This window comes from Ixodes scapularis, unplaced genomic scaffold (assembly GCF_016920785.2).
Source record: "Ixodes scapularis isolate PalLabHiFi unplaced genomic scaffold, ASM1692078v2 PGA_scaffold6__148_contigs__length_123643588, whole genome shotgun sequence".
In the NCBI taxonomy this organism is placed as follows: Eukaryota; Metazoa; Arthropoda; class Arachnida; order Ixodida; family Ixodidae; genus Ixodes; species Ixodes scapularis.
Genome location: NW_024609881.1, coordinates 74,657,882 through 74,729,970, shown reverse-complemented (window position 1 = coordinate 74,729,970; position 72,089 = coordinate 74,657,882). Strand labels below are relative to the sequence as shown.

Genomic DNA, 72,089 nt, shown 5'->3' with positions numbered 1-72,089 from the left:
TAGAGCACAGAGCGAGTGAGAGTCGCACAAAAAAGTTCGGCTATTTAGGCATAAAGTTTGTGTACACGTCCGGCAGGGGGCCACGGTTCTTGTTTACCAGCGATGAATCACTTCCGCGTTTGTCATTCTGGATGAACCAAGATTCCAGCAGCTTCCTCGGTTCCCACCTTTTATCCCCCTCCAAGGTCGATGCCTTGTCAATGTCAGATTGGTGTCCTGACGTCCATGCGGGTCGACGAGTTCGGACTTGAAGCCGAACGCTGACAGGCTAGGCAAAGCGACAAGGTCACCGGCAGAAGCGGCCTTTCCTTTTATGCGTTGTTGATGCCCCTTCGACCTCGCCTTTTGCAAATCCTCCCCACCTGGTTTTGCGTCTTCGTGTGGCTGTCAGCGAGTTTAAGCAAATCAAAAGGATGAAGCGAAACGCGTGATTCAGCGTGACCTCTCTACATAGGACGCGTAGGACAAAAACGTTTGGACGAAAATTTGTCACGTGACTTTCTCTGTCACGCTGATGGGATCTCTGGGGCTGTCGTTTTCGCCGTTTGCCTAGTTATAGAAATAAGCAGGCCACGTAGGTCCGGTTTTCGAACTGGGCTCTTCAGTGTTCTGTTGCTTTCGTGCGTTGCAGACGCGGCCGCGTTTTTTCGTCGTAAACGGTCGGAATACGTCCATGCCAATTTTTCGGTAACAGTCATTTTTTGCACCGGAGTTCGTGGAATACTTGTGATGTGTTTGTTGGACACGCTTCGACAAAAACTGCTCTTCGCCGACGACGAGACGTCAGTTGAATGTGCGCAACCTTCTTCCTCGAATGTGTTTGTGGGGTGCCTGAGTTGGATTATGCATCTATCAAGGATTACATGATATCACTCTTTTATTAGTAAGTGCACTGCAAGCATGATTCTGATAGTCGTCCTGCTTTCCTTTCATTCTCCGCGGTTTTACGTGTGATGAGTTTTGCTTGGCATGAGGACAGTGTTAATTGTATTTTATAATTTGCTTTTCGTTTTACAGAGAAGTGTGACCTTGTAAATATGTTGAGAATACACCGTGTGTAATGATAGTTGTTTAATAAACTTCTGGGAGCGATCGAAAAAATTTGTTTGTCCGTATAAGTGATTGGATACGCAACAAATGACATGCAACGTACACATACTTGCACGACGTTCGGCCAATACGAAGCAGACGCATCGTAGAGTTTTCGCACAATATTACGTGAACGCTAGGCCGGGGCGAAACAGCTGTACGGCAATACCTGCCGGGTATCAAACGGTGGTGCAAAACTGGACAGTTGAGCGATATTGGAACCGACTTTCGGCCGGCACTGGCACGATACTGCAAAGTATTGCCGTGCTGCTTGGGAACGGAGGTGATGACATCTTACTATCGTGCTTCCAACGCTTATTTATTTTATTTCTCTTCTGGGACGCGTAAAAGAGCACTTCTGTGACACACCAGAGATATTCGAAACTTGGGCTGGCCTCTCGGCTTTCTTTGCCACTTTTGGCACTTACTTGGTACTTCAGTGGGTAGCCAGGAAAGAGCCAAACTTCGGCATGCCCCGAATCGACAAATTAAGATTTACTGCGGCAGTTATGGCTCAAGTCTGGCACTTACTTTGTCACAACTATGGCGGACCAGAGAAAAGCCAAACTCGGCGAGGCTGAAATACCGAAATTAGGCGTTGCTTTGGTAGTTATGGCTCAAGTATGGCACACTTCGGCACTCTTGTGGCGTATCAGAGAAACGCTAAATTTTGGCGTGTCCGAAATACCCAAATTAGGCGTTGCTCTGGCAGTTATGGCTGAATTATTGCATCAACTTTGGCGCTCCTCCGGCGGACCAGAGAAACGCCAAACGTTAGCACGTCCCAAATACCGAAATGAGGCGTTGCTCTGGCAGCTATGGCTGAAGTATGGCACCAACTTTGGCGCTCCTCTGGCGGACCAGAGAAACGCCAAACCTTGGCACGTCCCAAATACCGAAATTAGGCGTTGCTCTGGCACTTATGGCTGAAGTATGGCACCAACTTTGGCGCTCCTCTGGCGGACCAGAGAAACGCCAAACCTTGGCATGCCCCGAATTCCCAGTTTAGGTTTTACTATGGCAGTTATGGCTCAAATCTGGCACCAACTTTAGCGCTCCTCTGGCGGACCAGAGCAACGCCACACTTTGGCATGTCCAAAATACCCAAATTGGGCATCGCTCTGGCAGTTATAGCTCTAGTATTGCACTACTTCGGCAATCCTGTGGCGGACCCGAGAAAAGCCAAACTTTAGCACGTCCCAACTACCGAAATTAGGCGTTGCTCTGGCAGTTATGGCTGAAGTATGGCACCAACTTTGGCGCTCCTCTGGCGGACCAGAGAAACGCCAAACCTTGGCACGTCCCAAATACCGAAATTAGGCGTTGCTCTGGCAGTTACGGCTGAAGTATGGCACCAACTTTGGCGCTCCTCTGGCAGACCAGAGAAATGCCAAACCTTGGCACGCCCCGAATTCCCAGATTAGGATTTACTATGGCAGTTATGGCTCAAGTATGGCTCCAACTTTGGCACTCCTCTGGCGTACCGGAGAAGAGCCAAACTTTGGCATGCCATAGGATCGCCCAACTAAGGCAGTAGTTAGGCACCATACTTTGGCACTGATGAATGCCATGGTGCAAAAACCTAACTGCGCCAAAGTTGGGCCCTTATGTTTGCCAGACCTTTGCCCAAGTTGGGCATTCCTCTGGCGTGCTACCTGGGTGAGTTCCAGACATTGTTATGGCTCGGCTGTTGTCGTCGTTGCAGCGATTGGACACGGGTCACAACCCGAATGCTTCTCGAGCTAGCAATTGTCACGAGCCCAAGTCGAGTGCCCACGCAATGCTCGGGTCCAGTCTATGAACCGCATTCAAATATCGTCACTTGGGTGTACTGCGATCCCCGAGTTACGTCATCAAATTTTGCAAAGGAGAGATTGAATGAAAATGATCGCTTTCGTCCTTGAAATTACACCGCAACGAAGGAGTTTCTTGGCCAATGGCGTTGCGTGTGAGTATCCTTGAGTCCCAGGTGTGCCAGTAAGCTCGTGTAGAGAGAAAAACATTCCAATTGAATATCGTTGCACAGCTCCTTTAAAGCGGAGACTGCAGCCAGTGCCACAAGCACGAGAGCTCGAGGTCGCGGCTTTGAAGCGTTCTTCCGAAGAACGAGCGCTCCCGCTAGGAATGCATGTCTCAAAGTCAAAAGTGCGAGCTACCTCGCGCTTGTACCTTTGACTGGAGTCTCAGCTTAAGGGTACACAAGCCTGCGAGCCACAAGCATGCGAGCCGCAAGCCTGCGAGTCATCGACGGGTGAGCTACAAGCCTGCAAGTATGCAGCGACTGATGAAAAAATAACCATGAAGAGCTCTCAGAAAAGGCCTTGAAAGGAGCACAGGGAGCTATGAAATTTACTTTACACGACGTGATGTAAATGTTCCTTCTCCATTTGTCTTGTCGTGCTGACTCATGCTGACCGCTTGACAATGGCAAGGTAGAGTTAGAGCGCTATATTTGGAACGGGTTTGTGATTACTTCGATCGTCAAATTGAATAAAAAATGTCCATAAACTTAATTTTTGAGGCAACATAAAGACGATTCAGTCTTGTTTTATTTAGATTTGTTTCAAAGTTCAGACCAACTACTGTTTCCTTCGACAAAGGTAACCAGTAGGTTTGTTAGTGAAAACTGAATAACAATTATGCTTTTATAGGGGCTTTATAGCTTTGCAGTTTTTATAGGGGCTTTAATACCGAAACTGTAAAGACTGGTGTCCTCTTAGGAAATCAAAGGCACTTTCGCTCTCTTAATTTGTGCACTACCCAAATCTACTCTGTGATGCGGCAGCCGGCCCTCTTTTAAATAACACGATAAGGGCATGGTAGATTGTCTTTGTACTGCCGAGAGATAAAGCTATATCTGATTCTGTGTTTTCATACAGAGTCTTCTAGCACCGACACAAGGACAACAAAGCAATCCAGGTCACCCCTTACGACACCGCGTCCCACCTCCACTGACATGACGATATCGACTCGAACCACGACAAGAGGGACTCAGGGGACTACCTCGTTGCCAAGAACAACTAGCACAACCAGAAGAACGACAACTACGAGACGTACAACCACAACAACGACGACCACACTGAGGCCCACAACGACGACTCCGTCCACCACCACGGACATGTGTGAGTTGGCTTCTTCGCATATACTGTTGAGTTTCCGCTTGGTTTTTTTCTACCTTGGAGGATTTTGTATATGGCTGGTTCAAGATTATGTGCTCATTTACTGGCGGTCAGAAATCATCGACCCAAAATAGAATCCGACGCGCCTAGCATATACTTTACACCAGCGGACACATAGAAGCCATAAATGCTAGAAGCCAATCAGCCAAAGAAATGGAGGCGCTCTTTCAATGGATGATTGGGCTAGTCAATTTGTAGCGCAGTATAAGAATAATGATTAGGGCTTCTTTACCTTGGCGATAATCTCGAATAAGTACAAAAATATTTTTATTTTTATCGAAATAGGCCTAGAAATATTTATTCAAGAGTAATTTTGCTAACCTATCCCCTGTTTTCTCGGGGACTCAAGGGCAAGCGATTTACGCCATAGAGTAATGTTCAAATCGGAAAATCAACGCGAAAATATTTCCACGCGCTCTTCGATAATCTTCAATATTGATCCTAAAAGGAGGACACTTTTACACCGCTTACTTTGTATTTAAGTAAAAAAGAAAGGGTGTCGAAGGCTTTTATGTACGTTATACTTACAGATGTGCGAAACCAGGCAGTAGTACAATTTACTCGTTTGCTTGCTCATCGTATTGTTGAGTACTTATACTTCGGAGACCGCCGTACGATGATGAGAAATGCCCTTGATATATTTAAGAATGTGGCTCTTGATTCTCGCAGATGATGATGATTACGTGTTTCTTAAGCTCACAAACAAGATTAGTACATGTACACATGACGAGTAAACAGTCTGGGTATTTCTGGAGCACAACCAGCATGCACTATATGCCAGAAAGCGCCGTACCGCGCTCCACGCGGCGGCGCGTTCTTCCAGAACCTCTGATTGGATCGTTTATTCTGCGTTAATAAGACAAATAGGCAACGTTAGAAAGCAAATATGGAGTGGTGTAGTGGAAAAAAAAGTGTAGTGCTATAGTAGTTAGCATACCCGACTGGACATTGGGAGGCCCAGAGTTGAAATCCTGGCTCCACCGTTTAATTACTAAGCTTCAAAGTAGGTCTACTCTGTTGTACACTTTTCGTCGTCATACAAAACAGTATTTTCTCTCTCTCTCTCTCTATATATATATATATATATATCTATATATAAAGAAAACACTGTCTTGTATGACGACAAAAAGTATATATATATATATATATAAAGAAATTTTAAAACAAAATTGTTCTTGAATCATTAGTCTACTTTTTTTATTATAGTACTGAAATACGGTTTATAACTATCACCCTTTTAACTTTAAAGGTTCCGGGAAACGATTATCAGTTAGAGTGTTTTTCACTTTTCACGAGCTTACTTGCACTAGTGGGACCCAAGTTTACTGGTACGCAATGTCATTGAGCGAGAAACCTCTTTCTTGTGGTATGAATTAAAAAAAAATAAAAACGATTTTCTTTTTTATATTTTTTTTCGTAAATTTTGATTACGTAGTTTGGACGTTGCAGTGCCCTCGGGTGAAGATATTTTAATGCGGCTCATGTATTGGATCCGAGCATTGCGTGAGCATCCTCTTTGGGCTCGCGATAACCAATACCTCGACAACCATTCGGGTAGTGGCTGGCGCCCAACTGCTTTAATGACGGCAGTAGTTGGTCGGCGTTTGGCAACTTATAATTATTTAGGAAATTTTGTTTAGCTGTTGACAAACGTCGACAATGATCTGCAAGCTTGTGTAAGCATGCTTTGGAAAACTACAGTCTGGAGGTTTCAGAATTATGGTTGCACGGGCTTGCATCTCATTTTCGTCGTTTGTCAACAATGAAACAAAATTTGCTAAGGAACCGGAAGTTGCCAAACGTCGCTCAGCTATTTCCGAACTCTAAAGGCCCATACGCACATTCGCGTTTGAACGCGTTTGAGTGCGTTGCGGCGTCGATGCGGCCAGGAGCGGTCGCTTGCGGGGCGACGCGCGCCTTCCCGCAACGCTCCGCAGCGCGACGCAAGCGAGTAGAGACTCGCTCAACTTTCCGAAGCGTTGCGGTGCGTTCGACCAATCAGAAGCCGAGAGAGGAGACGAGGGTGACGTGTTCGCTCGCTCCACTCGGCCGACTCGGCGAGACGTATCCGGTTCAAGGTTTGTCCGGTTCTCCGCCCGCAGAACTTGCATTTTCGTTTTGGGGAGCATTGGGAAGTGTATTTTCCTAGGCTGCGATGGTTCAAGCTTGACAAAACGTCGGGGAAGCCAGCGGGATTGTCCCAAGATCGAACACTTCGACGCTGTCGCTGTGCGCCGCCATATTGCCTTGGATTTCGCTTACTATTGGTGAGCCGCTAGCAACGATAGCGCTTTCTTATTGGCTCTTGACTGCGGTTGACTGCGTGTCAAAGGAACTGTGCGAAGTTTGGCGCAAGCGCTCTTCGCAACGCGTCCACTTGCCGCTACGGAACGCACTGCGCTCAAAGGCGAATGTACGTATGGGCCCTAAGAATGCCTGGAACTCAGCTCGTGTATTGTGCTTTGCCAACCCCAGCTTGTCTATGATAAATGTTGACGGCCTATAGACCAACTCAACTCTCCGACGTCACGCCGATGCGGTGGTGCTGCTGTCGGCACTGCGCATGCCCTGATGCTTCGCCTCGGGCAAATTTGGTTTCTGGGCGCGCGTAGTGCCCTCACCTGGTGGGCAAACGCGGGTTTGTTTGTAAACAGTGTGTTGGTCGATAAACGGCTCCATATCACGTGGCCGGCTATTCTGACTGCGAATAAAAGGAAAAGAAAAACGCTGCTCTTTTTATGTATTTGTTTTGTTTTTCTGATTAACATTACACAAGAAGAAAAACTAAAACGTTTTTTATAGGTTATAAACGTCAGGGAGTCATTCTAAGTGGAATGTACGCGAAGGACAAAAATTGTTGCACCGCCCCTTTAATGTTGAAAAAGTGCTAGAAAGAACGCAGCAATTTTTACTCGGTTATCATCTAGTTAACTAATTAACCCGTGATTTTAATGTTTTTCCTAGAATCCAAAAGAACACAGGTAATATGTTAGCGAAGGTACTCTTGCGTATGCATGTATAAATTTCTTATATAAATTGAAAACCGTTTTGTAGCCATCCAAGATGACCGCCGAGAGCGCCTTAATGTTTTACAAAAGATTGCATTGCAAGGGTGCACGGCCAGGTTGTGCAACAGGCTGCATATACAACTCTACGTACATGAACTTGGAATAGAGAAAAAAGCCGGTGGTATTTGGCAGTGCGTGCGGCAGAAGCATCTGTGCAGTCAGCCATCTTAACTGAGACCTGATTTTAACTGTGCGGCACGTAGCAAACACAACTTGCGGATACGCGCCTCCTCCCAACCGCTATTCTGGGGTACTCAAGAGAGTACGCGTCCGCAACCTCGTCTTTCGAGTCCTTCCGATACTCGACACGAGGATACACCTACTGAGCTCTGCTGTGAGACAAGTCGCCAACATTCCAACAGACTTTGTCTTAACAGGCATTGTTAGCGTTAGTGAAGGACGCGGTCAACGAACCCATGGGACTCCCTGGGGACGACTAGAAGCAGAGGCATACCGACCCGGCCCCACGTTGGATGCGCCATTTGTCGTATTCTTTGTGTGGTGCCGCTCTATTATAATCGCCGCCCGATTGGTCTGTGCTTCGCTCAGGGAGAGATACAACACAACAAAAAGACAGCGAATGGGTTTAGTGTACATACCGGCTGCCCGTCCTCGAGACCCGGCACTCCGGGCCCGCCGAATCTGGTTGTCGGTCGTCATTCAGAGCTCGCAGTCGGAGTCCGTGTCTAGGCCTAGGGATCGTCCTTCCCACGCCAGCGCTGCAGAGGCTGGCTGTCCCGGGCTCTCATAGCCGGAGTCTCGCTGCGGAACCAGCCCGGGATCGTCATGGACCAGGCCGGTATGGCCAGGGGTCACCGTTCCCTCCGGTTCCGGTCAGAACCTCGCTGGTGGATCGCTCCGGGGCTCGCCATGGGCCAGACCAGCCACAACGACTCCATCGTTCCTCCCCAGCCCCAGCCTGGCGCCACCTCGTGCCTCTTCGGCCGACCGCTTGTCACGTGCCCTCCGTTCCATCGTTTTTCATCCTCTTTTCCCACAAGCTTCTGCGCATGTGCTGTACCGACAGCAGCGCCACTGCAATGTCGTGACGTCAGTGAGTTGAATGCTTCACTTCACGTCAAGTCCGGACTCAGCCGACGCTACGATTGAATGGAGCTGATCAAGCAGCACTAAAAGTGCACCGTCACCGTGATCGTCGTCTTTGCGGGGATCCACCTCTTCAGCTGTTTCGCAGCGGCACCGTATACACACTGTCCGCGTTACGTCGAGCAGTGAAAAAGCTGTGCACTCTCTGATCTCGTCTGGTTATCCTGCAGCGCCTGGACCACGTCTGCGCATTCCCGCGGTCATTTGCCTCGATGGATGAATGAATGGTTGGATGGACGTTAATGGCTCTACCCTTTGTAACGGGCGGTCACTTGTGCCACCTAGCCTAAGTCTAGAAAGATAAACGTATGATTCCTAAAAGAAAGGGTTAATAAAAAAACACAGGCGAGCTGGTGATGAACTTCCAATTTTCTCCCCTAACCATCACCAGGTTGTGTGGGATATCACCAGGATGACCATTAGAAGATCGAGCACAAAAAAAAAAAATCACATTATCATCAGAGTAAAGGGTGTGGCCACTTGAAATTCGAAAGCGTATTCGCGTTCAGCGTTGCGGTGTGTGTGTTCTGGGGTCATTCGTCCCGCTAGAGTCGCTCGGAGCTCGGGTTCAATAGAGCCCCACACAGTTGTAAGCGTCAACAGAAACAACGTATCGCCAGTCTTTCTTTTTAAAATCCGCGCTGGAATATGTTTTTACGAATCGCTTCTGTGTTGGAAGGTGAGGAAATTACCACGAGACTGCATTCACCACTGTCAGTAAATGAGAAAGTATACACGAGAAGTATATTGTTCGCATATTGCTCTTCGTTTGCTGCTGAATGGAGTTGACCTACTGGGATTTATATTATAAGAGTTGTTATCTCCAACGCCCAGAGGGAATCTGCTTTCTAAATTTCCAGATCATTAGTAAAAAAAAAAAAAAAAAAAAGAAACTTAACGCCGAATGTGGCCCCGAATGTATGGTACAGCATTGTGTTCAGGCAAGCTGTTATTTATTAGAAAGTATGGTACTCCGCTACACAGGATGTCTACGCGAAATGGCACTGGTTGGAGCCGCAGAGTGGCGCCATTATCTTTTTACACGCTTCCAATATGATCGGCTTAATTGATTGTCACAATCCGCAACATCCAGAACAAGAAAAGTAAGCCCAACAATATCCAGTTAGTGACCAAATTTATTTTGAAGAAAAATATTCCTACCTAACATGTTTACAAACACAAGCCTCCTCTTTAATCTCATAAGACTTTGGTTGCTCCTTTTTGGCAGGCTCTCTAAGCCTGTTTTGTTGACAAGAATAATGAGAAAATTAAGTTCTGAAATCATCAAGATTGGCGTTTATCTACCTCCTTATGTTGTTCAATAAAAAAAATAATGAGAGAGGGAATCGGTCACCTTAAAAAAAAACACCGAACAAATCTTCTGCTAACCGGTCCGTTTGCCGGTCACCCGGAGAAGTGGTCATAAACTATTTCATTAACGTTGACAGATGTGCTCTGATAGGGACCGTTTATCCTCATTTGACCGGAAGATTTCGGAAACGTAAATTGCCAAAAATGCCTCTTCCCAGCGCCTGAAAAAAAAAAAAAAAAAAAAAAAAAAAGAGCTTTTATTTGCATCTTAGAAGACCCCAATATATTTCTGACCGCCGTCTAATAGATATTTGGCAACTCTTTAAAAACATATTTTATTTTACCACGACGAACTTCTTTAGAAATTTGACGTTGTTTACATCTTAACGTTTCCAAATTGGTGGTACGCTACAAATATTTATTAAATGCATAGATAGTTTAGAAGAGACGGACGCGTGCCTCCTTAAAATAATTTAGTAGCTTCCGAGAATGGTTTGGTGAGCACATGCCAGTGTTGGACAAACATTCGATAAAAGTATGTAAGTTAAGTTACTAAATACCTGCTCCATAAAGTATTTAAAATACTAATCAACTTACTTTCACGGTAAAGTATCTTGAGTAGAGTACAAATACTTAGAAATGTATTTCAATTACTTTTGAAGATACTTCCGTATTGCGTAATTTTTATTAACGTCAGACACAACGACAATTATACGGTTGCACAAACCTGGTTTACCCGAATGATTTATTAGCACGCAACAACACAAAACGGGGAGAAAAAGTATCGGAGGGCCATTTTGTGCAGTCTAATTATAAGAAATGGGATTTTGTGACGAATGACAACTGATGAGGCGACGAATAACTGAAAAAGCTCAAAGTTTAATGAGGCGAACTTGTGCCCAAAACAAAATAGAGAAAGGCTAGCGTCGCAGGCGTCGATATTGGCCAAACAGCAGGATTGAGCGTCGGGGCGAGACTGACTTCGGATCGCCACTCGGAGCACCTTTTGTACCCGCCTGGGTTTCTGAAACATTCGACTTAGAACGTTCGACGCGTGGAACATTCGTAACTCGATCAGACGACAAGGTTCTCGAACTTACGAGAATGTCAAATTGAAAAATTAAATCAAAGAGGAGTCCGCTCCCTGGAATCGAACCCGGAGCCTCCGCGCGAGAGCCAAGAGCGGTGACCATTGGGCCACGCGCTCGCTCGGAAACGCGCGTGGCAATATCACTGATACATCTTAAAAAAACATTTTTGGAACAACAAGAAAGAGGTCGCTTTAGCTATTGGGGAGGAGATTAGGGTGCCTACATGTCTGTCTGTCTCAGGGTGAAGACATCCATTGTTGCCCTGAATGTGACAGCGCGTGACGCTCTCGCGCACTCGGTACGTGACTTGGGTGGTAAAATGGCGTCTATGCATTAGCCAAAGCTACGCGCTCGAGCTGAGTGACACCGGATTGCGCGCACTTCGAAATGCATAAAAAAACGAAGAAAGAGGTCGCTTTAGCTATTGGGGAGGAGACAGCAAAAGCGCGCGTGTGTATGAAGGCACTCTAGAGGAGATCAGACCGTGGCGCCCCAAGTGGCTAACTTTAGAACTACACGGATGGGGACAACGAATACAATGACTCAGCGCTCGGCTGACATAACCGAACGCGGCGTCAGCGTTCGGCTGGATTCGGAGTTCGCGTTCTCCGGTGAGTGGGAAGAGGGTTTGTTTTGTTACCACTCCGGCCTGCATGAACAATGCAGCATGCAAGGTGCCCAGCTCAGCAAAAAAGCCCAAGTGGTTCAAGCTCGCATCCTCTGACGACTGCTTTCGGGAGAAATCCGGCACTTAACGTCACTTCGTTTATTGTTAGTATTTTTACCTTACACTGTGCCCCGCGCTCCATTAAAGAAGATGACATAAACATGCTTACAAGGCCTGTGGGCATTTGCAAAGGCGTTGTGTTAGGTACACACCGAGGTGTGGAGGCAACAAACCGGTCAGAGCACCTCGCCAATAGTGACATCACTGAATATCACATCCTGCGGTGCACCTTAGATGGATTGTTTAACTACAATCTAAATTCTCTATATGGAGAGTTCACTATAAAGTTAAACGAACTTGGGATACAGATATGAGTGAATGGATAACAAAGAGAACCCACATAATAGTTACGGCAGTGGTCGCACCTTCTTCAAGTAGGTTGAGTTCAGAAAGGCACTCAACGTTTGGGGACGCTTTGCTGGTATTTTGAGACGTCATCCAGATCGTAGTTCGTTTCCTGACCTGTTCTCTGCTTATCAATGTTCACTTACAGGCAGTCTTCGCGAGAGCAATAAGCGACGGACTGACAACAAAAAGAAAAGAAAACAATAAAAACCGTCACGTTTTGCCGTAGCGGGATCAAATATACTACAAGCAAAACAATTTTTTTGTCCACTTACAATTTTTTTTATTTTATTTATTATTTTCTTGACGCTCAATTCTGCATTGTTGTCGTACACTCTAAAAAAAGTCTGTGTGTCTGCTTTCACGGACAACACTCGGAGAACCAACCAGCGCAACTCACGGAGGCAGCTCAGCGAATGGCAATGCCGAAACATCTGTTTAGACCAAAAAACGCACACTGAGTTGTGACATTAAGCAATGCAAGCGTGACGTTTTGCATTGCTTAATGTCACAACTCAGACTGGGCTTTTTGTCTAAACATATGTTTCGGCACCGTTATTCGCTGAGCTGCCTCCGTAAGTTGCGCTGATTGGTTGTCCAAGTGTTGTGCGGGAAAGCAGACTCACTGGTTTTTTTTTTTTTTAGAGTGTAGTTCGGTTACTGGTCTGCGTTGCGCCTCAGTATGTCAATTTTTACTTACGTGTAGCCACCCCTTTTGTTTGAGGATTTTTGGGGGGAAACTCTAAGAAAAAAAAGGCGCCTTTGGGAAGGCGAAGGGAAAAACCTTTATTGTACGAACTTTGGGCAACTTCGGGCAACTTCGGCAAAAAGCGCAAAAAGCGCAAAAAGCGCAAAAAGCGCAAAAAGGGACAACTTTGGGCAACTTCGGCAAAAAGCGATGTTTTCACGAGCTCAATCAAAGTCACCGTAGCTAATCGGAGCTACCAACAGGATTTGGTTGCTCGGGAGAATGTTCACGTTTGCTCGTGCCACGCCGACACAAATTCATACCGGAAAAGTCGGGAAATGGTGGAATATCAAAAATGTATTTGAGATAATGAGTACAAGATACTCAGAAATGTAATTGAGATAGAGTATCAAATACTCTAGATCAAAAGTATTTGCAAGATACCAAGACACTTCAAAAAGTACTTGAAATACAGTATTTTGACTCGAGTATTTGAGATAGGCACAAGTCTGGTACATGCACGTATACTTCGCTCAGAAAAAAAAAAATAACAAAAATAGCCATCGGCTCGTTTGTGATTACGTTTTTACCGAACAGGAACCGCTTGTTGCATTGAACAAATTGCTTCTTTGATGCATTTGTCTTTTACTCCCGTACATCAGCATCAGTGCAGCGTAAGATTGAGATGCAGTTTGGCATGTTGGAATATATGCTTACTTGGAACGGCGTGCAAAACAAGAAATAATGCCTTCTCATTTTATCTAATTAAATTTAGAGAAATGAAGTAATGGTAATTAATAATGTTTTCTTTGGTTTCCGTGTAGACCGACGACCGAAGCCTCCACGTAAGTTCGTCGACCTCCATTCACGTTTTACACAGGTTCCAGTTGTACAATTGACGTACTGCGTCATGAAGAGTGTAGGGGCTATTTGGTGGTCAAATGTGGAGTAAACGCATATGACTTGCGCGTGACGTTATTTCACCCTGCTGTGGATTATTCCTACTTGTTCTTACCGGAAAAACCAAAGTCGATGGTGTGAATGGTGTTCTGGAGAAGAAAGGTACTTAACAGAAATGATGCCAGAATGGCCTCTTGTGTTACATGAGTTCATGCCTTGCATGAGATTGAGCTCCAGAACAGCTTGTATATGTGCGCTCACATTATGTACGAAAGAAAAGTAACAAGGCGTTTACGAAAACCCGATGCGCTGATTCTTTTTTTCCCCACTACTTGGTAAGTCCAGTCTCAACATTATGCCAAAGAGTTGCTCCCTTTCACTGTTATTTGTGAATAATGACCACCTAATAGTAATAATTTTCTAAAATATTTGTAAGGTGCTCTTTTTCCTGCAAAACTGCTGAAATGAAGAAAAAAAAACTAGCATTATTATGTTTTTGCAGGCCATAAAAGTAAACATCATCCAAAAAAGCACATCTGTTTTTTGTTTTGTCTAAAGGGCCGCTGAAAACCCCTAGCATCGAATTGTATTGTCGTAAATGACGGGAAACAGCCCCTCGCAATCGTCCTAAGATATTAGTCTCTGAAGCGGCCTGTTTGCGGAGAATAAAATAATGAAAAAGATAGATTCGAAACTCCGAAACGAATTAGTAACGCAGAGCAAAGAGGGCACTCACTGGGCGCCGTCTTCGCTGTTCAGCTGCTCCTGCTTCTCTCTGCTTGCAGATGGCCTGTTTCTTTAGAGTTTCAGTTCTTTTCTTTTTTCAACAGTGCTCTATCTAGTGGGTGTCGACCATTTTTTTAATTAATAAATAAATAGGCATATTGCATGTTTCAAACTCCAGTGAGCGATTTGACAGCTCAAACTTCCTGCTCACATTCGCCCGATCGTAATCCGAAAAGTTATCGCGCACCGAAAAAAAAAAAGATCAACTCGTCCGAGCTGTGGCTGATTTCACAGTCAACCGCATCTCTCTTAACGTCCTCAGAACAACCGCGGAAAGCCGCCATATTGAGAGTAATAAAAAATAATAGAAGACGGCCGATAACTCGTTACTAAAACTTCCGGTCTCTGAGTTATTATATTGTGATTTCAATGCCGTAGTGCGTTTACACTTTTCGTAAAATCATATTTGCTCAAAGCAGTTGTTAATTTGCTTTATACATATAAATCTTAAAGTTTCTAAATCTATAAAAAAATACCTTAGCCAACTACACCATAAAAATGAAAAAAAGAAAAAGAAACGAGGTAGTACGGCTTTTCGCCGGTTTGCGGGAGGAGGAGGCCTATCTTTGACCGGATGTTTCGCACCCTAAACAAAGCTCACCCGCATTTCTTTTTAATAGTAAGGGAGGAAGTGGCCGAGTGGGCTAACGCGTCTCAGCTCGGAGCGTGGAGCGAAAGCTTGCGCTGGGAACCTCCTGGGTTCGATCCCCGCCGCCCCCGCCCGTTTCGATCTGGATGAGTTTCGTACCGGCACGCGTTCGTGTGATCACTACTGCGTGATGCACGTTAAAAACCCCAGGTTAGCGGTTACCGCACTGGCTAAAATTCTCATCTACAGCTAAGAGGCCGATTACCCGTTGAGGCGCATCTCCATCAAGGCTGTATAAACATAATGAGCAAGCCAATTTTTTTTAATAGTATCATCACACGCTCTTGAAGCGCTTGAATCTATAACGAGTAGCAATGCAACGCATAAGTGGCACTTTCAAATTCTAAATGGAAGCTATTGTACAATTTGGCAACATGGGTAATATCGTTCTAAAGGGTAAGAATGTCAAGAACGCGTACCAGTTTTCTCTTTTGTAAATAACGTAGTCGTCACAAAAAGCGTCAATAGAAGGGAAAATACGGCTAGAAAGCTCGTTAACATAAATAAACAATAGAAGTGGACCCAGCACTAATCATTTTAAGACATCGGAGCTAGCAATTTAGGATGGAGTAGCAGTTCTGTTGGAGCAGGCAAGTTCAGTCTAGTAGATGAAAATGATTTTATCTAGGCGAGGAAGTTTGAATATGTGGTTAAGGCTAGGACGTATATAAAGAAGGGCGTAGAGAGGCTCAGCAAGTGATGTTCAGAAATGGAGAAAGAGGAACTCGGAGCTGGAACACCGGTCAAGGGTGAAATGCATATTAGAAGTGAAGGTAAAGTGTTTGGTTTCACGTTATAAAAACTTTTGAAAACCATAATGGGACGTGTTAAAAAAAAATTCCAATCTAGAAAGTTAGTTGAGAGTTATATACGTGTTAAAAATATTGCGTTAAGGACAAGGAAGAAAAGTAAGGGACATTATGATCATCGCCAGTGTTATGTGACCGCCACCTTGTAGTCCCGGTAGCGCCCCCTTTTCGGAGCGACTACGCCTGCTGCAAAATTCATTTTAAAGTTTTTAATATTGTCAGAATGTTTTTATTATTTATATAGACAGGCTATAATGGCATAAAATTCGCAAGCTGCAAATCAAAGACAATATTAAAAAAAAAGGCCCCAACAGGAATGTAGGACACTTCACAGCTTCAGAACGCTAGGAGAGTTTTTGAGCCCGAGGTAAGGGGCACACGTATCTAATTGGTCTGTTAAATGTCTTATTCCGTAACGATGAACATATATGTAGCAGGAGCAGTTGCCTAAAAGTACAGATTGTTACATCCTTGGAGATCTGTTGAAGAACTAGCGCTTGCGAAGTAAAATACATACCTGGTTTTCATGCTTAGGATAATCTTTTCTTTTTCTAATAAAATCTGTGCCCCTTGCAGGTAACTTCACGCTGATCTGCTCATACGACTACCTCAGGCGACCACCAATGAAACCGGTGTTATGCACAGACTACGTGCACCTTCGCATGCACACCCCTAATCAGAGGGATTATCCGCAAAACTTTGTCTTCGAGGACAATCCATTGTGTAAGAATAATATAGAAATTAATCTCTTTTAACAGAAAAATCTTTATCGACTAACGTGATCACCATTTCAAGCATCATGTGTTATCAGCCCAGACACCACTCAGTCCCTCAAGCACTAAGAGTTGGTTAAGACTAACTCTATGAACACCAATATTGTATGAAGACCAATATAAACCCATCCCTCTTTGCGACCACTCTACTCTGTTTTAGCCTAACTTGGCAAAAGGGGGAAAGCTGTGGCTTCGGTGGGCCAATCGCGGCGTCAGAGCGAGGCACGTGACTTACGTGAGATCGTACTGCCTGTGTTCACTCTTCGTGTGGAATAGCATCACGGGTCTTGATCCGCCGCCCCAATAGACCCTTTCCGAAAGTCCATCAAGCAATATTGGCCGTCATCATTGCTTTTAGACTTAGGCTAAGTGGTGCAAGTCGCCGCCCGTTTCAAAGAGTGTAGCCATTAACGTCCATCCATCCATCCATCCATCCATCCATGCTCACAAAGCGCGCGGTTGCATAAAAATCTTCGCCGAACACTGACGCAGCTCTCGTGTACAATACATATTCAGAATATGTGAGCAAGCCATGGCGGACAGGCGTTTGCGCGGAGATTTTGAAAAGGGTCTTTTGGCTCGCCGGATCTGACTGCTTTCAACATTTTCTACGTACTGCAGGATCCGAGTATAATCTCGCACAAGGCTTCGGTGTGCCGACTCCTTCGATGGACTGCAGCATCTGGCTAGAAACCGAGGGAGAAAATTGCAGTAGCACGCATAAGCTTCGCTGTTAACAGTGGGACGCGATAGCTAAATATAAACCCCCACTCGTTCCCTAGCCGTGCCAGCGCGTCCGCGTGGCCGTCGATTCTGCTTCTGCGTGCGCACGAGACGGTCCCAGGATGACTAGCCCCTGTGGTGTGACGATAGCTGCCTTTGCTGGCAGTGGTTCCTTAGCTGATGGTGCGGCTGCTCCCAACAAGTATAACGGGGTGCTACCGCCTATCCTGAACGAGACGACTGTTTAGAATTTTTTTCTGTTGCACGGTGACTTGTAGGGACGTGCCTGTTGTATCGAGGACTTCAAAATCAAGCTGAAAAGGTGCGATGCTTTGAACGAGATAGTTTCATTCGGAGGTTTACAAATGAACCATGTGTGGATGGCAACGCTGCGGATTCCGGAGGCGAAGCAGCGCCTCGTCCAGACAAATGAGCTCAAGGACAAGAAGTCGGGGTGCATCGTAATCGACCCGAGCTGCTCCGAGGTATACGTCTCCGTGTTTATTGGGTGTCATTCCACGTGCCGGACGTAGCTGTTCGGAAACGTTTTGGGGCCATTCGGCAAGATCATCGAGGTCAGCAGAGGGAAGTGGCGACTCAGCGGACTCGAAAGAATCGAGTCGACCACGCGCATTTTAGGAGCGACGTCACATCAGACGGAATGCCCCACCAGCTTCCGGGTCTTCAACGCTCTCATCATAATTCCAGGACGCGCGACGGTCCACTTGCCGTGTAAGCGGACCGGGTACATCAGGCGCGACGGTCGTGTACCGAGGCGCTCCGAGTGGATCTGTTACAGACACGAGAAAAAAGAATGCGTGAAGACCTACGCATGCGCTACCGGAGCACCGGCGGCTGTACAGGTCTCATCGCACAACAAGGACGTGGAGGGGTCGGTGTCTGCGGTACGTGGGTTGGAGGTCAAGGCACCTGCCGAGTCGGAAGACAAGACAGTGGTCATCGGCGCAAAGGGGGGCAACGTGTTGGTGTTTGTAAGCCCTGGGACAGACGGCGCTTAACCTTCCCGAGCTGTGGCGTTACCCGCGAACTTCGAAGCCCCAACCATTAGCCACTCCCCGCCGAGCGAGGAAGAGGCACTCGAGATTTCCAGCGCCATGGAGGAGACCAGCGAATCCATCAAGCGCGGGCTCGACGACCCCGGGCTTTCTCGGGGTGGTTTGGCCCCTAAGCCTAACCAGCGAAAGGAAAAAATCATGAGGGGGCTGTTCCTGGTCCCGCCTTCCACCCTTCCCGATGTCCGGACCCAACGCGACTTGAAGTAAAGCGTGAAACACATGCGCGTCAAAACTGTCCGATTTAACGTGCGAACTGTCGGACAGATGGCTGCTCCAAAAAGCGTAGCGCGATAGGTTAAAAAAACGATTTTTGTGGTTGATTTAAAGATCCTGGCCGCTATTCGAGACCCTCTGTAGATTCAACAGGAAACAGTGATGTCCAGAATTCGCAACACATCAGACATCCCCATTATCTTGTAGTTGTTGCAGAAACGCAGTTTATTGCTGTACACTTTTGGCTTAGAAACACCTAATCTGGTCACTTACCCGAGCGTGTGGAATAATGAACTAAGTTCCAAAAATAACTAAGATAATAAAAAGCTCGACTAATGCGAGGCTAAGTAGTTTATAGTCGTTGTAAAGTTATAAGTGCGTCTCCATATCTTTCTCCCGATTCTTAATGAGGGAGCGAGCACGGCCAATACTTTACGAACTCTAGCCTCTGCCTTAAAATGAATCTGTTCAAATGTCCCAGCAGTTGCACACCCAAACATAGGTAGCCATGGTGTTGAATGCAGAGAGAATACGTATGAATACTCTGTGCTTTTTAAAGTCGGAGCAGCTGGCGGGAATCTTGCTCGACTCCTCGAGTTAGGTACCTGGCCTAATTTCTTTCTCGGGCATCATATCATGAAAGCTAGGATGTCTTCCTATTCGGCGGTGTTCGTTGAATTCGGCAAAAAGTAAGAAGGTGCGTAGAGGATATGAAGAAAAATTGAAAGAAAAAAATATAGATATGTGCGAGCAGACTACACAGAAAGAATAAAACACGTAAGGGGTATTCACACGAGGGAAAAATCCCGGGGATTTCTCCACGGCACGCGCGCATCACGAGATGAAAACGCGAGGCTTTAGCACATCGCAAAGCCTGACGTTTTCGTCGTGGGATGCGCGTGCCGGAGAGAAATCCCCGGGATTTCTCCCTCGTGTGAATATCCCTTAAAAGACGAACACAGACACAGAAAATGCTTTATATGAGCAATGTGTGGCAGCTGCGTTTCTCTGATCTCCTCAACTGTCTTTATTAAAAATAAAAGCTGGTATATTTTTAAAGAATAAATTTGAAATACCGTACGAATGTCAATATCTCAATTCGACTTTTGCCAAATAAGAATGTTGTTCATGGACTTCTTGCTTTCCTGAAACTGTTGGGGAAAATTTTATATTTAATTTTGATGATTTTTTTTTTTGCAAAATTGGAAATGTTTTGTGTTAACATCAAATAGAATAATTAAAGCCTGTGCGCTTGCATTTCAATGTCGGTAGAGTAAGATCCGGCGCAGACACAAACTGAATAGCCGCGCAGCGTCAACACCTGACTGGCAGTCCTGGCCAGCATACGCGTCAAAGGACGCTCAGCGTCGTGCTGGGCCCAGTCGTTGGCCTGACGCCATGCGAATTGTAACGACGTTTCAAGGAGGAAAAGGAGGTTCTTCGAAGTTTTTGATTATTCTAGCTGATGTTATATATATATATCTTTCTGCGCAAACCATCGAGTAGCCAAAAAAGAAGACACTGCTTTATCCAGGTCTAGATATAATGAATGTGCCACTGATTATAAAATTATATTAGAGCAACAGAAGCGTATATTCTACCAGGAGACCCTTCCATCTATGCTACTAAACAACCCGCGCAAACTTTGGAATGTTGTAAGTCATGCACCATACTTCCCACTAGCGCTTATTGATGATTCTGAGAACATTATCGAGATTAATTAGTGTGCCACAGTTCTTAATCATTTATTTTCTTCCCAGTTCACCGCCCACCGTCCCCTAACACTGTCCTTACCTATTACTAGCAATGTTTGACCTATGACTCCAATTTGTATTGATTACGAAGGTATTGTTAGTACTACCAAGTCAATGATAATGTACTCTTCCTGTGGTGTCGACGGCATAAATTCAAAGGTCTTCCAAAGCACTAAATATTCCTTAAGCCTATTTCTAACAAAATATTTTCAGTAATCATGAGGTACATCGGCGGTTCTGGAGGATTGGAGATTCGGCAAGGTCATCCCGGTCCACAAAGGCGGTGATAGATATTCTCCTTTAAACTGTAGACCAATATCTCTAACTTCTGGAACTTCTAAAAGTGCTGGAGAATGTAATCCTTAGCAACTATCGAGTCACCTTGATTCTATCTCCTTTTTTAAATAAGCGCAGCGCGGCTTCCGTCGAAACTATTCCTGCGAAACCCAACTTCTCTGCTTAAAGGGGCACTGACACATCAAAATCATATTTTTTTTATTATCCGAAACGATTGAAAACGATGCCGTGACATTACCCTCAAAATTTGAAATTTGGGAATTCAGTATTCGTGAAGTAAAAAAACAATTTCCAAATGCCGAATTCGAAGCTCCCGCGCGATCGGCGCCGGTGCCTTGACGTCCAAAATTGCGGAGACCTGAGAGTCCCCTTTCTTTCACCACTCCCTGCTGTTGCCATGGCGACCCAAAGCGAGGGGGAAAGGAGCGAGCGGCGGCGTTCCGGCGGACCGGTTTTGAGCGGTGTCGCCTGTTTTCCGTTGGAGGATACAAATCCAGGAGACGGCACCACAACGAACTCCCGATTTTTGGTATTTCAAAAAGAAGGGCCGTAGTGCGTTCGCAATTGCGTTAAAAAACATGTTTTAGGATTGCCGTAATTAAATGTTATAGAGATGTCGCCTACAAAGCTTCTAAATTTCATGATTCTTGACGTCACCGATCAAAAGAAGCGAGGAGGCGAGAGGCGGGAAAATCAAACGCCAAGAATAAAAAGGCGCGCGCGCGCGGGAAAATCTTTTTCGCGATGCGGTTTTTTTTTTGCGTGTCTATGACTGCAACTTGCATCGTTTTAGACAATACAAATAAATACGACCTTTGGGGTGTCAGTGCCCCTTTAACCAGCGACCTGTTCGCAAACCTTGATTCTGGCTACCTCACTGACGCTGTATTTCTCGACTTCGCTAAAGCATTTGACAAAGTTCCGCATAACAGACTGCTTCTAAAACTATTGTCATTAAACCTCGATAATAACGTTCTCTCCTGGATTGAATCTTTTTTCTATCAGCGTCATCAGTTTCTTTATATTCATGATTGTCAATCTGCTTTAGCCCCCGTAACATCTGGCGTGCCTCAGGGAACGGTGCTTTGTCCGCTACTTCCTCATCTACATCAACGATCTTCCTCTTCAAGTATCTTCACTCATGTGCCTATTTGCCGACGACTGTGTCCTTTACCGAAAAATAGCATCCCCTTATGATTCTTTAACCCTACAAAATGACCACGACCTAGATTAGAGCTGGTGTACTAACTGGCTTCACGCTAAACGTCAGCAAATGTAAATGCATGCGCTTCTCTCGTTCCTCTTTCAAACCTCTCTTGTTCATTTTCTCAATGGCATCTCTCTTCAACCCACGGATATGTAGAAATACCTCGGCGTTCTTCTAACTTCAAACCTCTCCTGGGAAAACCATATTAATTCAGTTGTGAGTTCCGGTAACAAAAGCTTGGGTTTCCTTCGTCACAATATCAGGTCCGCCCCTTCTCAACTAAAAGGGCTCCCCTATCTTGCCCTAGTCCGGTCTAAACTAGAATACGCATCTTCAATCTGGCATTCTCATCAAGCTACATTAACAGACTACATTGAATATGTTCAAAGCAGTGCTGCGCGTTTTATTCAGTCTGATTACTCCAGTTTTTCCAGTGTCTCCCTCATTAAATCAAATATTTCTCTCTCATTGCTTTTCACCCGTCGAAAAATATTCCGTCTTTGCTTTCTGCATAAAGGTTTTTATTCACCATTTCTAAATCAGTCTCTTCTTTCCACACCGGCCTATCTTTCCTCCAGACTCGATCACTGCAATAAAATGGCCCGGCCAAAGTGTTTTTCCACAGCCCATCAGCACACTTTACTTCCTGATGCAATTGTGGACTGGAATGACCTTCCCGAAGACATCGTCACCATTCAGGACCCCATCAGATTCCGAGAAGCAGTATCAAACATTGTACTTAACCCCCACTCCCCTCTCTAGCGCCGCATGGCCCTGAGGGTATTGCAAATCAATACATAAATAAATGAATAAATACATACATACACACATACATACATACATACATACATACATGAATAAATGAATGAATAAATAAATAAATAAATAAATAAATAAATGAATGAATGAATAAATAAATAAATAAATAAATAAATAAATAAACAAACAAACAAACAAACAAATAAAGAAATAAACAAATAAGCAAATAAATAAATAAATAAATGTCAAATTGTAGAGCCAGTTGAGAAAGATATAATTGTGCCGTTTCCTTAAAGGTAGCCTTTCTGTGTCTAAATATTAAGAAAATTGAAAAAAAAGGCTAAAAAAAGACTACGTGACTACCCGCTAGTGAACTGCGATGCTGGCGGCCTTAGTCACGTGGAACATTTTTAAATCGCGCGTTGGTTTTTATAGATAAAAAGACTTACACACATGGAGGCAACTTCGATGGAAACGACATGATTGGACTTTTCTCATTATCCTCTGTAAACGTGTTTGAAGCTTTCACTCACAAAAATAATATTTGAGAAGTAAGCGAAATTATTTTTTTGTTAATGCGCCAGTTGCCAATCGCAAAACAAAGATGTCCCGACTTGCTCAATAAAACTGTGAAGAGCATGAGGTGGTTCAAGAAGCGCAGAGTACGGCAGCTTATTTGAAATCATTGCACAAGTTAAAGCGGAAGCACTCTGAATACGTATGGTCGTTCCTACTTGGCACATGATTTGAGTGCAACAGATACATAACAAAAGAGAAAAAAAATGATTATCATAGTAGCGCTCCCTGTCACAGTTAAATTTTGAAAAATTACATTTCCTAGTTCTAGTTAGTTTTATATAGACTTATCTGACAAACATCCGAAGTGCAAGTAAACAATGCAGCCAAATTAAAGTTGAATCGCTTTGTCTGACGCCGTTTTGGTGAAGCTTAACTTGTACGTATAAATTCCTTTCAATACATAAGAGTTTAAAAAAAATTGAGTGCTATATCTAGGCGGGCATCTGGTGAACATCATAACTCAGCAAAAATTTTCTGACATTGGCACTAGAATTATCACACGAGAACACAAAGATTTCCCCTCTAGGAAATGTCTATTAAATAATTTTTAAGCGTACTAGTTGAGTGCATAATTCGGCGATAAATTTGTGTTTGATAAAACCTAGCGACTCTAAATTAAAACAAAACAAATGTATTTGCTGGATGTGTCTCTAACTGGAAATGTTTTTGTTTTTTACAGATACCATGTTTGAAGACGAAAGTATGTATTTCAACCTTGTGTTTCTTTAAAAAAAAGTGGTTAATGAATTAGTGGCATGCCTGCAAGAGGCCGAATGCTGCATTGAGCCCCAATCGGGGTTCATATTTTTGCAAGCGTATTCGTTAGTTTACATAATTCTTTTTGAAGTTAGAAAAAAAGAACCTCGTCTCTGATTTCAAAATTCTTTATTTTTACAGTTTTTTTAGCCTAATTCCCTATGCCAACTAACCCTAATTTACTAGAAGTCACGCGTTACTATTTGTCTTTAATTTAATAAAATAGATATTTTTAAATTGGCTGATTCGACCGTCCAATTTTTGTTTTGAATTTGGTTCTGAATTGCACCATATTTTAGTTCCGTCACGCGTCATGTTAGGGGAATGTCTTAGCATGTGTTACTCGAATTAGTAGCGTTTGCCTTATGCTATCAAATTTGTAATGCCTAAGCAAGGGTCATGGAAAGTTCTCGGAGTGAAGAATTCTCTATTTGTTCCCTTAAAGGGCGACGACCAGACCCGAGATTCTGCAAGGCAGAAGATCGTTCTCATCATGAAGGAGGAGGAAACAGGCAACGGTGGACAGGGTAGAAAGGGGAGAGAAGAAAGCGGGGGAAATGCGGAAAGTGCGAACTGGTTGTCGGTCTTTAAGCAACAGTCTATCTTACTAGAGGCGTGCAGTACTCTGGAAGTCGCGGAAAAAATGAAAGTGAAAGCCGCTTTTGTAAAAAAAAAATTGAGCGGCGGGGTCATCTCTTTGAGAGAGAAAAGCGACGTGATTGTACACAAAAGAACGGCCGGGTAAGAGGGAAGTTCCTCCTTCCCCTTCTCTCCAACTTATTACGTTATACTCTCACCGCTGCACCTTTTGTAAAGCCGCGCGCAGCTTGTGAGGTAGACTGGAAACGTAAAACACCAGAACAACAAACCTTCAGGACGCGGTAAAAGAGAGAGGAGGAGCCGCGGTCGAGAAGATGTTATTCTGAAGGCAGCGTCACTCAGGATTGCTAACTGGCGTATGAAGAACCACCCCATTCTGTATTTTGAGGGAACAGAAAAGGAAAAAAAAAAGAAAAACACTTCCACCGCATTTTCTTCAAATACTTTACCAAGGAATACATTTTACCCATGGAAAGTTTAATGGCCTTGGCGCCGACAGCTTTAGTAGGGACAAACGCAGTCTCAGGGTTTTCCCCATTAATTGTAGTGTATTGTATTCTGCGGCGCAATCTCTTTGAAACGAGAGTCGAAGTTCGACACGCCAAAAAAGTTAAAAAAGAAGAAAAGGAAAGAAAAGAAAGAAAAAAAAGGGGGAGAGAAGGGGGGAGGTCGTCAGGGCCCACCATCTGTCGTCGATGACCCCTGGTGGGCGGAGGGTAACAGCTACACGATCACGGTGGTCCGATCGGTGCGCGCTGACTTCTCGGTGCGCAAATCACCGTCGCACTTTCCACCACGCCTCCAGTCTTTGCCTAGAACAGGCCACGTGGTCATGTTCGTTCGTGAAGCCGAGTGCCTGCTCGATGCGGGAATCCCCAATGGGCGCTGGCAGGAGCTTCTGGCACGTGAGCAGCAAATGCTCGGTGGTCTCTTCGTCTTCTCCACAGGCGCTGCATGTCATGTCCGTCACGTTGCTGTCAAACTTTCGACGGTACTGTCTTGTGCGCAGGGCACCACCGCGGGCCTCGATGAGTAGGCGACTTCCCAGCGTGTTTTTGCAGAACGTTATTGGAGCGATCTCGGTCTTGAAAGATGCATACAAATGCATGCTAGTATGCTGTTGCATTCCCAATATCCAGCGCTCCCTTTCGACAGCCTTTATCTGCGTTCGCACTTTACGCACCCAATCTTTTTCAGCTTGAGGCTCATCACTCATGCAAAAGGCTCCAAACTTTGTGCCGAGGCGGGTGACACGATTCCTCCACGTCGAATGGATGTTCTTGAGGTGAATGTAGATGAAAAGTCGCCGTGCCCAGCGGTCTTCGTCCATATGCCGGAGTCGTGCGTAGTACTCTAGCTTGCTGCTGGCTTCTCGTGCCTCGAAAGATGATCATCCGACGTCTCCTTCAACTAGCTCGTTGGCCACTTGTCCATGGCATCCCAGCGCTTGACGTCCGACATCTCTTTGGCGTCGTTCAAGATATTCACGAAGCTCGCTGGGTATGCCAATGACGGAGTTTCCAAAAGTCAGCCCGGGTACCGCGACAGCCTTCCAAAGTTCCCTGGTAACGACGTATTGGTCGCAGCTCCAGAGTCATTAAATTGAGAGGGGTGGGTGCCACCTAGTGGTGCAAAACTATCGATAGTACTATCGATAGTATCGATAGTCGCCAGAAACCTGACTATCGATAGTGAAAAAAACTATCGATAGTACTATCGATAGTCGACTATCGAAAAACTATCGATAGTACTATCGATAGTCGACTATCGAAAAACTGTCGATAGTACTATCGATAGTCGACTATCGAAAAACTATCGATAGTACTATCGATAGTCGACTATCGAAAAACTATCGATAGTACTATCGATAGTCGACTATCGAAAAACTATCGATGTACTATCGATAGTCGACTATCGAAAAACTATCGATAGTACTATCGATAGTCGACTATCGAAAAACTATCGATAGTACTATCGATAGTCGACTATCGGAAAACTATCGATAGTACTATCGATAGTCGACTATCGGAAAACTATCGATAGTACTATCGATAGTCGACTATCGAAAAACTATCGATAGTACTGATAGTCGACTATCGAAAAACTATCGATAGCACTATCGATAGTCGACTATCGAAAAACTATCGATAGTACTATTGATAGTCGACTATCGGAAAACTATCGATAGTACTATCGATAGTCGACTATCGAAAAACTATCGATGTACTATCGATAGTCGACTATCGAAAAACTATCGATAGTACTATCGATAGTCGACTATCGAAAAACTATCGATAGTACTATCGATAGTCGACTATCGGAAAACTATCGATAGTCGACTATCGAAAAACTATCGATAGTACTATCGATAGTCGACTATCGGAAAACTATCGATAGTACTATCGATAGTCGACTATCGGAAAACTATCGATAGTACTATCGATAGTCGACTATCGAAAAACTATCGATTGTACAGATAGTCGACTATCGAAAAACTATCGATAGCACTATCGATAGTCGACTATCGAAAAACTATCAATAGTACTATCGATAGTCGACTATCGGAAAACTATCGATAGTACTATCGATAGTCGACTATCCGAAAACTATCGATAGTACTATCGATAGTCGACTATCGGAAAACAATCAATAGTACTATCGATAGTCGACTATCGGAAAACTATCGATAGTACTATCGATAGTCGATTATCGGAAAACTATCGATAGTACTATCGATAGTCGACTATCGAAAAACTATCGATAGTACTATCGATAGTCGACTATTGAAAAACTATCGATAGTACTATCGATAGTCGACTATCGAAAAACTATCGATAGTACTATCGATAGTCGACTATCGGAAAACTATCGATAGTACTATCGATAGTCGACTATCGAAAAACTATCGATAGTACTATCGATAGTCGACTATCGGAAAACTATCGATAGTACTATCGATAGTCGACTATCAAAAAACTATCGATAGTACTATCGATAGTCGACTATCGGAAAACTATCGATAGTACTATCGATAGTCGACTATCAAAAAAGTATCGATAGTACTATCGATAGTCGACTATCGGAAAACTATCGATAGTACTATCGATAGTCGACTATCGAAAAACTATCGATAGTACTATCGATAGTCGACTATCGGAAAACTATCGATAGTACTATCGATAGTACTATCGATAGTCGACTTTCGGAAAACTATCGATAGTACTATCGATAGTCGACTATCGGAAAACTATCGATAGTACTATCGATAGTCGACTATCGGAAAACTATCGATAGTACTATCGATAGTCGACTATCGGAAAACTATCGATAGTACTATCGATAGTCGACTATCGAAAAACTATCGATAGTACTATCGATAGTCGACTATCGGAAAACTATCAATAGTACTATCGATAGTCGACTATCGAAAAACTATCGATAGTACTATCGATAGTCGACTATCGGAAAACTATCGATAGTACTATCGATAGTCGACTATCGAAAAACTGTCGATAGTACTATCGATAGTCGACTATCGAAAAACTATCGATAGTACTATCGATAGTCGACTATCGAAAAACTATCGATAGTACTATCGATAGTCGACTATCGGAAAACTATCTATAGTACTATCGATAGTCGACTATCGGAAAACTATCGATAGTACTATCGATAGTCGACTATCGGAAAACTATCGATAGTACTATCGATAGTCGACTATCGGAAAACTATCGATAGTACTATCGATAGTCGACTATCGGAAAACTATCGATAGTCGACTATCGGAAAACTATCGATAGTACTATCGATAGTCGACTATCGGAAAAATATCGATAGTACTATCGATAGTCGACTATCGGAAAACTATCGATAGTACTATCGATAGTCGACTATCGAAAAACTATCGATAGTACTATCGATAGTCGACTATCGAAAAACTATCGATAGTACTATCGATAGTCGACTATCGGAAAACTATCGATAGTACTATCGATAGTCGACTATCGGAAAACTATCGATAGTACTATCGATAGTCGACTATCGGAAAACTATCGATAGTACTATCGATAGTCGACTATCGGAAAACTATCGATAGTACTATCGATAGTCGACTATCGAAAAACTATCGATAGTACTATCGATTGTCGACTATCGGAAAACTATCGATAGTACTATCGATAGTCGACTATCGAAAAACTATCGATAGTACTATCGATAGTCGACTATCGAAAAACTATCGATAGTACTATCGATAGTCGACTATCGAAAAACTATCGATAGTACTATCGATAGTCGACTATCGGAAAACTATCGATAGTACTATCGATAGTCGGCTATCGGAAAACTATCGATAGTACTATCGATAGTCGACTATCGGAAAACTATCGATAGTACTATCTATAGTCGACTATCGAAAAACTATCGATAGTACTATCGATAGTCGACTATCGGAAAACTATCGATAGTACTATCGATAGTCGACTATCGGAAAACTATCGATAGTACTATCGATAGTCGACTATCGAAAAACTATCGATAGTACTATCGATAGTCGACTATCGAAAAACTATCGATAGTACTATCGATAGTCGACTATCGAAAAACTATCGATAGTACTGATAGTCGACTATCGAAAAACTATCGATAGTCGACTATCGATAGTCGACTATCGGAAAACTATCGATAGTACTATCGATAGTCGACTATCGAAAAACTATCGATAGTACTATCGATAGTCGACTATCGGAAAACTATCGATAGTACTATCGATAGTCGACTATCGAAAAACTATCGATAGTACTATCGATAGTCGACTATCGAAAAACTATCGATAGTACTATCGATAGTTGACTATCGGAAAACTATCGATAGTACTATCGATAGTCGACTATCGAAAAACTATCGATAGTACTGACAGTCGACTATCGAAAAACTATCGATAGCACTATCGATAGTCGACTATCGAAAAACTATCGATAGTACTATTGATAGTGGACTATCGGAAAACTATCAATAGTACTATCGATAGTCGACTATCGAAAAACTATCGATAGTACTATCGATAGTCGACTATCGAAAAACTATCGATAGTACTGTCGATAGTCGACTATCGGAAAACTGTCGATAGTACTATCGATAGTCGACTATCGGAAAACTGTCGATAGTACTATCGATAGTCGACTATCGAAAAACTATCGATAGTACTATCGATAGTCGACTATCGAAAAACTATCGATGGTACTATCGATAGTGGACTATCGAAAAACTATCGATAGTACTATCGATAGTCGACTATCGTAAAACTATCGAAAAACTATTGATAGTACTATCGATAGTCGACTATCGGAAAACTATCGATAGTACTATAGATAGTCGACTATCGGAAAACTATCGATAGTACTATCGATAGTCGACTATCGAAAAACTATCGATAGTACTATCGATAGTCGACTATCGGAAAACTATCGATAGTACTATCGATAGTCGACTATCGAAAAACTATCGATAGTACTGATAGTCGACTATCGAAAAACTATCGATAGCACTATCGATAGTCGACTATCGAAAAACTATCGATAGTACTGATAGTCGACTATCGGAAAACTATCGATAGTACTATCGAAAGTCGACTATCGAAAAACTATCGATAGCACTATCGATAGTCGACTATCGAAAAACTATCGGTAGCACTATCGATAGTCGACTATCGGAAAACTGTCGATAGTACTATCGATAGTCGACTATCGAAAAACTATCGATAGTCGACTATCAGAAAACTATCGTTAATCGACTATCGGAAATTTATCGATAGTCGACTATCGTAAACCTATCAATAGTACTGTCGACAGTTTACTATGGATAGTTTTGCGACACTAGTAGTTTGCGTCGCTCCCTCTTGTCTATTTATCGCTTTAATTTTTTTTTTTTCAAACGGGGCACCAACCAGCCCAGGCACTTACCATCCCAACTTTGGTTCAGCTTTCAGTGATGACGAAGATGGGGGTTTGGGCGAAAAAAGAAGGGGGAGGCGAGCGGTAAGGCGAGGGCAAGACGGGCCGGGGAGGAGGAAGCAGACGGACCGCTGGAGAAGAGAGGGGGAAACCTCCTTCTCTCTTTAGCGTTCCGTCTGCTTCCTCCTCCCCGGCCCATCTTACCCTCGCCCTACCTTCTTGAGTTGTAACGGACTATAGTGGTGCAAGACTATCGATAGCACTAGCGATAGCATCGTTAGTCGCCAGTATAGTAAAAAACCATCGATAGTCGACTATCGAAAAACTATCGATAGTACTATCGATAGTCGACTATCCAAAAACTATCGATAGTACTATCGATAGTCGACTATTGAAAAACTATCGATAGTACTATCGATAGTCGACTATCGAAAAACTATCGATAGTACTATCGAAGAACTATCGATAGTCGACTATCGAAAAACTATCGATAGTACTATCGAAGAACTATCGATAGTCGACTATCGAAAAACTATCGATAGTACTATCGATAGTCGACTATCGATAGTTCTGGGACACTATCGATAGTTTTGTTAAAACTATCGATAGTATCGATAGTCAATTTATCGATAGTTTTGCATCACTAGTGCCACCGTCTTTGTCGTAGACAGCCTTCGAGACAGCAAGGACAGCCGTTTCTGCTGTCTTGTGAATCTGGTATCTCGGTGCGTGGGCTGCGCATGCGCATGCGATGCGAATGCGTTCGCTCGGACCAGTGGCGGATTCAGAGGAGGGGGGGGGGGGGGTCAGAATGTTATAACCGCCCTTCTTGAACTCTGCATTTGTAAAAAAATTAGGGCTTGGAAACAGGGGCAAGGAGGGGGGGGGGGGGGGGGGGTAGTTCCTAAACATATGATACGCTGACGAACGCCTCTAGAAATACCTGCGTCCGCCCCTGGCTCGGACGCAGTCGGTCCTGTAGGCCCACTGCCTTCGCCAAGGAGCGGAAATAAATCTCTTCTCATAGTAGAGTATTTGGTTGCTCTCTGTGGCTTACCCCCTTCTTGTAGTGGGTGTAGGTGCATGGCTGAGGATGCGCAGACGGACTGGGAAAGTAGGGTAAGTTGTAGACGGACGCTCAAGCAATACATAAAAAAAAAGGAAAAATAAATTTTGGAAAGCACCCGCGGATTTGTGAGGGTGCCACCGCTCGTAGCCTTTTTCTGCGATGTGTTGTCGTCCCTTCTCTCCCTATTTGGTGGTCGGTCTTGGCGCGGAAGACGCAGGCTTTTTCCCCTCTGTGGGAGGCTATGGCGCGCCTAATTGGCTCTGTCTGATTTCAGTTGACATAATGGCGTGAAAAATATCCAAAGACCTATTTAAGGTGAAATTGAAGAGATTTTGTATTTGGTGCCATTCACTTAAATCTTCTTTATTTGGTCTCTAGGATCATTAATATTGTAATTTTTTTTAAACTTTGGTGCACGGAGGCTGTAGAAAATAATTTTCAAAGTGCCGCTGTTGCCCCTCCTTTCCGGAGCGTGACGTCATATTAAGAGTTTTTAGAATCTCCGCTTTCGCGAATCCTCAGCGCTTCTCAAAGCTATGCACGCAATTATTGCTATATTTAACAAAAGGTTAAAAAAAAAAAAGACTTCAGGACCGGTATCAGTGCTAGGGTGCTACGCTACCGCTGCCAGAAAGCATCGATGGAACTTTCGTCTTTATTCGGGTGCGACAACCTCTCTGGAACTCTGCGCGTGTAGAGCACGAAAAGGCACGAACCCTCGCTCGCGCGGCGGTCTGCCTCCCGGGAACTAAAGTTATGGCGATGACATGCATGTGCCGAACACTTAGTGAAATCGGTCTATTGCACTCAGTGCCCACACGAGCGACACGCGCTTGGCGGCCAAAAAATCTGCGTATGAAATAACGACTGGTCGGAAGTTCTTCGTGTTCTCTCATGGTTAGTCACATCTACAGGGAAAACGAACGTAATATTCAGATTCACTGGATGAAAATGCTCTAAAATTCACCTGTAACTTTTTTTAATAGCCTTTTCGGCTTCTTTTTAAAGAGATTACATAGGTTCTCTCAACAAACAGCAGGTTAACGGTCATTCGGAATGTGACATATGTGTTTGTTTTTGCTGCCTCATTGTTTACTACTGTAGTGATTGGGACAGATTCGCAAGTGTGAGGGGCAAAAAATGAATGCCAGTCAACCATTTTAATGCCACATAAAATTAACATAAATATTAGGATTTATATGGAAAGAAAAGAAAAAAAAGAAATAAGAATGCACTTGTAAAATTACATGAAAGCCCACCTCTTAGAGTTCGCTTATACAAATCATTTAGTGTAAGCGTTTATCGGTAGTGAGGTGGCAGTTGAGATTCACAGGTGGTCTTCTCAACTCGAAGGCTTCACGGTGGCGTCATCAGCTTGAGGTGAACCTGAGGCGCGTAGTTGCAGGTCTTCCGACTGCCGATGGGCCTTGCTGAAACCCTTGTGGTCCAGAACCGTTTTACACATTCGTTTTTGTTCTTTACAGTATAAGACTTTCTTTTCTCCACTGAACCGCCTTCCAGGTTTTTTTTTTGTCTTGTTTGTTGTAGCTGCCAGGGGAATAGTCAGATTATTATTATATTCACCCTCCGCTTCACAGAGTTAGTTCGAAGAACGACTTTTGTGGTGCGTAAATTCAGATGGTTCAGATATCAGGCATACAGGGCATTTTAAGACATGAATAATATATTTTAGACGTCGAAAAGAACAGCATGTACATGCACTACTGCTTCATCACTCTGGTGCTCAAGTACCATTTCACTATATGCAAATCCAAAAAGAGCACTCAGGAAAAAATAATGATGCGACACACATAATATTCATGTAATCATCGTGAATATTTAACGCGTTTGATATATTCTACAGTGAGATGTTATGCCGTGAGTGCTAAGCTCCATTGCGCAACTCGGCTGTTAGGAACTTTGTGAAAACATGGCGGCAAGTCAGAAAAACGCCCAACCTGGTCCAAGTTTGGCAATCCTAGGCGTCTAACTTGGGGATAATAGTGTTTTGCTCCAAGGCGTTAGTTAGGGCCGAATAATTTTTTCTTTTTTTACGTTTATACTTAGTTGTTTTTTTTCTGGTTCGCCAAATAAGTGCCAATGTGCGAGACACGAGCCAAAAATGCCACGTATGAACCGAACAACCAGCAGTGAAGCCTTAAGGCCGGTTCAGACACTTGCGTTTGAGTGCGTTTGACTGCGTTGCGTCGAGAACCTAAAGCGAGTCACCGGCACATCTGTGCTTCGTATGAAGCGTGGAATCCAATTCAAGGAATCATCTTGGCGCGCGATATTAACAGCTTGGATGTCCTGGTTTCTCGCTGCCGCAACGCAGTCAAACACAGTCAAACGCAACTGTCTGAACCAGGCATTACTCTATACTTTAATCCAGCTTCGCTGGTCTGCCATGCACGCGCGCTCGTGAGATGGAGGCGCAGTTCAAGACAGCGGGCCCGTGCTTGCAGCATCGGCTTTGCTTGGAGCTAAGCTGAAATGTAGTATAGAACTTGCTCGGAAATTTAGGCACAATGTTGCCACGTATCAGCCAAACAACCAGCAGTGAAGCTTAATTCTGACACCTATTTGTCAATTTAGGGCCATGTACTTCGACTAGCCAAAAAACATCGAGTTTGGTTAAACTATTTAGAGCCCAGCTCATAGGCGCCCGTTTCCGTGTTTCGCGGCGTCGGCGTCGGCGTAACCGCGCTAAATTTAGCGGGAAAATTGACGTCACGTGACCTCAACAGGAATTCAACTCCCTGCTAAATTTAACGGGGAATTCAGTTTCTCCGCTAGATTTAGATGAAGAATGGACGTCACGTGACCCCCAACACCAATTCAATTCCCCGCTACGTGTCCTCAACACAAATTGAATTCCCTGCCAAATTTAGCGGGACACTGAATTCGTGTTGAGGTCACGTAGGGGGGATCGAATTGTTGTTCACGTCACGCGAAGTCAATTTTCCCACCAAATCTACCGGATAAACTGAATTTGACCGCTAAATCTAGCGAAGAAACTGAATTTGTTCATAGGTTTCGTGACACCAATTCATGCGAAGTCATTTTCCCCACTAAATCTAATGGGGAAAGTAAACAGGAGGCAGAGGGGAGATGAGGGGAGGGAGGAGACGGATGATGAGGGGAGGAGGAGTGGGCACGGAGGAGGAGGATGTACATACCCACCCTTCCGTACCCTCCCCTCCTGTTCCTCGAGAGCTGCGCTCTAATTTCGCATTACAGATATTTGTAAACGTCTTCCAAACTTTTTGCGCTTTCAGCAACCCAAAGTCTCAAAAATGTCAACATAAAAAGCCAAGCCCCGATTTTCTTTTGCTCTCAGTGACCGTCGCTTCCAGTAATAACTGTCGTATATACTGCAATTGTGACGCGACCCATGAAATCATACGCTAAGAAGTTAGCGAACATTTAGTTAATTCCTCGTGATTGTGTTAGTGAACTTTCTATCTTATGTTCGTAGAGCTAAAAAAATAAAGCAAATAGCAATGACGGCCACCGCGCGTAGCAGTACACCGCCATATTTTATTTTAAATGTTTCCAAAAAAAGAAAATTAGAAATCGCGCTTTACATAGGGTATTTCAGTTTTTCGGCTAACTTACTCTAAGAGTGACTCGACAAACGTTGTAAAGGCTGGCACAATATATCGCGGCACAGTACGCGTGTTTAACTATCACGACATTCTTCACCTTCCTGCCGACACAGTCAATCTTTTTTTTTGTGTGTGTGTGTGGTGTGCCTGTCTACTTAACCAAGTTTAATGAGCAAATCTTTAATCTCTTAATTTATGTGTAAACACCCGAATACAAAAAGAAATATGTATTTCGTTTCGAGAAATATCCTATCGGCGCCTTTTTCATTAAGACAGCTTTTGTGTGTAAGTTGTGTTTAGCTTTAGAAAAATGTGCGCGCGATAAAAAGTTTGTTTTCACGTGGCTACCCGCCAGCGAATTGTGATGTATCGTGCTAGTGTCCCTGGTCAGATCGAAGATGTTCGACACAGAAAGGCTACGTCGCTCAAATCAACACGATCAGATGCTGTCCTCAACACTCTGTAGTACTTTTGCAACCGGAGTTTACGCCGAAACGTAGTATTATAATAGTTTTCGAATTAATTTGCGTTATGTAAACAGTCTGTCCAATAACAAAAAAAAGGAAAAAAAATCTTGACTTGTGAAATTGAACCGTGAACAATGGTGCGTTGGTTGGGCATACGGAGCAGCGTCCACCAGCTTTTTTTAATTCTAGGCCTAAGTTATAGCTTGTATCTCAGATTTGATGTAACGGACTGAGCACTACCCGACCCATGTTTGTATAGGTTGTATCTCGTTTCAGATAATGTCACTACATTAAATCAACGAACGGCAGAAGAAATGCACGATATTGAAGAGTCCACCCATTACGTGGGACTATGGGGGCAGTATGTATACAGAATCATTTTTAATCACGCCAACTGGTGGTGGTACGCCCACGCAATGAGAAAATATCTCAACAAGACCGACATCGTCCGGTGGTATGACGGTTTTGCCATCCTCAACAATTACCTGAGGGATGAGTTGGCAGATGAGATCTACGGCAGGTTTAACCTAAATACAAAGGTGAGCTCATTAGATTAAGCTACACTTTTCTGTTTGCCTTTCCTTTCATGATTTTTTATTCCTTCCTCTTGTGCACGTAAGGGAAGATATAGGATTGTTTTGGTGCAGAACATTATTATTATTAATTATTTTATATAAGCGACTTCCATGCGACAATTGGTTATAGAGTTTATGGGATAACCGATGGTACATCAGCCTTAACAATACTTGGTAATCAGTCTAAATAATAATTTAAAAAACACAGTAGAGCTCTTCAATATTCTGTCACTCTGTCTGTACACCGTTCAATATTACATGTTCGAACCAAAGGAGCAATCTCGAATGTATATATTGCACACACTACTGTGTTATATGTAATACACGGTTGTGAGTCTCGTATTGGATGAAACCCAAGAATCTCTTTATTTGTTTTAGCCTGCTTTATAATAACAGTTCGACTGGGGCTAAAAGCTGTCATATTGTAATATTTTATTTTGCTGGTTATCAATCAATCGATCAATCAATCAATGTTTATTTTTCTCTTGTGCTAAGCAACAGCTCAAAAGCCTACTGGGTTAAGCACACACAATTGAAAGACACACAAGATACAGAGTAAACAAAATAAAGTGTTGTGAAAAAAAAAAGGTAGCATGTCAGTCGGATTAACAACTGGCGAATATTCAACGGTTTTAATCGGCCATACAAAATTCCTATCACTGCAGCTAATCTGAGGCAAATAAAAAGCATTTAATTAAGAAAATATGTTCAGATACCTAAAGCTCTAACTTTTGAAAAATATTATTCCTGAGCCAAATATAGCCTTTGATGTCAGTGACGCTTATAATTCCCTATCAATAACATTTCCAACAATTCTTGTATTTGGGCTTTCTGCTTTGTCATTCTGAGGTATACTGCGCTGCGAAGTTACACTTAACTCATAAAGGCTAAACTATGAAATGATATGAAAGACAGCTAACAGGATGACGTACTTGTGAAAGCACAAACTAGCAAGTGTTTATTTTTCGTTTCTTCTTCTTCCTTGTTTTAAAGGATGAAGATTGCTTAATAATTCACAGAATTGAAAATTCATGTTTTTGCGGGCAAGTATAGACCAGGTATTTTAGGTTACAGATATCTGCTGGAGTTTAGATGACGGACATGTACCTGAGAAATCGTGGAAAGGACTGGGACGACTAACGTATCTTCTGTCATTTGTGGAAAGTTGGTGTTGCAGCTATTTGTGTTTATCCTGTTGCCACTCTGGAGCTGATGTTCACCCTGTTGTGCTGCGGGATCTTTCTAAGCAGTTCTATTTCTGTTTGTTTTAAAGCTATTGAGGGTTCACTGATGCACTTGTCATGCCTTTCGGAAGCCATGTCGAAAGCTTTCATGATTTCGCGCTTGGTCTTGTCTTGTAATCTATCTAAGAGGGTTTTGGTTCCAAGGAGAGCTTCTCAGCTGCCCTTGTACAGTGTGCTGCCAGGTTACCATATGCCTGCAGCTGCACGAAAGCGTATTTGTGCTCTCTTAGTCTGTCATTTATGCGTCTCCCCGTTTGTCTTATGTATGATCTCCCACACGTCAATGGTATTTTGTATACAACTGCTTCAGTGCAGTCAACGAACTTGTATTTGTGTTTCACCTTACACGATGCTTGACCTTTGTGTTGCTTTCCGGTTCATTCACCTTCTTGCATAAACCTTCTAGTTTAAAAGGGACGGATTAGGCCACTCTTACTTCATGCTTTTCTGTTATATTTTTCATCACATAAAAAACATTGTAGATGTATGGCAGCACAACCACTGTTTTTTTGTCAGTAGTCTTCTCCTAGGTTTTACCTTTGCCTGTGAGTGTGTTTATGCCTTTTTTTGCTATGGCCACCATTAGTGGTTCTGGATGACCGCTTGCTTGTAGTCGGCTTCTCTGTATTTGTAGGCTGTCTGAAACTCTGTGGAAACACGATTTTATGAAGGCTTGAAGACACATCCTGAGGCGACGCTCCTCTTTACTATCTTTGAGTATCCTGAGTCGAACGGCAGTATTCCCTTTTCCCCTCTCGTCTTATACATCCAGCACGTGTCTCTTTCCCTGAATGGCATGTTGATATCCAAAAATTGTAAGCTGCCTCTATCCGGTAAATTGAATGTGAATTCCAGTTTTCTGTGTACGTCCTTGAACTTCTGCACGATTTTTGTGCACATATCCTTTGCCATTTTGTTCATCGGAAAGCATACGAAAAAATCGTCTACGTATCTGAAACCCCTCACTACTCCATTCTCCTGGAAAAAAAAAAAAAAACTGATGTAATGTCTTATTGCCTCGTGCGAGGTATATGTCGGATAATGCTGGTGCTCTGCATGAACGTATGCATATGCCTTCTGTCTGTTAGTGTACTTTCCCGTCTAGCATGACGTGTAGGGAGCATAAATAGGTTCGTAGGTTCGTATGAGACGCTAGAAATCCTTTGTGCCAATCCCACTGTGATTTTGAAACTTTAATGTACCCTACGTGTCGATGCATTCTTCCATTTCCTCTAGTGCTCCTTCTTGTGGGATTTTGTAATATATATGTTTTACGTCCACTGAAAAGGCGGTGATGGGCTATATTACTTTAAAAAATTTGATCACGTCTTCTGAGTTGCGTACTAAGAATGGATCGTATACTTGGAGATGTAACAGGTGTTTCTGCAATTCCTTAGCGATCACAAGCTGCCAGGCTCTTTATTCTTCCACTATCACACTGAATGGGCTGTCTTCCCTGTGCGTCTTTACAGCAAATAATGGATTTGGACATGGTTCCTGGCTTTCTTTAACTTTTTTTGCGATTGAGTTGAAGACTAATTTTTCACCCTCTCGTGCTACTTGTCCTCTTCCGTTTTTCCTACTTCTTTCGTTCATGTCCTTCCGTACCTTGAACTTTCTTTTCCAGGGATTCTTGCGCTTTAATTTCGTACGTCCCTTGTTCCAAGATGACAAATTCTCCTGTTTTGTCAGCCAGCAGGAGGCGGCAGTTGTTTCTTCTGAGCCGTAGTAACGTGTTGTTGGTGTTCAAGCCTGCTTGCCTGGCAATTTCTTGTTTGTCGGAAACCTCCTGCATGCCCTTCTAAGCACTCCTCTCTCTCTCTCCTTCCGTAACTTTCCTTGCAACATCACGTGCCATGCCGATCAAGTCTACTGTGTTTGCCTTCGGCTGTACTGTGTATTTGGGACCCTTCCCTAATGTCTCGGAGGTCACTTTTGGAATTGTCAGGTTGATCATATTGATTATCCTTTCATTTCCGTTATTCTTCCTTTTTCCCTTTCTCAGCATATGGTTGAAACATGACTTCCACTGACTGTCACCCTAATTTTCCGCTATATTCAGAAAGTATTTCTACATCATCTTGGCCTGTGCTGGCGTAACAGATGAGTCGCAGATACTCCTGATGTTGAGCTTGAAAAAACGTACTGGCAACCTCTTGCAGCATCGCCTTACTGTTGCCTCTGCTGGTGCCATCCTTCCAAACAGGTAAATTAGAACAGGTGCTGACGCCCCGTGGGTTAGGGCGTATGTCAGTATGCGTGTCCTACATTTTGCCCCCTCGATATATCTGATGAAAACATGAAATGCGTTGAAGAGCATGTGATGGAGAAACATGTAAGCCCGATGCACTCGAAATGAAGCCTAACAATGCTTGGATTTGGGCTAGTTGGTTTTAGAGCAGCTCTTAGGGGCCCGTTTCCAGCCTGAGCGGCGTCGGCGTCGGCGTCGGCGTCGGCGTCGGCGTAACCGGGGGGGGGGGGGTCACGTGACTCCCGAGGTCACGAGACCCCCCGCCCCCCCCCCCTCCCCCGAGACCACGTGACCCCCCCGGGGTCACGTGACTACCCGCAGGTGACGTGACCCCCCTCAGTACCCTTCCCTACTCCTCCTCAAGAGCTGCGCTCCAATTCGGCGTTACAGGGATTTGTAAACGGCTTTAATTTTTTCTTGAGTCTGAAGTATAGTGCGTTGCGAAGTTACACTTAACACATAGAGACGTAAACTATGAGATAACATGAAAGAGGGTTAAGAACATAATGTACTTGTGAAAGTGAAGACTAACAAATGTTTATTTTTCGTTTCTTCTTCTTCCTTCTTCATACCTTTGTTTTGAAGGATGAAGATTGCCTGATAACTCACGGAATCGAAAAAATTGTCATTGCGTGCAAGTATAGACAAGGTGTTATAGGGGACAGATATATGCTGGCGTTTAGATGACGCGTATGTACCTGAGAAATCGTGGAAAGGACTGGGACGTTTAATTACTTTTCTGTCATTTACAGACAGTTGGTGTTGCTGGTGTTTGTGTTTATGCTGCTACCACCCTGGAGCTGATGTTCGCCCTGTTGTGCAGCGGAATCTTTTTAAGCCGTACTATTCTTTTTGACTGTTTTGTATGATTTTTTAATGCTTTAATAGATGATTTTTTTTGGTATGCTTTCTGATGCACAAAATGACGAAGGAGATGTGCGAAAATTCATAGAGAAGCTCAGAGAACTACAGAGAGGACTGGAATTCACATTCGAATTACCGCATAGAGGCAGCCTACAGTTTTTGGATATCAAAATGACATTTGGGGAAGGGCACACGTGTTGGATGTATGAGACGAGGGAGAAAAGGGAATACTGCCATTCGACTCAGGATACTCAAAGATACTAAAGAGGAGTGTCGCCTCAGGATATGTCTGCAAGCCATAAGAAAATCATGTTTCCACAGAGTGTCGGATGGTCTACAAATACATATAAGCCGACTACAAGCGAGCGGTCATCCAGAACCGATAATGGTGGCCATAGCGGAAAAATTCATAAACACACAAGTAAAAGTAAAACCAATGAGATGACTACTGAAAAAAAAAAAAAGACAGTGGTTGTGCTGCCATACATCCACAATTTTTCGCATAGGATAAAAAAAATCGCAGGAAAACATGAGGTAAGAGTGGCCTTATTGGCCCCTGTTAAACTAAAAGGTTTATGTAAGAAGGTGAATGAACCGGAAAACAACACAAAAGGTCAAGCATCGTGTAAGGTGAAACACAAACACAAGTTCGTTGGCTGCACTGAAGGAGTTGTATACAAGATACCACTGACGTGTGGAAGATCATACTGCCACGCTCGTCGGGTAGCGACCGCGTACGTGGCCGAGTGGTTACCGTGCTTGACTGTCGCGCGGAAAGTCTGGGTTCGATTCCAGTCAGTGGAATGCTCTTTCATTTGTTCTTTCTACACTGCGTTCTAGTGTGTTCGAGAACATTCTCGTATGATCGAGTTCCGAATGTTCCATTCGCCGAGCAATCTAGGCCTATTGTGCCAGAACCCAACGTACATAAGGGACTCCGCGTGCTGATCTGCAGTCAGTCTCGCCCCAGCGTTCGACTCTGCTGTTACGCCGACTTCGACGCCGGCGACGCTCTGTTATTATCTTTAGTACACCTTTTATTTTTGGCACAAGTTCGCTACATTAAACGTTTATTTCTTCCTGTTTATTTATTGGTTGTTGGTCACCACCCGAGACAATACATAGGACAAACGGGGAGATGTATAAATGAGAGACTAAGACAGCACAAATGCGCGTGCGGACAGCTGCAGACATCTAGTAACCTCGCAGCACACTGTGCAAGATGAAGCTGCGAAGTTCTTCTTAGAATCAGAACCATCTTAGATAGATCACAAGACAGGATCAAGCGCGAAATCATGAAGGCTTTTCACGTGGCTTCTGGAAGGCATGGCACGTGCATCAGTGAACCCTAAATAGCTTTAAAACAAAAAATAGAACTGCCTAAAAACTCCCGCAGCACAACAGGGAAAAAATCAGCTCCAGGGTGGCAACGACATAAACACAAAATAGCAGAAATACCAACTGTCTACAGAAGACAGAAGAGACATTAATCGTCCCAGTCCTTTCCACGATTTCTCAGGTACATGCACGTCATCTAAACTCCAGCATATATCCGTCACCTGAAACACCTTGTCTACACTTGCCCGCAAAAACATTAATTTTCAATTCCGTAGATTATGAGGCAATCTTCATCCTTTAAAACAAAGGTATAAAGAAGGAAGATGAAGAAACGAAAAATAAACAGTTGTTAGTCTGCGCTTTTACAAGTACTTCATGCTCTTACATGTCTGTGATAACATCTCATAGTTTACGTCTTTACGTGTTAAGTGTAACTTTGCAGGGCAGTATACAGCAGAACACCAAAATTTCACTAGCACCAGAAGAAAGTGGTAAGACGAAGAGACATTGGAGGCTCTTCCCTAAGTATCTTTTTAAAATTTTGTGCAGGATCTTCAAGTCACAGCAGTAACTTAACCAGCAATCACACTTTAGCCAAAAGAAGGGTAAAATAATTATAAATAAAAAAATAGTAAACTCCAGAGCGCACTATGATGTTTACTACTTGCTAATTCTGCGCGCACCCACGCAAAATAAAAATAAAATATTTAAGATTAAAATAAATGAAGTGCGCAGTATCTTATGCTAAAGAAATTTATTGATGTATCTGGCTGTAGTTATAAAGTAATTGTTTGACTGATGGTTGGAGTAGACAATTGCTATAAATACTATAAATTTTAATGTGTTTAGGCCTTGGTTATTTAAAGTGGATTATACAAGGGCAACTGCGTTCAAAAATTAAAACAAATTAAATTACTGTTATCACTTCAGCGGCTCAAAATATGACAGCCGAAACATTACGTTAAAATGAAGCCATGTACTCCCCTAACACGATTATCAAAGACGCCAGCAGCTGCTGTTTGGCAGGCGACCAGTGGGTTAGCTGCTAGTGAAGCAACAGTGGGCTGCGACCTAAACTATACTCCGTGTCATTAGTTGTGTGCAGTAAAGGCGAAGGCAACGCCAGACAAGAGAGAAAGGGCTAGCACTGGGAAGGCAGAACGGGATAGGAGGTCGATAGAGAAAGGAATAGCACTAGGAACGTTAGACAAGAGATATTGTTTCTTTCCTTGTTCCTAGCCTTCCTAGTGCTTGCCCTTTCTCCCTTCACGTGGACATGCCTTTACTTGAACTGCACGCGACTGGTGACACGGAGTGTAGTGCTTTGGTTCATATTCTATGCTTTTTTTTTCTGTTGTGTAAAGTAGTAATTAGGGAGCTGCTTCCCGCGTTTCTCTTTTTTTTTGTATTGGCATTTTTCCTGAGCCTCCAGTATGTCCTATTATTTCTTTTTATAGTAGTGGTTTTGTACGGAAACAACGCAGTCAAGTTGTGCCTGCCTGCACGACACCACAGCATGAACACGCCAAATACATAGTGTCGTGAATGGCCCCAGAAAGTAGCGTCTGCTGAGCGGAGAACGAACGCTCTACACAACGCGACATGCAAGTTTTTCACGTTTAAGTTAACCTAGCGATGTAGCCAGCTACCCCAGAAGAGCTCGAACTCTTGTTCTCATTGCACTCAAATCGAGGAACATGCCCCTTCAAACGGCTGTGCAGCGTGTGAATGTCATGCCGCTCAATCGTATGCTAATAGCGCATTCACTTCCTCTCTTACGTGTACAATTGATTTTCAGTTCCGAGAGCAAGAAACAGGAATATAGCGATGCAGCCAGGCTATACGCTTTGCACATCTATCATGGCCGGCACCCAGTTGCCAACACCAAACGCCCTTTTGTTTTTTCTTTTGTTTTGTTCAAATAGACGGCGCGTGGAACTTGCTTTTAGAGCGCAGCTCTTAGGCGCCGATTTCTGGCTTGAGCGGCGTCGCTGTCGCCGTCGCCGTCGGCGTAACCGCACGGTACATTATGAGCAAATTCCCCAATTCCCCCGCTAAATTTAGCGGGAAAATTTCCCCGCTAAATCTAGTGGGAAAGTTTCTCCTAGTGACCCCCCCCCCCCCGCCGAGGTCACGCGACCCCCCACGTGACCCTCTCAAGTCACGTGACCTCCCCAGGTGCCGTGAACCTCAAAACCACGTGGCCTCCCCCCCCCCCCCCCCCCGAGAACACGTGACCCTCAGTACTCTTCCCTCCTCCTCCTCAAGAGCTTCTCTGTAATTCGGCGTTACAGGGAGTTTAAACGGCTTTCATTTTTTAGCCTCCAGCTTTATCCGCGACAACTGTTTTTTTTTAATATTCTGTATATGTACGACGCGAAGGCCTAAAAGAGAAGCAGCCAACCTTACTTTTTCAAATTGATAGCTTGGCGAGGTCAACGGCCATCCGTACCGCGTAGCGCTGCACACACGTGACGTCGTCGCCGCATTACTACAGTGCCTGGCGTGCGTCTTCGACTGGTGTGTTTAGCGTCCCATTCCTTCTATACATCATGTGGCAAGAAATGACGTCGCAAAAACCGGAGTGGCCTGCTGTCGGATGTCGCGATCCTGGTGTTGGGTCGAAGAAATGCTGTCGAAAAACACGGGCGAACCCGAGTGTCGCTGTCGTCGCGGCGTCCCAACTTATGGCTGCCTAAGCTTCCGTGGTCTGTAAAGTTGGAGAGGCGTCTGGCCACATCAACCACCGATGATAAGACACCACCAGGATCGCGACCGGCGAGAGCATGCCACTTCTATGACGTCATCAGACGAAAATCGAGGGACCACTTTTTGGGGCGCGGTAAAGACACCAGTCGGAGACGGGTTCCAGGCACCATAGCCGCACCGTTGATGATCAGTAGCTTCGTTCGATTTACCGGCACCAGTGCTCAAAAGGGTAGAGCAGCGTACTTCCGGTATGTGTATTGAGATACGACCGGAAGTACGCCGCCCTACACTTTTCTGCACCGGTGTACGAGGTGCAGGTAAATCGTACGAAGCTAGCGTTGCTGTCCCTCCCCTGCAGATAGTTTCGGTTTCGCCCTGCATGCCCGAAACCAAACTTTGAGCCAAACATGTCTAAGCTACTCAAATATCCTTCCTCCTCCTCAATAGCTGCGCTCTAATTCGGCGTTACAGGGTGTTGTAAACGTCTTTCATTTGTTTTTAACTTTATTTTAACTGGTATGTATTGCTCCAGGGGTAATCGGGGGAGCGTCAGTTTTTTTCGGAAATGGCGGCAAGTATTGGATAACGGTAAGTCACCACAGAGTAGTTGTATTACTCTCACCGACGAAATATTTAGCGCAGTACACCTATAAGGCACTTATTTGTATCAGTCTTTTAGCCGCCAATGCTTTACTCAGAGAAATGACCAGATGACGTCTCGAAGGAGGATAGGGCGTTTTCACATCACGATACACCATTTTTTGTTTCCGAATTTAGGACATGTACTTTGAAGTCGGCAATTTTACTTTCTTCAGAAATTACCAGCGAACACACTGTAGCAAAGTACAAGTACAAAATCAGATACTGTACTTCAAGTAAAGTACAAGTTTTTAATACTACTTGAAATAGTACTTTAAGTAGCATTGGCTTATACCCGTGCCGTACGGGAAACTCGAATGCCATTTACAACGAATGACATTTTGTGTGATCGGCCAATCAGCTCGCAATCTGTCGCACGTGGAATGCGCTACGCGTGGAGTGTCGCGCGCTGATTGGCCGTCCGCTCAAATGTCATTCGTTGTAAATGACATTCGAGTTGCCCGTGTGGCACGGGCAGACTCGCGCCTATCTCAAATAGTCTACTCAAGATGCTGTAACTTAAATACTTTTTGGAGTATCTTGGTATCTTGCAAATACCTTTGATGGAGAGTATTTAATACTCTATTTTAATTACAATTCCGAGTACCTTGTACTCATTATTTAAATACATTTTTGACATTCCGCCATTTTCCGAGTTTCTCGGTATGAAGTGGGGTGGGCGTGGCAAGGGCAAACATGAACATTCTTTTGAGCAACCGAATCCTGTTGCTAGCTCCGATTAGCTACGGTGACCTTAACTGAGCTCGTGAAAATATCGCTTTTTTGCCGGCTGTGACTCATATTTCAGTCCAAAGTTCGTACAATGAAGGTTCTCCCCTCGCCTTCCCAAAGGCGCCTTTTGATTCTACGAAGTTTCCCCCGAAAAAATCCTCAAACCAAAGGTGTGGTTTTACCGAAGTAAAGATGCCACCCTGAGGCGCAAGCAGACCGGGATACGACCTATGAGAACAATGCAGACTTAAGCGCCAAGAAATAACAATTAGAAGAAAATGACAAGTGGACACACACAAAAAAGTAGACATTTTTGTTTTGCTTTTTGTATAATTGACCCCGCTAAAGCAAAACGTCGAGGTTTTTTTTTGTGTTGTCAGTCCGGCATTTATTGCTCTCGCGAACACTGTAAGCGAACATTGATAAGCAGAGAACAGTACAGGAAACAAACTAGGAGCTGGGTGACCTTTCAAAACGCCAACAAAGTGTCCCCCAACGTTGAGTGCTTTTCCGAACGCAACCTACTTGAAGAAGGTGCGACCACTGCCGTGGCTATTATGTGGGTTCTCTTAGTTATCCATTCACTGATATCCGTGTCCCAAGTTCGTTTATAGCGAACTCCCCGTATAGGGAATATGGATTGTAGTTAAAACGATGCGTCTAAAGTGCGCCGCAGGATGTGATATTCAGCGATGTCACTATTGGCAAAGCGCTCTGACCCGTTTGTCACCCCCACACCTCGGTGTTTACCCAACACAAGGCCTGTGCACATGCCCCGAGGCCTTGTGGGCTCGTTCGTGTCATCTTTTTTAGTAGAGCGCGGGGCATAGTGTAATGAAAAAATACCACCAGTTAGTGAAGTGTCGTTAAGTGCCGGATCTCCCCCGAAAGCGGTCGTCAGAGGATGCGAACTTGACTCACTTTGGCTCTTGTGCCGAGCTGGGCAGGATGCATGCTGCATTGTTCATGCAGGCCGGAGTGGTAACAAAAGAGCCCCTCCTCCCCCTCACCGGAGAACACGAACTCCAACCGAACGCTGACGCCGCGTTCGGTTAAGTCAGCCGAGCTCTGAACCATTGTATTTGTCGTCCCCATCCATCAAGTTCTAAAGTTAACCGCTTAGGGCGCCACGGTCTGATCTTTTCCCCAAGCGACCTCTTTCTTGTTGTCCCAGAAATGTTTTGTAATATCTGTCAGTGCTATAAGGGAGTTTTCGTAGACCGCGTTTCCTCCTCCACTAAGCCCTCCGCAACGAAGCAGCCGCTACTGCGCCGGCGCGATGATGGCCTTGACTGTAGAGTTCCGGCTAGCGTAGCTCGTTGGGGAGAGCGTTGCGGGAAACGGTCTACGAAAACTCCCTATTGCCACGTGCGTTGCCCAGCTAGCACGTGGCCTAATGGTTACCGCGCTTGGCTGTCGCGCGGAGGCTCCGGGTTCGATACCAGAAAGCGGACTTTTCTTTTATTTATTTCTTCAACTTGACATTCTGGTAAGTTCGAGAATTTTGTCGTCTGATCGAGTTACGAATGTTCTACGCGCCGAACTTTCTACGCCGAATGTTCCAGAAACCCACTCGGGTACAAAAGGTGCTCCGAGTGGCGGTCCGGGGTCAGCCTCGCCCCGGCGGTCGATCCTGCTGTTTCGCCGAGATCGACGCCTGCGACGCTAGTCTTTCTCTCTTTTGTTTTGGGAACAAGTGCGCCCCATTATACGTTTAGTTTCTTCAGTTATTCGCCGCCTCATCATTTATCATTCGTGACAATATCCTTATCTTATAGTCGGACTGCATAAAATAGCCCTACGATACTTTTTTTTTTCGTTTTGTGTTGTTGCGTGCTAATAAACCATTCTGATAACCCAGATTTGCGTAGCTGCATAATTAGCGTTGTCAACGACGTCGATACAAATTAAGCAATGCGGAAGTATCTTCAAAAGTAACTGAAATACATTTCTAAGTATTTGTACTCTACTCAAGATACTTTACAGTGAAAGTAACTCGAGTAGTATTTTAAATACTTTATGACTCAGGTATTTAGTAACTTAAATACTTTTATCGATTATTTTGTCCAACACTGGGCACGGGTATTAAAGTACTTCTCAATTCAGCTTGTTTTTTTGGATTAAAAAAACAAAACATTTAGGGAATTTTAAAGGTTCTCGAACGATGGTCGAATCTTGGAAGACCTGCATGTGCTGAGTTTTGGGAGGAAAGGCAACGCAAAGAGGTCCCCTTTCCGTTGCCCTTTAGCACGCAATCCTTCAAGCACAGCACGAACTACAGGAACACCATATTGGCTTCACAGCGGATGCTGCATTTTGTTGACTCTTCTGAGTGAGGCTGCAGTGTGTACGCCTCCTGCAGTGGGCGAGATTTCCTACGTCGGGGAGAAGCCCGGGGACAGACCCTTTCTTTGAATCGCCAGACTCCTTGAGCTCCGGAACACCAAGAAATGCCAGTCTTCGGCGCTAATCCCGCATTTACTGGGCCTCACTTGCGACGTACCTGTCTGTTCCCCGCGCCTCGTACCAAGTTTCTTGCTGTGGGGAGCTCGTAAACATTTTAGAGGATTTCAGACCTTCCAAACTACTTCCCCCCTCTCCCCCCTTCTTGCCTAGGCCACATTCTTCCCCCTCTTGGCAAATATTAGCAGATCTTCCAACATCCTTTCTATTTTTATGCAGGAATGTTTGTTGACCAGCAAACCTACCGTCAAAATTCAAAAGTAATTTGTAAGTTGAGTAGATGTTACTCGGAAAAAGTAATTAAAGTACACTTCTAATTATCGCTATCAAAATGTAATTGAAAGTCACTAAATTACTCAGAAAAGTAGTTAAACTACAGTAACCTGAGTAGAGTAGTTGAACTGCGTACAAGTCTGCTTTTAGCCACGATATTTACAAAACTGAACGCAACTGAAAAGAAAGGAGGAAAAAAAACTTTTAATCAGGGACACTGAATGATTTGAAAACGGTCGTTATCCCAAATTAAAAAAAAAAAAATATTGACGGAAGTTGGCATCTATATTAAATGTGTGTCGTTTCATATCTTTCTTCTAGTATTTGTTCTTCTTTAACGCACACGTCTAAGGCATGTTCAAAAGGAATGCGTGCCCTCCAAATAAGGAAAGGGCGCGGGCGTCTGAAGACCGGCTCTGCGCGAGTCAGTCTGATAACAGACTTGTATTCTGCATTAAGACTTTGGTTTGCGATAGTTGGTTCATAATTACTTAAAAGGTTAGAAGGTGTTAGCACCTGTCTCTGTCGCGTGTGTTTCTTCTTCGTCCTTTCGTTGTTTTGAGCTTTTAATCTTTAAAATCATGTGGTTTCCGGCGGTTTTTTTTCTTTTTGTTTTTTGACTCTACATTTTTTCGTTGTGTGGTCGGCTAGAAATAATCAAATGCTTGGATTGGGTTTATTACGCACTCTAAATGCGGGGAGTGCCCGTAGCTCCTATGCAGAAAAGACTGACCTCCGAATTCAAGAACCGCCCTTTGCTTTCTACGTTCCCTCACCTTACGTAAGGAGAGGAAATGGCTTCACTTAAGGAAAGGGGCCATTTCGTTTTAAAAGTACATTTCATTCTTTCCTTAGTTCAGGAGCAGACAAAGGGTTCCTTCGCTGAGCAAAGGAGGGATGAAAGTAGACGGGTGTCGACATTAGCGTGCAATTTGGTTTCAGCATGCTCAACAGACACTCAACACAGATATTTTAGCAATTGTTTGGAGATCGAAAGTGCTTTACGACACCACACATATGAAACTGAGAATGCCGAGTTCAAGAGTAACTATAATGCGCGTGTTTTGTCCTCGCATTAGCTGCATATCGATTGGTCTCGGAACAACGCTCAAATCGCTCGCACTTTCTTTTTCTTTGAGTCGGCGCTACGGCTAACTTGAGAAGGCGACGAGCTGTGAACGTTTCGCCAACGGCTACTTTGTTTTACCCTAAGTTTAAACAAAGCCGATCCTACAAACATTTTTGTAACGGTGCATTTATTTTACGAGCGCGTGTGCATAGAAGGCCCGCAAAGCTCTGCACTCGCTATTGTAGCTTATCATCTACTCATACCCATAGCGAAACGGAATATATGTGAAATGTGTCATTACAGTGGATTTGGTTTACCTCAAACAGACTTGGTATTGGATAAGGGGGTATAGGCAGGCTAATATCCACTCAAGTTTTTCTTTGTCTTGTTTTTTGGGTGAGATTAAAAAAAAGTTTGCTATAAGGCGGTGTTTCGTGTCCTCGAACGAGGTTTTTGTACTACAATATCGTAACACTGCACTATGTCATCGCAAGTACCGGAATATATTTGTGAAGCCAATGTAAGCTGCGTTGTAAAGGTGAAGATGAGTTGACAGTTAAAATTAAATCTCCTGAATCTTGACTTGTTCAACGTGAGTCAAGAGATCGAATGTGAGCCTAAAGTTCCAATCAAGAGGTTAAACGAGTTAAGAGATACTCGATGAGAAAAACTGTCTACCCAATAAAAGAAAATAGCAGAACAGCTTAAATAAGAATAAATTGACCTAATACTTGTTTATATTTTATTATTAACACTTTCATACGTCGTTGGGGCTGGATTGCAATATAAAGATGGCTTTCGTACGTGTACGCAAGCAATTCAACGTATTCCGTTCATTGTTGTCTTTCCTACGCAGTTAATGCTGAAAAGAGCTCGAGACTTACATCATTGTTTGCCTTGCAAGCTCATTGTGAGGTTGTGTTCATCAGGAACCTCGTTGGATGCTGTCGCACTCTGTTTCTATTCGTTTCTGCATCTTGTTTGCTTGGTCCTGTCACGTTTGCCACCAGCTTACCTGGCATGAGCATCTTCTGAGTTCAAAACGGCGACATTCGGTGAACAGCATGACTCTTCACATTAACTTCACCGGTGTTCTGGAAGTGGTCGGAGAACACGGAGTAAAAAAAAAAAAAAATCACACACAATCTTTCGACGTCGGAAGGCGTCCAATACTTTTTACGCCGAATGATCTTCAACGCGGCGAGGCTTGCTACCACTCATCCACAGTCTACATCTGGTTTGTCCGCAGTCAACAATGGTACCTTTATTACTAAAATGACAGCTTCGTTTTTTTTGTTTTTTTTTCCTTGGTTTCTTGAAAAAGACCCGCGTTTGAAGCTGCTTGTGTCAAATTGTCGCTTTTTGTCCGATGTAATAGCTTAGCTGTTAGCGCCATGCAGCCAGACTAGAAAAAATGCAGGCAATCATTCGAGAAGCCAGGCTGACAGCTCGCCGACCATTGGGCAACAGTGTACCTCGTGGGAGTGGTGGAATTTGAAGGGATTGGTCGGTCCCTGGGGGAAAGGAGGCCCCAAAGAGTCTACAAAAGGAGGGCAGAGAGGGTTCTCGGGGTTTGAGTTCATTTCGATTTTGGGAGGCTAGGGACAAAGGTATGGGGTTAATTTTGTGATTTTAACTCACTGTTGAGTTCATATGTTGTTTTGTTTCGTAATCAACGTGTCCACACTCGCCACTGTGAAGCCAACCAACGCCCTAATGTGTTCAGTGGGATCGAACAGCTTTTACTTTTTTATATTCGACTTCCCGGGGGCTTCCATCGGGCGAACACCATCATCGGTCGTCACCATCCGGACCAGGACCACACCGCCCTACCTCAAGGAAGCTGACTGTCTTGGTTAAAGTTTGGCATTCCTGAACTTACCGTTGATTCGGTGTACATTGTATAACAGCAAGATCAAACTCCTTCGCAATTTCGCTTCAGATCAGACTTTTATTTGAATCCGCTGATTCGATTCACAAATTCAAATCTCACTAATTCATGCAACGGAGCCCCCAAAACCAACTTGACACGAGAACGATGTGCACTGCCCCACCATACCCTCAGCGGCCGCGCTGAAGGCTTGACGCAAGCAACGCGGTCGAATTCTTTTGCCGCTGGTGGTGACAGCCATTAAACGCGCAGTTCGCTTACTCTACTGCCCCTATTCCTGCACACTATTTCAGTAATCAGCGACGTGTAAAAAATCGCCAAGAGCCCAAAATGTCGCCATCTTGAAATCTGAAAGGAAACATCAAAGGTAGCTACGTCGCTTCCTTCAGTTTACAAGGGAAAAAGTAAGAAAACGTTATATTAAAGGAGCCGATATAAGATAAATTTATTCATGATTCGTAAGTGCACCCCCTTACGAGAGGAAAGGTGATGATCTAAAGAAAGGAGACTTCTTGAATTGGGAGGTTAGTGCTGCATTTTCCAGCGTCACTCAAAGAGGCGACTGTAGGGCTTAGATTAGACAGGACTGCTGTGTCAGCGTTCTGCCGTGAGTCATGTTCTTACTAATGGAGCAGAAGCTCCACTCCAATGCTAACGCGCCACTCTTGCCGAATGAGCGCCCTACTCTGGCATTCTTTAGGGATGGCGAAAAACACAGCATGGCAGAGCCAGGGTATAGCCTTCCTTTACTTTTCGTCACCAGCTCCTCATTGACGGAGAATGGGTCACGTGCGGCAAATGTGACCACAGTGCTTGCGGTGAAGCGGCCTTGCGGAGTGCCTAATTTAATACGAGACAGATGTCACAAAAAAAAAAAAAATTAGACGTTTTATTTTACCGAAAAAATAAACTATACTCTGTTTATTACTTGGCGTGCAACGCTGTCAAAGCTACTGGCGCGAGCGCGTGGCTTCATCCATGGTTTTGTTTACGCGAGAACTCGTGGAAATGATCAACGAGTTCAAGCCCCACACTCGCGCCACTAGCTTTGACAGCGTTGCACGCTAAGTATGAAACAGACTATAGGCATCGCCGAACGCTCATTTTCCGCCCAAAGGTAGCATAGAGGTCACAACCAGATACCAAAGTTTCCTGCCCGATCCGATACCTTATTATTCAAAAGCTATAGGTGATTTTCTGAAAAGTTAAATGGGAAAATGGTGGCCGACAAAGTTTTCGAATACATCTGGTTCTATGGCACCAGAAACCGAGAACGGGCAAAAATGGGCTCCATTTTCGCACAGAACTTTTCAGAAATTCACGTAACTTATGAATAAGGTATCGGATCGGGCTGAAACTTTGGCATCTGGTGTTGACCTCTAACGCTACTTTTGGGCGGAGGATGAGCTTTCAGCAATTCCTAGTTTAATTTTGCAATAAAAAAAAAAAAAAACTCTGTAAATTTTCTTTTTTTTTTTTGTGACGCCTTGTATATATTTTTGGTGTGAGCTAGGGAAATGTAGATCTTACGCTGAAGACTGACGAGCAGGGAGCTTTTTGAACGTTCGAACATTGCGTGTGCCGCTTACACATGTGTTATATGGTCATTCTATGACGCAAGCGCTGTTTCGACCTGAACGGCCGTGCACAAGCATGCAGAATGCAGGACGACCAAAAACGCAGCGCTCGCGCGCTTTCGAGGGACTCGGGAGAAGCACGACGGCGCATGCGCGGGGCCGCCGGTGCAGTAGCGGCGAACCGCCGCCTCATGTCGCCGCCGTCGGGTCCCCTACAGGAGCGACGGTCGCTTCTCCCGCAGTACTTTAATTTTAAAAAATTTAAACCGTTGCGATACTCGGCTCCGCACAGAGTTACTCGAATGCCCCCTTCCCTCCAGTTGACCAAACATTTTTTTTTTTCTGGTATAGTCATTGTTTTTAGATCGGTGATATACACAGTTCGCGTGGTACCGCTAAGGACGCCCGGCGCAATTTGTCTCTCAGGCGTTTCTGGTTTGTCTTTGTCGCCCGGGTTTGCAACTGAACTGCTTTACGTCCCGACTTTTGCAGTCATTCAAAACCGAGATTACGAACGGGCGCCTTGATGCTATTCTGCCGAAAAACTTCACCTACATACACAGCGTCGCCGTTTGGCCTTGGAGGAACCCTCCCCATCGTGTTCGAGCCGTCCTCGGGTGAGAGCTTGGCGGAGTGCTTTGGAACGTATTTCTGTGACTCCCAGGCAGTACTCTAGAAAAAGGCTTCAATAGACCCGTGCACACATTTGCGACTCCTTAGGACCGTGTGCCTTAAAACCTCCGAAAATATGCTACTGCGAGAGAACAAACTAGCGTCATCCGTCTGGTAGCCGTCGACCACTTTTAGTATCTGCACATTTCTTATTCTTTTCGCGCATCATTTTTTTTTATGGCCTAAAAAATTTTTTACAATGTTACAAATAACTGTTTCTCGAAGATAGTACGTACATCTGTTCCCGAAAATCTGGCAAAAATCTTCGTTGTAGCTAAAAGAAGTCCCGGGGTCAGCTGATAGTTGGCGCCAGCGTGTCAGTATGTTCACTTCTCCTAAGAGATTGTATAAGCTTTAAGGCACTAGGTCATAAGGAAACGCAAGTGTATACACGGACTTTAACATGGTCCCAGTTTGGCAATTCTATCGGCCTCACTCGGCCTTACTCCTAGTGCCAAGGTCTCTTCTTTTACTTTTTTATGGCTTTTATGATTCGCCATGTAATTGCCAAACTGCCAAAGTTGAGCCAAAGATGTAACGTACTATGAACGTAACTACCAGCAGTGAAGCATAATTGCGCCATTTGTCTGGCAGTTTTGACACGAGAATGCCCGATGACAGAAAAACAAACAGGCAGTAAAGTATAACTTCGGCACTCGTTTGCAATTTAAGGACAAGAGACTCAAGTGAAAGAATGTCACACTTGGCGGTACTTTTTTTAGAGCCCTAAATTATCAGACAAACACCAAATTTTGGCCGAAAGAACAGTGCTACTAGGAATAGAACACCAAAAGAAAAAAAAAACATTTTAATCACTTAAACTTCAACCTCACTTTTTTTAAAGAGAACAGTTAGCATAACAAACTATTGCTTATTTATTCTTGTAATACTTGCTTCGTGACCGGGAAACTACAAAATAACAAACGTAATAGTCATCCCGTTACGGAGGTCACTTCCGCATGCGTTTCGCATTAAAGAGTTGCTGAGGAGGCCCTTAAAAAATAACTGCAAAAAAAAAATGTTTTTTTTTTTTTTTTTAGACAGTCTAATCGGGACAAGCATGTCAAAAAACTATTTTTCCACGAGGAAATTATTTTTTGCAGCAATATTTATTGCGTGAGACTGATTTTAGTTTGCGGCTATTTCGCCCGTTTTAAATCGCGCTCCACGATGTGTTGGGATTCCGTGACGTTGAATCCCAATCGGCAGCTATACTTCTCATTGGCTAAGTGTTTGATTGACAGCTTAGATCTTGGTTTTTAAACCTTTGTTATATGTTGCCATTTCCTTTTGAGCGGCATATTTTTACGTTTAAGGAATAACCCATGTGATGAGAGTTATTATTCTTTACAAAAGGTTTAGAAGACGGGCACTTCCGTTTGGACTCATACCTTAACAAACAAAAGCTTCACCATTCTTTCATGGCCGCCGAAGTCTCCGCTACCGCCTGTCTCGCCTACCTCGACTAATCGTTTCGCCCAAGTGACCAGTGTTTCGTGCTGACCCAGGTGCTTCAGTGAGATTTCTTGAAGTGAAGTAATCTGTGTTTAGCAGCTGTCGCAGGTGTTAGTGATAGGAAGCGATGCGGGGTTTTGGCTTTCATAACGCGGTTCTTTCGTTTTCCTCTTTGCTTGCTTAGCGTGTTTTTTGTTTTTTTGTTTTGCGCTTGCGCGTGCAAATGCTGACTTTTCGGAGATGTCAGATGAGTGATCCCGACAGCGAGCCTTCCAGCAGCCATGTCGCCCCGAAAGGAATGCTATTTGGCTGGAGGCAATCGAGCGTTCGCGTAGTGACAAACGTGTCCAGTTACGTTCTTGTCATATCGCTCCGGAGGCCGTCGAGATTCGCACCGGGTGCCCCGGGTGCATCGAACATCCGCGACCAGACACAGCTGTTTCGTAAAAAACCTGGCACAGCCAGGTGATTACGTAATAGCTGTCCGCAGAAGCCCTTGGACGTTCGAATTCTGCGTTAGCCGACAGACTTCTGTTTTCTCGGCTTTCGAACCATATTACGTAAATTGTTTGAATGAATATGTACTGTTATCGTAAATCTTGGCTTGTGATCGCGGCTTTGTAGATTATCGTATTCGTTTTGCTGGAGAGACGCAAACGACGGGGATAACAAAATCGGTTGCATATTCCGCATACCTTGCAAAAGCACTTCCCCAGTCACCTTGCGAAAAGCGCGAAACACAGAGTCCGCACCGTCCCGACTTCCCTGTCTTTTACCTGCTTCAGAGCAGTTTGTACCTGCTAGTAGGTATGTCTACTGAAACTTGAAACTAGGGGCAGTGCCGGAGAGCAAAGAGACAAAGTGCAGAAAGCTTGCTCGCCCTCCCCAATTCCTGAACTTTCAAGTGATTGTACCGTAATAAATGCTCAACGCCTCTTCTCAAAATAAAAAAAAGCACTATGTTCACTACGTAAAAAATGGTCTCGGTTCATGCATCTGTGGGCAGGTAGGAAATCTTGCCCAAATTTATTCACACCGCACGATGAGCGCAATACGTCGCTGTGCAAACGCAGACACGAAAGATAAAAACGGCAGATTTAGGACAACAATTCGGAGTTCATTGTTCAATTAAAACGACGTAATTTTGTTGAAAACACCCGCAGCTTTTTACTCACGGTATGCGTCGGGATACTTCCACATTTTGAAACGGAACGAAGGAAGATTTACTTTTAAAGACGCTTGCTGCGTCCTCCCGAACCAGTTTGAGTGGATCAGCTGACGACGACGGGACTGAACCCGTTTAACCTCAACCCCACAACAGCCAATTTGCGCTCCGTGTTGGGTGTCTACTTCCAAGCACTGCACCACACACACCACGAACGTTTCAGTTCTTTGTCGCATCGCCGTGTTGCACCAAACGGAACGAGATCGCCGAAGTCAACGCAGCGCTGTCGTGAACGTTGGCTTTTAGATTTTATATAAAGATGTATGTATTTGTTAATTATTGTATAATGATGAATTGAAGTGTGTTTTATGGTTTTTATGTTGTGGGGAAATACACAGTGAGGGCATGATGCAGAGCCGTGCATACTTAAGGTTAAGCTTCCTCAAAAAGCGAATGTATTGAACTTGTTCAATAAACAGAATTGCACTCTCGTGGACCCTGTGACTCCCTTCGCTTTCAAAGCACACACGACGATTATGAATTTTCCGTCTTCCGGGAACATCAGAGGGGCACTTCCCCGGTCACGTCTTCACTATGTGCTCGCAAACCCCGCAGCTTTTCGTGTAGCGTCAAACCAAAACAATACCGGCGCCTTGTTTAGAGTGCGTTGTTGCCAGATCTTACCGGAAGTCGAGACGCGGCGTCGTTCAACTCAGCAGCCAAGTCAACAAAAAAGAGCAAATCCAAGAGTGAGGGGCGGGGCGTAGTTCTTCTCCGCGGGGGTCGAAAGAGCGGGAGTTTCAAATGTGGAGATGTTCTGATTCCGACTAAATTACGTCCTGTGACGTAAATATTGCAAAAAAAAAAAAAAATATTTTTTTCGCGGAACATTTGTTTTGTGACATGGTTGTCCCAATTAGGCTGTTTAAGAAAACACTTTTTTTTTCTTTGCAGTTACCCTTTAAATTCGAACAAACTGTAAAAGTTGTAACGCAGACACCTTAACATTTATGTGTCATAAGTTTTCTTGCGATCTCATTAGCAGGAACTTCGTAGTAGCCAATTCTAAATGCGACATAGGCTCACCCGTTGCGGATCGGCGAAAGTAGGAGAGCGGTGAGAACAACTAGCAAAAGTGACGTGGACAACGGGGTACCCTTTACCCCGGTCAAGCGGGCTAATTTATTGCACTTCATCGGAGTGCACTTCGTCTGTATTGTCATTTGGGTAGTGTGCCACACGGCTTCCTCCTCAAGAACACACTCGGCTTTAAGTGGGTTTGCTTCTTATTCTTTGTCTTTTAGGGGCGAAGGGCCGGACAGGGGTCTAGCCTTGTCCGGCGTCCGTGCTCACATCAATTGCCATCCCATCTGTCTTCTTAAAAAAAAAAAAAAAAAAAACATGTTTGCACAGTCGACAGGATTCGAATCTGTGCGCGGAGACCCCAATGGATTTCTAGTCCATCGCTTTAACCACTCGGCCATGACTGCGGGACGAGTAGGGGGCTCTGAGATGTGGTAGTAACTCAAGAGCTGGGGATGTCATGGATGAAAGGTTGCATGTAGCCGCTCAACGTCTATACAAGAGAGGGCGCTGCATTTCACCGACCATAAAGCTGTAATAAAGAAGTCGAAACGCTACCCGGAACTCAGCGCTACCTATGAGCAATAAAAAAAATCAGCACCATCAGCACTACCTATGAACAAAATCAGTATCATTAGCACCACCAGAGCTTCGCCCCAATCAACATCATTCACCACGTGGAGATGCGGTTATTTTTTTTTTCTTTCTCTTAACTTGTGGTGATCGATCAGAATCTTCCAATCGCCATAAATATTGTCAATTTGCGTAACGTTGTCTCGTAACGTGTCTTTATTGAAAGAAGTATTGCGGAGGCATTTACGCTTTCCAAGAGACACTAATTTAACCGTGTGGCACGGAAACACTTGAAGAGACATTCGATGAGCTGAAGTGCACTTGGTAGATGTGCACTAAATTAGCCCGTCTGACGGGGGTATTACTCGCCCCTAAGCTGGCTCGTGGACGCCATCGACGACGTCCCGGCTGCAATCACTGCTCGTCTTATTTCTTTTTTAAGATAAATGCGGTTTACGTTTACTTAATTTGCCCCATATAAGTGCCATAACGCAATTCACCGGACAGAAAGCTACGCGGAGCGCACGTTCTTCTGCTTCTTGCACAGGGGTTGAGATGATGTCAGAACGCCAAAATCATAATGCCTAACAAAAAGAAATGGTTAGACCTCGATGCATCTAGCATCCGGGTATTCCCAGCAACCTTCTAATTCAAGCCAATCAGAGCTCAGCGTCGTTCTGACGTCACCGCAACCCCCTGCGCAAGAAGCAGACGACTTGGTCTCGGCGTAGAAGCCCGCCCCTAACTCGGCTTTTTGAAAAGTGCTTTAGCTTCCCCCTAAGTTCGACCACAGCTTACACTACGAACCGACGGAGACAATCAAGCAGCTAAAGCCTATCGCGCACAGAAATATGCGCAGGGTCAGGCCGCATTCAAGGTTCGTGACTGGTTGAACCGGTGATACAAAAACCACGAAGACAGTAGTCTTCTGAGATCGGGCATAGTGTGATACGAGGTGCAATGAAGATGATGTTTTGTTACAAAAGAAAAAAAGGGGTGAATATATATGTATAGAACCATAGGTGAAAGAAAGCGTGGTGTTTGAATAAAATTAAAGACGTTATATTCAGATAGTTTTGTCAAGATAACTCGACTTCATTATGCTATTAGAGTCTGCAAGCAGAGTTGTTGGAAGGTCGTAGTCATTTTGGGGCATATGGGTTTCTGAAGAACCCGATATGCAAAGTGCCTCTGCCCTCCTCGGCCGTCGCTCACGTTTCTGCATGCTGGAGTGTTTGGGGAAACTGAACTCCACTTGCCGGATGTGCAGCTAAGGCCATTCTGTTTGCACGACAAGCAAATCGTCAAATATATAATACGAAGGTCTAAAGGGGCAGGTATTTTGGCTGCTGCTGAGTAACGCCTGGTGTCTTTGCTAAAGGATTTACTGGAACGTCTTGAGTGAGCTCCAGCAGAACATCATTAACGTGTATTACGGTATATTTTTACAAAAGTACACCATACAGTTTATATCTCATGAAGATTAGTTTGGCGCGTAAACGTATATGCTTAGTTTGCAAAACGTTTTCGTACCGGTTGAACAAAAAGTACGAGGGGTGTCCCAAAAGTTCTCGGCCTGACCCAGAAGGAGGCGACAGAGCTGAATGAACTTACGCTACTTTTGGACATAGTCTTTTTTGGGGTGCATACACTTCATCCAATTATACTCCAGTGCCTTTATTCCCTTCGAAAAAAGTCGGCTCCAAAAGGCGGGTCAGAGCATCATTGAGATCATCATTACCGCAAAAGCGAAGATAAGAAAATTTCTTTCTCACCTGTGGGAGGAAAAAATAGTCTCATGAGGCCAGATCTCAGAAGTGCGGTGGATACATTACTACGAAATACAACTTGCAGAAGGGGATGGCCGCCATCGCCACAGCTAGTGGCGTAGCCAGGAATTATTTCGGGGGGGGGGGGGGGGGGGGGTGAGGTGACTGGGGCTGACAACCCCATAAGCTCTCCCCGTGGCTACACCACTGGCCACAACAGTGAGGTGCTGGAGCGCAGTGTCCGAATAGAGCAGCACCCCCATCCACAACATACCGCGATGTTTGGCCTTGATGGAATACCGCAAGCGATGAATCCAGGGTTACACAATAGCTCCCGGTGATGGTGTGCCCTTTCTGAAGGAGATCGCTGAGCAGCACACCTTCCGAATCTCAGAAAACCATTGCCATGACGTTACCTATTAATGGAAAAGACCGAGCCTTCTTCGGCGGGGTAAAGGAGGAGTGTTTCCACTGTCAGGAATGGGCTTTGCTGTCACGTAGATCGAGGTGAACCAATTTTTCTTTCACAGTAAAAATTTAGGCGCAAAAGCCTGAGGTATCTGCCCTCAGCAGCTCAAGATTGTTCGTAGATGTGGTGTAGCGGGTGCGTTCTTGTTCACACGAGAGCAACCTTGGAACCCATCTGGTGGATACCTTGTGCGTGTTAAAATGTTGGGTGAAGACGCACTAAACTGTGGTTTCTGGAGATGCCTGTGACCTGTGCATTGGTGCAGATGTTTACTGGGTGGTCGGCCATTAGCTCATTGAGCACGCGCTCGATGTTTTCTTGCACGTTCACTTCCGCAGCTCTGCCAACGCAGGGGTTGTCTTCGAAGATCTCTCATCCTCGATTAAAGTTTGCGGCCACTTCTCCACAGTGTTGTAGGAAGGGGGATCCTGTGCCTACGACGCCACCAGGTTCTTGAAGATGGCCGGCCGGAGTCGGGCCTTTCTGAGACAAACATAGGCGTAGACCTCAAGGGGGGGGGGGGGGGGCATCGGGGGCTTGTGCCTCCCCTGGTGAGATCTGGGGAGTAAGCAGAGCTCCCCCCCCCCCCCCCCCCCCACCCCGGCCCCCCGGGCAGACGCTGTTTACTTGCCATGAAGTGGGTGTTTAAAACAACGTGGGCGTTATTTTAAACAAAATAACGCCCACGTTGCCTTTATTTGACAAAGTACATGGGAAATGGAATCCCAGCGTGCTTTCATTAGCTTCGATCTCCAGTTCTGGCAAAAAGGTAACGTGCACCCCCCCTCCTCCCCCCCAGGGAAAATGGGGAGTCTACGCCGCTGGAGAAAAATATTGAACCATCGAATGGGTCTTCACTTTCTCCCGTTTACCTTGACTGCGCGGATTGCCACAAGCAGGTGTCTGCCGCAATAAAACCGTATTGTGATCATGCACCCTTTTTGCAGTCGGGAATCCTAGGAAGTACCCATATGCTACAATAAAGTCTGATGTCTGTGCTCGCATTCCTTCTTTGTCAGGCCGATAACGTTTTGGACGTCCTTCGTACTATATCACGATCAATATGACCTAAAACGCTGTACAACACTAGAGCGCAGGACACAAGAGCGCCGACGTTAGAGCGCCGACAGTAAAGCGCCGCGACGTTAGCGCGCGCGACTCGAGAGCGCAGCGTGTCTTTAGAGCGCCCGTCACGTGAGCGCACAACCAGTCCCTCGCGAGTAGCCCGACCCACGGTGGCCCGACCCGACCTACCACTTGTACGGACATCGCGTGTTTTATGTGAACTTGGTGGGGGATTTACGCCGCGGTTTTCAGCAAGGACATATGGAATGAGTCGACGAAATGTTTGCGTGTGCCAAACCCGGAACTGTTGCAAAAAGCTGACCGCAGAAAGAAAAAAAAAAAAAGAATATCTATAGCGTCCATTTCCGCAGAAAAAAGCTTTGCAGCTGACCTAGCTTCATTAGTTATTTGATTTGAGTTGATAAAGCTCACCACCGACAACACTAACGTTTATTTCAAATTATTTTAAAACGTTAAAAAGGAAAGAAGCAACATATGTAACATGCTTCCCGTATTTTGGTGTTGTCTCGAACAATTTCGGGAAAGGAACTCTCGTGGCAAGTGTCATACGCCGAGCATTCATATATTGTCACCAATGATAATTGTACTAAACGCTTAATCTGGGAACCTGTGCTGACTATGAATATGAAATATGCGTTGATGTCAGCGTAGCAGAGGGATAGAGCGCTGGGGCGAGGCCGACAGCGTCCGGTGCGGCCGGCATCATCTCCTACGTGCTTTTCGGAATCTGGTAGCGTTGATCTTGACGCATTGGTGCTCTGTCTCTGTAGACGTCTTTGTCGGAAAAAGTTGACCTACGAATCCTACAATCAAACCTTTAAATTTACTACCCGCGGCACTATCCTTGTGTAGAAGTTCGGTGTGTAGTGCTGTCTAAAACGTTTGTGTTCGAACTTTTATTTCTGTTTGTGCGGCGGTTTTTCGTCGATATTCATATATTTCAGAAATCTTGGTATTTGTATATTTCTGAATCAAAGCATTCTCGTTTGGCCCTAGCAGATTGGACTACTCCCTAAGAACAAGGGTGGCGAGGCTACGGTTTTGTAAAGCACCGTAGCCTCGCCACCAAAGCGATAAACAAGTATTTTTATTTGTAAGCTCTTTTCTGAGACATGCAAAAAGGGCATTGCCTTTAGTTTGTGCTCTATCAGCAACAGAAGGTGACGTCCTCACCGTACCCGAAGCGGCAACGAATTAGGATTTGGGAAACAAAATCTTAGATATATTTCACAGTTTTGCAGGAAAGGTTTTCCGGTATCCGTCGAAAGGCTGGAAAGCTCTGCATCCGATAAAATTATCCTGAGCTTTCCTTCGATGAGCTTTCTACTGATAGTTTTTTAGCGGCGAGCTTTGTTCATTGCGGTCATGGACGTTACAATACTATTTATAATTATGAGAGGGACGTCTAGATAGGCAGCAAGTAGGTCGGTGTCCAAATGCCAGTCAAGATAGTTTATGGTATATCCGAGAGGCACACCACAGGACCGTGAAGAAATTTTATACGCGCTGTTCCATCCATCTGCAGACATTCCCGATACCTATGTGCCCCACCACACTCCCCGGCCCCCTTTTCTCTCCGATGTCAGCAAAGAATTGGCTAGAAAGAGTCGTACCCGTTTTTATTTTTTTTTCAACGCATATTCAATCAATCAAAAATCACCAATGCTCTGATCCCATGAGTCGCACAATATTGTTTTCTGCCTATGGAGCCGCGGGTACGTCCCACACCTTGCGGTGTTCGCAAAACTGGGGTGCGCTTTCATGTCGCGCGCTCAACTGGTCACGCGCTCTCGTGACATACGCTCTAGTGTCTAGCGCTCTACTGCCTCAGCGCCCTCGTGTCGCGCGCTCTCACGTCGGCGTTCTACGGGGTGTCCCAAATAGTGGCCAGGCTCTTTAAGTCGACTCCAAATTCGGTTTCTTAACCTATCGCACTACGATTTTGTGCAACGATGCCCGTAGATGGTGCATTTTTGTTGTGTAAAATTGGCAAAGAGCAAATTTACTCGAGAAAAAAGTAAAAGAAGAAAAAGGATGAACTCCTATAAAAATGCAGCGAAGCTACCGAACTTCAAACAATAGGGCGCCCTATTGTTTGAAGACCGGTGGCTTCGCTGCGTTTCCATAGGAGTTAAGCCTTTTTCTTTCTTTACTTTTTCCTCGGGTAAGCTTGCTCTTTGAAAAGTTTAGGAAGCAAATGCACCATCTGTGGGCAACGCTGTGCAAAATCGTAGCGCGATTGGTTAAGAAACCGAATTTCGCGGTCGATTTAAAGAGCCTGGCCACTATTTGGGACACCCGGTAGTGTCGCGCGCTCTAAAGGCGCTCTCCAGACCTGAGGCTTCCGATCCGTCCTTTTTGCGTCCGCAGTCTTCAGAAGGTCTATCGTCTCAATTTGTCCGAGCTCGAAGTATGGTACCTTAGCTGGCATTCCATTCCTACCTATTCATCTCAAAAGTGTCTGCAGTGCAGAAAAAATGTACGGGCGCGTGAGCCCAACTACGCAGATTGCTTCGTTCGCACGAGAGCTCGCGCAGAGAAGGCACTTTCCAAAGCACGTGCTCGCGCCCACCACGCCTTTTTCGGCTCTGCAGACGTTTGTGAGAGATACAGTAACATTGGAACCACACATCTCTGAAACACTGACGGGCGCTCCGAGGAAGCGTGTACCACAGTTTCAGCTCACATTGAACGCGAGAGCACTTGTATTTACTTACGACAGATTTGAGCTCGGCAGGCGTTGGTACTGGCACTGATGAATCATTGAAGCGGAGCACCACGCGTTTTCTTGGCAGGCTAGTAGTCGTAGTGCGACGGCGAAAGTATCATCTACAGCGTCAACCAGTGCCGCCGTACCTCAAAAAAAGATTGACCTTAAGCTGTCGAAACGCAAACGTGATATTTGTTTTTGGTGGTGTGTGCGTGTCTGTGTGTGTGTGTGGGCGGGGGGAGGTTAGGGTCATATGTGATAGGTGTTTGTTTTATTATTATGTCGTATATGATTCACTTTTCCAGGTTGTAGAATGGGATGCCGCCAACTGTGATGCATCGTTTTCTTCGTAGCTATTGTCACCTGATGAGGAAAAAAAAATGAATTTACGCAGTCTAAGAATCCGAGACGTCCCGTTCTAACTATTACAGTGAAAGACCACGTTCGGCGGAACTTTATGCTAGATGACTTTAATGCACTGTTTGTTTTATTCCTCCTACTATAACACGCGTTCAAAGGCATTTCTTAGTCACACATAATTGCATCGCTTCTTCAATTTTTATTTAGATTCATCATAAGTAAATGAACGGCAGTGCATGCTGTTATGGTACTCCTAAACAATTTGATCTATCTTGGACCTGAGGATAAAAAAAAAAAAAAAACATACACGGAGGGTGTTGCTTCTGCTCCTTTCCTCACTCTCATAAAGCATATTGGAACCTCACTAGCTTTTTATCGTGGCATGAAATAAAGTGATGTGGTCGTGCAATATGGCGACGTGGTTACTCATGCTTCTGCACTTGGCATGAAACTAAGCAACATTTGGTTAACAAGCCTTCCTCTTGGCACAGAAGTAAAGCGTCGGGATTTGAATCCTCAGGTACTGACTGCCGTTTGCGCTGAGGGATGTCCGAACTTTCGTCCTGTCTCCTAGCTTTATGACTCCATGAATATTGAACCCTTTTGTATATATGTTTTCTTTTTAATATGTGCGTCACACATTTCGTAACGCTTTTTTGTGTGTTTAGTGGAATTCTGTCATACCTCCTTCGAGACTCTCAAACCCTAAACGCGTTCAACGTAAAAAAAAAAAAAAAAAAAAAAAAAAGTCACCTGAGTGGATTAAAACTGGACAGATAAAAAAGACAAAACTTTGAAGTGCCGTTATTTTACATGCGTGGCTCACAGCATATGATGTCTTCTCAGTTCAGACTTTCATTGGCATAATTTTTTGTTTCCGAGCATCGCAATGTTTTTTCTAAAGACTGAGCGGAGATTGTTTATACTTACGTTTCTTCGTTCACCCTACGCCCCGTCGTTATTGACTGTTCTGTTAAACGCTCCTCCTGTGAGAGTTACTGCAAGCTTACGAAACGCAGAGCGTAGCGACACCCATGCATCTCATTATCGATCCTCAGCCAATGACATGACGGAATTTGCCGACAAAAACGCCCACGAACCAATCACGAAGTAGGTTGCATGGACTTGGTATGCCACACCCGGTGTTGCTAAAGCTTCCAGTGACTACAGAGCAGCGTTCATTTTTATTTTAATAAACAGATTTTTTTATTGCAGGGAGGCGGACGTGGCAGGCATCAGCACGCATAACTCGACTGGAAATCTAAACGACATAAATAAATGGAAAGCTGATTGGCATTCTCCCCCTAATCCTATTGAGAACATGGTGGGTTGCAAGAACAGCTGGACAATAGCCACCTTTCGGCGTTCCCCAGTGGACAGACGAGACGGCCTTGAAACGCGTAGAGACAAAGTCCAGCTAACGATGATTTTCTTGTCTTTCGACGAGGATTGTATGGAGCCCGAGCTTCATTATCACGACTGGATGTGTGGTTTTTTAATCGAAGGGCTCGAGCGCGGGACACTGCAGCCGACTTCCTAGAAGCTGAGTGGAGTCCACGAAGTAACATACATATTTAGTAAGTGTGGACAAGCAGCCGTGGCCCCGAGTCAAGTCATAGCCAGGACTGTTTTAAAGCCAGCGCTGCCAAACTTAGCGCACGGGTGGAGTTGTGAGTAAAGTCGAATCTCAAGCGCTCGCCCGCCCCGCTCTTGGTAGGGGCTTTCTTTCGCACATTCTCAGCTAATGGATAATTCCCCTTCTAGGTCCGGGTCGGTTTTCGAAATCCCCCAAGGAAGAGAATACGCGCTTCGTGCAACAAGCTCTAAATCGGCATTCGCTCGATGGATTTCTATTATTGAAACGAAACGCCGGAAACGGCGCTTGAACTTGAATGAGTTTGATCTGGTGAAGTCAATCGAGTGTTCCGACGTCTAATCACTACAGTCGCTGTTTAGCATCAGAAGCAACTCAGGCACATTATGTATATATAACAAATAGAAAGAAGGAACTCCGCGTTCCTGGACTGATTTGGTTTTATTGCATGGAGGCGCGCATTGTACAAAGATAAATAATCCACCACGGCAAAATGAACAGGGCTAACCCTGCAGCTGCTTTCTTTTTCGGGTTTTCCGCTGTTCTGTTGGTCGTCTTTCCTCGAGGGACCAGGGATGGCAGCGCGTTTGTCACACTCCAGTCTCACCTGTCCCACCTGACCCATTCGATGTAGGAGCGTACGAGATGCACTCATCGCCCGTCACCCCCGCGCGTAAACAACCGACCGACCGACCGTACCCGGCTCGGGTGTCCGGCGACCTCGCCGCGCATGCGCAGCGCCGAGGAAAAGAAACTGAAGTGGCGCGCTGCTGCGGGCTTCCGCAAAGATCCGCCGACCTTAATAAACTAGTAGGGACGTAGCTGCAAGGCGTTCACGGTGCCAACGCTGCCACAAATCTACCATTGGAAGATGATCATCCTGGGCCGGATCTGAAGCGTTGTCAAAATATAATATTCGAGAAGTCAGAAATCGAAAAACGAAATTCTTCTCGCGCTTTCGAATGGCTAAGTTTATCTGTCTTGAGTTGGCCATACCGAAAATAAGGGAAGCAATACCAACATCTGAGCACCTTAGAAGTCGCCAGACTGCGGTTCGCCTTTTTTAATGACCACGTGACCCGTGATGAGGCGACTTCCTAAAATTATAGCCCCTCCATACGGAAAAGTAACGACATCCTTTGAAAAAAGAAGAAATATGTCGAACTAAAAAGAGAGCCTGAGATACGACACTGTGCGTTGCGTGAGTGCGTGGAATTCGCAGTACTTAGATTATCACATCGCGGTCGTATATACTTCACAGTCAGCTTACCGAGATATACATATTAAGACACTGCATAAGAGTAGCAAAAAAAAAAAGGATTAAATAATACCTAGCCCTTTTGGACCGAACAAGAAGCGCAGATTCTGTCCTAGGCGGTCAGGCCGCATGTACGCTCACGTTGCCTTTGGTCGTGCTTCAGTTGCAAGTGCACCTTCGAAGTCAAAGAGGCGCCGAGGTGGTATCGAAGGCAGGAATCGCTCGCGCTGGTTGCGATAAAAGCGAAGGACTTCTTTGTTGTTCTTGAGTAAAGTCGTTGGATTATGGGAAAAGTAGCGTAAAGCTCTCCGTGGGGTCGCCATATTGGTTCACGAAACAATCAGTTTCTCCTTAACCTCTCCATTCTTAGTAAGCCGATCCAAATATTTTGTAGACAGGGAAGGCAATAGAGGTACTTTCCTAGGATCCAGGGACTTCATTCTTGAGGAGGAACAACTGGAAGGCCTCCCTACTCTTTGTATCCTGTCATTTCACTGTACTTTTCACTCCGCGGTTTAGTGAAAAATCAGCAGACGGCCCCATTACGGCGTGTAAAGAGGGTTTTATTTTTTTTTTATATAGAAACCTGCTTTCGCGCCTCTCTTCTTGCAGAAGTCAATATTGAGAACCTTCCCAGAGTACAAGAAGGCGGTGGACGGCAGGCCTCTCTGCTTCTCCGTTTCTGCAGCTGTGCACCTACTTTGGCAAAACAAAAAGTACATAACAAGAATACCTCGCCACGAGGTAAGAGTCAAACATCGTCAGCGCCTGTGCTAACACTCCGAACCCAGCTAAGACGCTCCATAAAAATCGGTTTCTCAACTCTTCGCGTTGTGATCACAACAGATGTTCGGCAGTGTGGTGGCAGCGTTGAGTGGAAATATAACCGCCTAAGCTTGCCTCGCTGAAAAAAAGAAAGGGGGGATCGGTGGCCGAGGTGGTTAGCGCACACCAGCTCGGAGCACGTGGAGCGAAAGCTCGCGCTGCAGAACTCAGGGATCCTGGGCTCAATCCCCACCCCTGCCCGTTTCGATCTGGATGAGCGCCGTACCGGCGTGCGGTCGTGCATCACTACTGCGTGGTGCAAGTGAAAGAACCCCAGGCTAGCGGTTGTACTGCACTGGCTAGATTGCTCATCTACAGCTGGGAAACTCGTCGCCCGTCGACGCAGGCCAAGTTCCCGGCTGTACAAAAATAAACACAACGCAATATTTGTTTTTGTTTTTAAAGGAAAGATGATGCCGAAATCGCTGTTGTTGATATGCCCTATTCTCAATGAAATATGCCTTAGCATTTAGCCCAGGGGTGACAACGTAAAACTGAGGTCTGCGCCTCGGTTTTCCGTTGTCACCTACGTTGTGCATATACTGGGGAATCGAAATCGTGTGCTTACGCCCGCGTGTCATCGTAAGAAGGGTGCGCGTCAACAGCGCCGCGTCAGAATATCACGTTCGTTTTTCCCGAAGATGTATCGAAACGCGAGAAAGCATGAAAAACCTCCGACCGGTCGTTACATCATACCCAAATCTTTAGGTCGCCTAGAGCGCGTCTCCCCGCGTTCCTGGTACGGAGATGATCGAGCGATGTACACCGCATCCTTCCGTACTTTACGTTGCGCTGTCTGTCGACAGCAACGAGTCGGTGAGCGCCTTTTTTTGTCACCGTCAGCAAATGCTGCCGTATACTTTGCCCAACAGAGATTCTTCTTTCTTTTCTTTTTCAAGGTGGTTTTGTTTATTGATTTTTTTATACCAACAGTTCACTGCTTAGCAGCAACACTAACAAATTACAAAATGATACGTTGAAAATCCAAAATTTGCGGACCGTTTAAAATGGGGTTGAAGCATTAATGTACATGCTGTATACACTAACGTCTAACACTGGGCTTGAAATATATTGCGGTCTCGCAAAATAAAAGTCACTCATAATATTGCTCACCATAAATTCGGCTCAAAACGTTTAGCAAAAAGTAAATTTCATAAAAATATGTGCATATATCTAAAACTGCGATATATTTACGTGGGATCACGATATCCTTATTGTTAAGGTAATGCTGGGGTGCATTCTTCCCGAGTGCCTTTTCGACGTACCGTGTGCGCGTGCGAGCGCGCACTATATGCTGTTGCAGCGCACGCACGTGATGACCTGTACATTTTGGCCTTGCACTCGATGATCAATGAAAGTCGCGCCTAGAGCGCAGCGCTGTCTTCGCAATGTACTCGACGACCCCTTTAACATGTTTGCGTGCACGCGCGCGCGTGCTCGACATGAGGTTTTTACGTCAGCCTTGGGGCTGGCCCACGGTGGAAGAAATACATTTAGGTGGTGACTCTGGCCGATCTTCCCACGGGACGCGAGCGACCAAATCGTGTTCGGAGCTAGCCTTAACTAAGGAGTATACTCTGTTTAGTCTTGTGATGTACCGCAGGAAAGGCTACAAGCGCGAGCTCCTTGCTCTGGAGCACACCCCGGCGGCACAAGCTCTCGTGACTTAAGAGCAGCTGCCAACGCAATGAGCTTGCGCTTCTAGCCTTCGCTGCGGTACAACATAAGGTAAAACGAAGTGTAGTTGTTCCGCGCCGCCGTGGAGGACGCTGAGGTGTGAGCACCGTGGGTACGAGGTCTCTCCTCGGCGGCCACGGTGTCGGGGGCGTAGCTTGCTCGCCTTTTTGGCGGTGTGGTGGTGGTGTGCGGTCAGTGGCTGGCCTCATGTTTTGCTTTGGTGCTGTGTCAATCACCGGTGCCACCATCGTACACAAAGATGAGCCTTAACCCGAAGAAGTTATGCTATAAGGATGGGAAAGACGTGCTTCGTTCCCAACTCGAATTCGGGGTACCGGAACTGCGCAGAGCGAGTGTCCTTGTTTAAAGCTCCATCGAATGACGCTCGCCTGGAGCAGTGGCGTCGTGCAATCCCGAAGGCCGATCGTAAGTTACTACCTAGTTTCCTCATCTCGTTGACCAAGTGAAGACCGAGCTTGACAGTCTAATTTCTGTCGAAGACTGGGAATGCGAAGATGTCTGGACAGAAAAGGCTCAAGAAACCATGGCTGTGGACTGCATGATATATTATGTGACTGGGTTTTTGAGCGTGAAAATAAAAAAAAAAAAAAGCTACACGCTGCCCTGCATGCCGATCTGCTTTCAGCATTGACAAGAACACTTCTACTGAAGCAGCACTGACAAACGTGAAGAACAGAGGAGGCCTTATACACCCCAACAAGAACCTTTTCCAGTTACTGAAGAAAGCGGAACAGTTCTTCGTGCAAAATAAAAGCCACAAGACTGTCTCCTGGGACACAATCGACAGTGTTCTTGACACAAGCACACTAACGTTTCCAAGCGTTGAACACAAAGAAGAAACAATATCCCAGTTCTCCACTACTACTTCAGCATGCGAATGCGACAATACTGTAAGCATATTACGATGGGTAGGAACAAACAAGCTCAAGAAATAAAGAAATCAGCAAAGGAGCGCTCGTCTTAGCTTAAGGGCATACGCAAGAAACACAGGATGTAGGAGGTGGCGTTCTTGGGTATAGTATGCAGTGAATTGAGCTTTTATGTACATTTTAAAGCAAAAATATTTGTCAGGTATTTTTTTACCTGTTAGACGGGGGGACACCATATCGTGAGAGTATAGATGAAAAGTGGTTTATGTCTTATAACCGTTCCTATTGTTTGACTTTCAGTCACTGCGTCATAATGTTAGTCAGTATGTCATCATACTGTGTCATCGTTTCAGTCACTATGTGATCATCAGTAGGAATTTTTTTCTGCTCACAAGGTTTGTAGGTTCCACAGTACTAGTTGACATTGTACGTATAAACCATTTGTAATGCTAAAACCTTTATGCGTTGTGGGTCGCTACCTGATCGACGCCCGATCGGGACGTGCCTCGCTCGCTCCCCAAGAAGTCACCCACACAGTGCGTGTTCAAAAGAGTTTACTCAAACTCACGTCGTTAAAGAGCCGCTCGTCGCTGTCGTCCCGGTGACCTCCCTGACCGGTCCCTTTCGAAGTCGGCAGCCCAAGACCCCTTCCTTTGTCTCCGTTCCCCTTTTAAGACCTTCCCAAGTCCTTGTTCCGCCGACCGTCCAATCGGGAACCTTGCCGCGAGCCGACCCTCCGACGTCAGCGCTGGGTGAGGGGGCGCTTGCCCCGTTCCTCCCGGAGAGCTCGGACGTTCCGCGACAGGACGGCGACGGAAAACGGGAAGGTCACGGGGAACGAAGGAGCGCCCGACGGTACGGCGGCGGGGACCGGGAAGGTCACGGAGCGCGGGGAGCCAGGGAGAGGGTCCCCACACCTCCCCTCCCTCAAGGCTCGGACCCCGGGGGGCCCGAGTCGGCGGAGGGTGGACGGTCCCCGGCCAGGAACTCCTCCAGCTCCGCCATCACCGTGTCCTCGGCGGGCGGAGGCGGAGGCGGGAGGGGTTCGGCCGGGCCGGCGAGTGGCACCAGCGGGGGCGGCAGCGTGTCCGAGACCGCGGTGGCGGCGGTCGCAGCGGTAGAGGCAGCGGCGGTGGAGGCTGCAGAGGTGGCCCCCTCCTCAGGAAGCTCCCGGGCCGCCGGGGCCAGGAGGTCGGGCCGGTCCCTCTGGAGGAGCCGCAGCGCCGCCTCGACGCACGTGGGGGGGGGCCACCGTCCTCAGCAGCTCCTGGTGGCGTGGGCTGGCCTCGTGGGTCTC

General features: G+C 45.0%; 1 long non-coding RNA gene across 1 annotated transcript; it reads left to right on the top strand.

The window, feature by feature from the left end:
- Window positions 1-35,983: 35,983 nt before the first annotated feature.
- Window positions 35,984-68,079, top strand: LOC120836694. Its single transcript, XR_005714721.2, has 3 exons — window positions 35,984-36,120; window positions 65,764-65,872; window positions 68,013-68,079. It is a non-coding gene; the product is annotated as an uncharacterized LOC120836694 (long non-coding RNA).
- Window positions 68,080-72,089: the final 4,010 nt, after the last annotated feature.